Source organism: Mastacembelus armatus, chromosome 8 (genome assembly GCF_900324485.2).
Source record: "Mastacembelus armatus chromosome 8, fMasArm1.2, whole genome shotgun sequence".
NCBI classification, from domain to species: domain Eukaryota; kingdom Metazoa; phylum Chordata; class Actinopteri; order Synbranchiformes; family Mastacembelidae; genus Mastacembelus; species Mastacembelus armatus.
In genome coordinates, this window is record NC_046640.1 from 2,815,037 (window position 1) to 2,886,677 (window position 71,641).

General features: G+C 40.5%; 2 protein-coding genes and 1 long non-coding RNA gene across 4 annotated transcripts in view; 1 reads left to right on the plus strand and 2 right to left on the minus strand.

Annotated features, from left to right (window-relative positions):
- Positions 1-576: 576 nt before the first annotated feature.
- On the minus strand, positions 577-21,701 carry fbxl16 (F-box and leucine-rich repeat protein 16). The gene is made up of 7 exons (XM_026325698.1): positions 21,252-21,701; positions 13,025-13,739; positions 9,242-9,484; positions 8,756-9,021; positions 2,154-2,238; positions 1,846-1,909; positions 577-1,172 (listed from the first exon to the last, which is right to left on the minus strand). Exons 2-7 carry the CDS (start codon positions 13,730-13,732, stop codon positions 1,024-1,026), a joined length of 1,515 nt encoding a protein of 504 aa, XP_026181483.1. The 5' UTR covers positions 13,733-13,739; positions 21,252-21,701; the 3' UTR covers positions 577-1,023.
- Positions 21,702-57,530: 35,829 nt separating this feature from the next.
- Positions 57,531-62,881, minus strand: LOC113141288 (uncharacterized). The gene is made up of 3 exons (XR_003296730.1): positions 62,766-62,881; positions 59,014-59,132; positions 57,531-57,583 (listed from the first exon to the last, which is right to left on the minus strand). It is a non-coding gene; the product is annotated as an uncharacterized LOC113141288 (long non-coding RNA).
- smg1 (SMG1 nonsense mediated mRNA decay associated PI3K related kinase) overlaps positions 60,067-71,641 on the plus strand; it is a 104,930-nt gene continuing 93,355 nt past the window's right edge. The window contains exons 1-4 of one of the 2 annotated variants that reach the window (XM_026325613.1): positions 60,067-60,285; positions 62,804-62,952; positions 67,383-67,535; positions 67,984-68,120. In XM_026325613.1, coding sequence (XP_026181398.1) covers positions 60,209-60,285; positions 62,804-62,952; positions 67,383-67,535; positions 67,984-68,120 — 516 coding nt within the window. In that variant the 5' untranslated portion in view covers positions 60,067-60,208. The remainder of the gene's footprint in view (positions 60,286-62,803; positions 62,953-67,382; positions 67,536-67,983; positions 68,121-71,641) is intronic. The other variant, XM_026325610.1, reaches the window with a different exon arrangement.

The window sequence follows — 71,641 nt, forward strand, 5'->3', positions numbered from 1 at the left end:
CAACATTCACAGTTTACAACAGCTTCTCCTTCAGATTTGTAAATGAAACATGTGCAAAAAAAATCAAGAGGGAAGAAAAGTAAAGCAATGAGTCAATGAAGCGTGCAGTTCCAACACAAAAAACAATGTAAACAGTTTTTTTTTTTTTTTTTGATTTGAAGACACAAAAATGGAAAAAGGTGATGGTATCCCAGAAAGAAGGGAACCTGTAAGTCCATGACACACGTCACACACAAAGGAAGGGAGATGGAGAGAGTTTTCCCATCCTTGTTGCTCACTTTCTGTATCATTAGCAAACTGTATAATTAATTCTCTCTCATTCCTGTTTCTCCAGCTGGTCTCTCTGAAGAAGAGAAAACTGGACCTTTGAAATAACATCAGTTATATTAAGTGGTGGAAATACAAATGTCAGTATTTATGGTATTTAACATTTGTTTCATTTACTATATTCAGAATGTGTGTGTGGGTGTGTGTGTGTGTGTGTGTGTGTGTGTGTGTGTGTGTGTGTGTGTGTGTATGTTTATAGCGTATGAGCACATGTGACTTCCACCATATCAGGTCAAGTCCAAAAGTCCTATTTCCTATCTCAATGCTGCATATTTCTCTGTACATGCCACATCCTTCAGTAACCCAATCACCAGTCTTTGGAGAAGCTCTCCCTCATAAACAAAAGCCTTTGTTGATTCTGAAGAAGAAACTTGCTATCAGACAAGACGTCACACCAAGCTCTTCACTCCAACATCTTCTCAAATGAAGCTCAAACACCATTCCATCAACCTTGGGGGTCTGGTATGATCCATCACCTGCCTCTTCCTGCCTCTCTCATCTGCCTCTGGGTTAGTCTACTCAATGGGGTGTGGAAGAAGGCGGGCAGGGTAGGGAGTGAGGAATAGTGTGGTACAATAAGAGCAGTTCAGTCTTCTGGCTAGCATTTGAGGAAGAGAGTGAGGAAGAGTGAAAGAGGAGGAAGGTTGAAACATGGTGGTCAGTTGGTTGAATGGGCAGTGGGGTTGGTCAGTGGTCTTACTCAATGACCATGCAGTGGGGCAGGTGCTGAGAGTAGTATTTGAAGAGTTCTGCAGTGGCTCCAGGGCAGTTGGTCAGCTCCAGCTCCTCCAGCTCCTGCAGCTGGATGAGGCCTGACAGACCAGTGGTGGTTAAGAGAGGGCAGCCTGGGTAGGGTGGACAAATCAGAATTGGCCTTCTGTTAGATTGGTTGTTTCTTTGGCACATGTTAACACTGTGCCAGAGGTGAGAAAGCATACAGGCAAAGTTGAGTGTGAACAGAGAGAAGGTGTTAAAAGAGCAATAGAGTGGGAGGCAAGCCCTAAGATAAGCAATTTTTGAGAGGACAAATAAGTAAAGCTAAGCCACAGTGTCTATTAATGCACATTTCTATAGATAGTAGCAAACGTACATTTATTTATTGAGCACATATTTTTGTTTGCTCAAACTAAATTGTGCTATGCATATTAATATTGTCTCTTTAAAATATAATTTTGTGGGTTCAAACATTTTCCTGAGCTCCGAATGGCCCATTGCACACTCAGGAATATCCAACCTGGTACAAATATAATGCTATATAATGTACCACAACTGAGCAAGCCACGTCAGATACTACATCACAAAAAAATATGTACATGCCAAATCTATTGAGTGAACCTTTGAGTTCAGGATATATGTTCATTCTTCTTTACTTACAATGTAATACTGCTTACCTAATGCAATCCAAAACAACAAAGGTATTATATTTTAAACAATGTGGATAGAGTACAGACAGGTCAGATCACAGTTAAACAGTAGTAGGGGCTTCATGAGGTTAAAGACAGGGCAAGAAATTCATACCTGCAAGAGACAGGAGACGAAGACTCCTCATCCCAAATAAATGCTGCAGTCCAAAATCTTGCACCTGCAGTCACACACACCCACACACATCGTGTTCCACACATGTATTCCAGTCATTGTGACTATGTGATAAACAAGTTAAAGAGCAGTTGTTTTCACAATATTTCCCCACCAGTGTATCAATAAAATGTTATCACCTTGTGTGCTTAAACTGCCTTAGCACTCAACAATCCTGGACATTAATTGTAATGAATTACAGAATATAAACAAGTTACCAGATTGTTCTAATGGATTTTTATTTCTGTTACCTGGCAGCACCAGCGCAGGTAGAGGCTCCTTAATGATGACATGGTGGACAAATAGCCCAAGCCAGTGTCTGTGATCCGTACACACCTGGAATCAGACACAATACACTACAATATATCTGAGTAAACAAATAACGCATTCACACACTGTCACTATTTTAAAAGTTCAATGTGTATTAAAGAAATCTATTAGCAGAAATGGAATATAGTATTCATAAATATGTTGCCACTGGTGTGTAATCACTGAAAATACTAACTGTAATCTTAGGCTGGGGACACACTAGATGATTTTAAAATCTTTACTGATTTGGGAGACCACAGACATAAGGACAGTTTCAGCTGAGTTTTAATACTATAATCCTCAGAATGCACACACTAGAGGATTCAACAAGATCAAGAGAACACACACCTGCCGTTTGTAGTAACAGGCAGGCATGTTTTCAATGCTCAACAAGCATGTTTTCAATGCTCCTTTTGGCACTGGTTTTGATTTGATTTGCTACCATGTTTGTGAGGCATAAAGGTACTACACACCTGGAATCGGGCCACGCCCCCACGATCACTGAAGGGTGCATAAAATCGTCTAGAGTGTCCCCAGCCTTAAAATTAGTATTTTAAATCTACACAGGGAGCGGGTCTGCTTTCATGGGGGCAGCTATATTGCACTGCCATGTACAACACAAATGATGGCTCTAGACAGGGAATCACATTTTGTTTTAAAGGTGATGCCCACAGTACCTCTCACATGCCTGGAAATGGGAGTGGAATGCAAATGGAAGCAGCTAGCAGAGTGACAAATTCTTATCAAACTCATTGCACTAAAACGTTTTTGATGGCACCTGGATGAATAAAATGTAGAGCCAAGTTGTGTCTAATTCTGAGCGCCCTTCGCTGCTATTCTCTAAATCTATAAAACCACACCTGGTGTGACACATTTTCCTGTTTTTTAATGGGGACTATTGTTGGCAACATTGGACTATTATTGGCAACTGTAACTAAAGGGTCAGTGGGAGTAATTTATGCATGTTAAACTATTTGTATGTCAGATTTCATGTTTTTATATAAATATTTAAGTTTCTAAATTTTATATGAAAGTGACTTTGACAAATGTAAGCCATGAGAACGCTTAGGTCATGTTTAAGCTAAGTCATACTTGTCCTTTTTGCACCTAGCCTACACCCACCTACAAAACAGCCAGGACAGATCAGAAATCAGAAAGAGAAAGCTCAGAGAGAAAAGACAAATAAACGAAAAAAAATTGATAAAGAAAATAATCAGAAGAACAGTAGGAGTGATATGTGATTGTGTGAGCTTGTGTGTCTATGAGAGAGAGAGAGAGAGAGAGAGAGACAGTTGACCTTGGAGGCCATGGCACTGGCGCTACAGGAGGTAGAAGCCTGCCGCCTCAGAGTAAGGAAGAGCCAAACTGTTTGGCACTCCTAAGAACACTCTGAGAGACAGTAAGTGGAAGGTGTCCTCTGATTGTATTCTGCCAGTCATTGGTTTTCTCTGACAAATCCTCAGGTTATAGCCCATGTTCTGACCATTTACAACCTCAACCGCCCAGAGGAACTGTAGAGGGCACTTGGCCAGACATGGTGGATTCATTTCAGGGAGTGGCATCACCATTGCCTTACTTCCAAGACCACAGACATTATTGACCAGGGGAAAGCATCTTGTGCCAAGGGGTAGCCCATTAAAGAGTACTTCAGGATGCTCACCACCACCTTGGAGCAGCATGGATTGAAGGAGAACCCCTGAGGGACCAAACATGCCTAATATCAGGTCCAGAAAACCAGGGACCACATCACTGTCCTGGTCTACTTTAATTGGGCTGGGGAGGATGTCCCTCCTTTCATCATCTACAATGATCCAGAAGGCACCTATAATAAGGAAAGGATCCCTGATGCCCACTACGGAAAGTTGCCAGCAGAGTACATGGACGAGTAGCTATTTAGGAAGTTGTTTGTTGGGCACTTTCTTGTTATGGATGGACATAAGTTCCACCTAGAGGATCCAGAGGTGATCCTGGTGACACAGTGGGAAAAGGTAATTTCCCATTTTCCTCAGTCTGCATATCTTTGAAATCAGTTATGTCTGCAACACTGGCAAAGTCACGAGGAACACCACCAAGGCCTTGTTGCTCACAGCTTAGGAGATGTCAACAACGCGGAGGGTCATGCTGCAAGGCTAGAGGCTCAAGGTCTAGCCAGAACAGACTGGGAGCAGCAGTAAGATGTCAGCCAGGCAGCCACTTCTTGTACCCTGTCTGATGGCGCCCCTTAGGGACCAGCCCCTTTCATTGCTGGTCCCTAAGTTCACATGGCCCCCTCTTTTTCTCTCCCTGGCTGCCTGACCTCGTATCTGATTATTAAAATTTAAATTGAATTTAAAAAACAAGATGTGTCTAAACTCTTTCTCTTGTTTCAGGTCTTCAATTTCAGACCACCCATATATATAAATAAATCAAATGTTCCCCATCTGCTCATTATTTGTCTTGGATGTTAAACATGTTTTAATATAGCCCCTAACAATCACACTGCAAACTTACTTTGCTGCCAGTGATTGCTTTTTCACTCCCATTTCTAGTGTGTGATTAAATGATTTCTATATTTTATATATTAAATATATTATTTAAGAAGTGATGAGGGACACTGGTGGTGTAGTGGTAGGGCGCCCGTCCTTATACGCTGGGGACGCATGTCTTCCCTCACTTTCTCCTCTAATTTCCTATCTCTCCACTGTCCTATCAAAATAAAGGCAAAAACTGCCCAAAAAAATATAAATAAATTTAAAAAAAAGAAGTGATTGAAATAAGAAAAAATATACAAGACCAAGTGGTACACAGCAAAATTAAAATTGACATGCCTTTATAGCTACTGTATCATTTTTAATTATTAGAGCATGCAATCTTATTTTGAAGGACAGAAATTTGCAATGAGATGTGGTGATAGTATTGTCTAGGTTAACTGAAGAACAAGCTAATAACCCGTAAATTCAGCAGGCAAAAGTAGATGCACCGAGCAGATGAGTGTGGTTGGATTTGGTTTACACATGGCTAATACAACCATGGTAGAGTGCTTTTCTCAGCTCCAATAACAATTATTACATAAGTGAATAAAACCATATATGGTTAGAAAGGTAAAAACCTATACTTTACTTACGTACATGCTGCTAACTCAACTGGAAACATTATGTGATCAAACATAGTCTACTAGTATTTAAAGAAAAATTTAATTAAATGCTAATAGGCAGTCAGAATTGGACACAGTTACATCATATGTCAAACTCACTGAACCATCATCATTCTGCCATTTATATACTGTAATTTCTATTTGCATAGTTACTATCATACACTACAGTGGGTACAGAAAGTATTCAGACCCCTTTAAATTTTTCACTCTTTGTGTCATTGCAGCCATTTGCCAAAATCAAAAAAGTTCATTTTATTTCTCATTAATGTACACTCAGCACCCCATCTTGACAGAAAAAAACAGAAATGTAGAAATTTTTGCAAATTTATTACAAAAGAAAAACTGAAATATCACATGGTCATAAGTATTCAGACCCTTTGCTCAGTATTGAGTAGAAGCACCCTTTTGAGCTAGTACAGCCATGAGTCTTGGGAATGATGCAACAAGTTTTCACACCTGGATTTGGGGATCCTCTGCCATTCTTCCTTGCAGATCCTCTCCAGTTCTGTCAGGTTGGATGGTGAACGTTGGTGGACAGTCATTTTCAGGTCTCTCCAGAGATGCTCAATTGGGTTTAGGTCAGGGCTCTGGCTGGGCCAGTCAAGAACGGTCACAGAGTTGTTCCGAAGCCACTCCTTTGTTATTTTAGCTGTGTGCTTAGGGTCATTGTCCTGTTGAAAGGTGAACCTTCAGCCCAGTCTGAGCACTCTGGAAGAGGTTTTCTTCCAGGATATCTCTGTACTTGGCCGCATTCATCTTTCTTTCAATTGCAACCAGTCGTCCTGTCCCTGCTGCTGAAAAACACCCCCACAACATGATGCTCCCACCACCATGTTTCACTGTAGGGATTGTATTGGGCAGGTGATGAGCAGTGCCTGGTTTTCTCCACACATACCGCTTAGAATTAACGCCAAAAAGTTCAATCTTGGTCTCATCAGACCAGAGAATCATATTTCTCATAGTCTGGGAGTCCTTCATGTGTTTTTTGGCAAACTCTATGTGGGCTTTCATGTGTCTTGCACTGAGGAGAGGCTTCCATCGGGCCACTCTGCCATAAAGTCCCGACTGGTGGAGGGCTGCAGTGATAGTTGACTTTGTGGAACTTTCTCCCATCTCCCTACTGCATCTCTGGAGCTCAGCCACAGTGATCTTTGGGTTCTTCTTTACCTCTCTCACCAAGGCTCTTCTCCCACGATTGCTCAGTTTGGCTGGACGGCCAGGTCTAGGAAGAGTTCTGGTCGTCCCAAACTTTTTCCATTTGAGGATTATGGAGGCCACTGTGCTCTTAGGAACCTTGAGTGCTGCAGAAATTCTTTTGTAACCTTGGCCAGATCTGTGCCTTGCCACAATTCTGTCTCTGAGCTCCTTGGGCAGTTCCTTCGACCTCATGATTCTCATTTGCTCTGACATGCACTGTGAGCTGTAAGGTCTTATATAGACAGGTGTGTGCCTTTCCTAATCAAGTCCAATCAGTTTAATTAAACACAGCTGGACTCCAATGAAGGAGCAGAACCATCTCAAGGAGGATCAGAAGAAATGGACAGCATGTGAGTTAAATATAAGTGTCACTGCAAAGGGTCTGAATACTTATGACCATGTGATATTTCAGTTTTTCTTTTGTAATAAATTTGCAAAAATTTCTACATTTCTGCTTTTTTCTGTCAAGATGGGGTGCTGAGTGTACATTAATGAGAAATAAAATGAACTTTTTTGATTTTGGCAAATGGCTGCAATGACACAGAGTGAAAAATTTAAAGGGGTCTGAATACTTTCCGTACCCACTGTACGTCTCTTCTTCACCATCATCTCCATCACCTCATAACAAGGAAGTGTGTGAAATATAAACCATTTCAATCTCTGACAATTGATTTTAGGCACTCAATGCTGGATTTCACGCATTGCGTGCATATTTTAGAAAGCTATGTGTATGATTCTTTACTGTGAAATATTGTGCATATATTGTATATGTTGAAAAATGACTTTCTCACTGTTAAGTGTTGATGTAAGCATTTCAGAAGGACATTTTCTGGTGTTCTACAGAGTAGCCTTAAATAATTTTAAATTATTGCCATAATGTTTATTCACTGGACTGTTTTCAATATGGTATGCAACCGATTCTGTACACATTCTGGGACTAGCCCTCGCCTCATCACCCCACCACTCTTATTTGCAAATGGCATTCTAGCAACTTTAGATTTACAAATGCACTGGTGTCACAATTTCATCTTATCTCATGGTTCTGGTGAGGTCACCTAATGCGCACCATGAACATCTCAGGACTGGCTGGAAAATGCAGAGTTAGCAAAGCCATCTGATAACTAGCTTCATAATACCAGTTATGCAGGATCACCAACATTAGACTCAGTGAAGCATGTACTCAAGACAAGTATGTGAATTTGTTTCATCACACCAGACTCTAGAGAATTCTTGCTGACAAACTTAATTTATTTATGGACACAGTGATGGAGACAAAGCAACTTCTAATGTGATCTAATGAAAAAGATAATCCAGGGCACACACATATCACAGAGCTCTGTTCTGACATAGCTGCAGCTGGACCGAAGCTCAGAGAGGATACAGCTGCTTGTACTGAACCGACTAATATGCTGCGTGTGGGGATGTGGTGTGGTGTGGTATGGTATATAGATGAAAGAGAAGAAAAAAGTCAGTATGTATGCTCATGATGTTGTAACATTACAACATCATGAACATTGATGTTAGCTTACTTAGGTACATAATTTAGTTTTATCTCAGTGGAGCGCAGCCCTCTGGGCTATCACTAATGGGTCATATCCCTTCTTTGCGCCTGCACACTGAAGAGAAACTCATCTATGCCCACCTGGCTTGGACCACACTCTTTCTTTTTTTCTTTAGCCTAAACACTAAAGAGCACTATTCAAGTTAAAGAGCAACTATTTCTAGAAGAGAAATAGGGCAATCTGAACATTCTGCAAGTGGCTGTCTCTCAAGAAGCTTCACCACAGGGCAAAGTTCTTCATTCTCCTCCCTGATGCCTCCCCCCTGGTGGTGATAAGACTGTAGGGACGGTGGCAGTATACTATTGTCCTCTGTTTATCTACTCAAGCACAAGTTAATCACTGGAGTACATGAAGTCATGCAAGCCATAATTCATTCTGTTATTTCTCCTATGTATTTTTTCTGCTTTCACATACACCCATACACTCACACATGCACCAGTTTATAAGTGGTCCCATTGTTAAATGCAACTATACTAATAACACCTGTAGTACTTTAATGATAATATCTCTACAAATAAAGAATGAATTATAGCTTATTTGACCATTCATAGTTATTCAATTACTATTCCAACTAGATAACACTTAACTATTTATTAATTATTGTTAGTAATTAGTAACAAGGATGAAACCACACAATCCCAAACATACTAACCTGTCTAGCACCAGTTCTTCTAGTTTATGCAGGTCACAAGCAATGTACTCAAGGGCCATGTCAGTGATCCGAGGGCACCAGGACAAGTCCAGGCTGCGGAGTTTACGCAGGTTCTCAGCAACCAGCTCAACTCCATCGTCAGTGATCTTGGAGCAGCCAGAGAGGCTCAGGGCAGTCAGGTTTGGAAGGCTGTGCACCATGTTGACTACACCATGATTGGTGATCTCCCAGCAGGAATGAAGCCGCAGAGTGTGGGTGGTGTAGCCCTTCAAGTGGAGGGTAATATAAATTTATTTATATGTAAATGTATCAGTGACATAGGGCAGCTTCACTATGATGATGATGATGAGACGAGATAAACCCCCAAAGGGAAATTCAGGATTATTACTATGGATGTGTGGAAAACAAAAACTCAAAAACAGTACAAATACTTAAGTTGTGTGACAGCAAAGCACTAAGCTGATTTCTCCTGTTGTGACATCCTACCTGTTTGGCTGTGAAGTAGGCCATGGCTGTGTCAGTAACATGGTAGGCCTGCAGACTCAACTCAGATAGGTTGGGCAGAAGCTGTGAGATAGCAGCAATCGCGTCATCTGCCACATTGATGCAGTCACTGACACTGAGGGAAGTTAGACGGGCATTCAGGCTGGACCACAAACCAGCCTCCGTGAAGTCGTTGCAGCCCGACAGTTCAAGGTGCATCAGGCCTTGCATCTGCTCCAGCATGACCTGCAACATAAAGGCTACCAGTTTGAATCACTGATGTAGCTGCTGAAACATGGAGAGACATAACGCAATATTGGAAAAGTAGCTGAATTCTGGATTTTTGGATTTGATGACCACCTAAATCAAAGGAATACAACAAGTGCACTTACACAATATTCGTTAACTGCAGTCTTTTGTAATAATGTTTACTCAAACACAGGAACTCAGCTTTAGTGTCTACAGTTGTACTGTACTTGATGCAATATTAGATATAGTGGAAATTCCAGTGAAATGGTCTGTTTATAGTTTTATTGTGCAGATAATATGAACTACTCATCTCAACAACACAAAACAAATCTAACCATGTTTGATGAATTTATGAAAATAAAAATACATAATTATTCAATATACCTGCATATAGTAAATACATTTTAACCATTAATACAACCATACATTTACAGTGGGTACGGAAAGTATTCAGACCCCTTTAAATTTTTCACTCTTTGTGTCATTGCAGCCATTTGCTAAAATCAAAAAAGTTCATTTTATTTCTCATTAATGTACACTCAGCACCCCATCTTGACAGAAAAAAACAGAAATGTAGAAATTTTTGCAAATTTATTTAAAAAAAAAAACTGAAATATCACATGGTCATAAGTATTCAGACCCTTTGCAGTGACACTCATATTTAAGTCTGAATACTTTCCATACCCACTGTATAGGTATTTTCATTTCTTACATACAGTTTTGGTGGTCTGTTGCCAAAGCTGTGAAAGACCCTGTTCTATGTGTCCTGTTCATGTTGTTAATGCTGGTATAATCAATAAAAAGGAATTAAAACTCTCTTGAAACAGGGCTAGTTGCTTTATAAATGAGACATGTATATCAAACATTATATGATAAGTGATATTGTATTTGAAGCCAATAGAGCTGGTCTTTGCAATTGAATCCCTTTAAAAACCAAAAAGTATTAATGTTTCTGGCTGATCATATACATGCAAGTGCACATTCCTAGTGGATTATTTTGCCACACTTCTGCTGTTTACCCTGAGATTGTCATGACCAAACCTGCTGCTTTCATATCTTTCCAAAATGTACAAGTTCAACTCATATGAACAACCAATTACTAGCACTGTTCACTTTGTCTCAACTGACAAATACTTTGCAAAGAAAAAAAAATTCATTGCAAAACAATTTGAAAGAACTATTAAAATTTGATAAAGCTGTGTTAAACTTTTGCCATTAAGTTATATTAATATATTAATTTATATTATGGGCATTTTTAGTCTCCATAATCTCAGAGCACCTATACTATAGGATTGTACTATAAAACTAAAATCTAACAATCTTTATTTCCCTTTTCATTCAGTTTTTTCTTTTTTTTTAATGAAATCCTCATCTTCTCTGAGGGCAAACAAAATGGTAAAGCACAAGTCTATCTCATAACAGTAAAGTCCATATATAGATCATGTAGCCAACAATTTGAGGATTCTCCATGGCAACCATCTACTCATCCCAGAATAGCAGCCTAGCCAAGCAGGTATGAAGCACCATCTGAGAAACACTTTACAAGTATTATGTCTCTTTTGTTCCTAGCAAAGGAAAATGACAGCAAAAAGACATATTCTGAAAAGAAGCCAAGGCAAAATAATGCGGACCCTGTTGTGCTTAGCATCTATCTAGCTTAGTCGGACTTTCTAGCTAAACTGGAACCTATAGGGGTTTAGAGCACAACTCTACTAAACTAGGCCCAATTGCTGTGTTAAAATAAACACAGATTTAGCTGAACTGCAGTTAAAACAGATATCTAAGCTGCCAAATGCAGGTGTCAGATGTAGCACACTAGGAGTGTCTCTTTGCCTTATCAGCATGCACAAGGACAATGGAAAAATTACTGCCATCATCATTGTATGTGTTGCTGCACTGTTGCTATTATTGAGGCCTGATCTCTTTTCCATTTCAACTGCTGTCCACATTCCACACTGCTGTACAATTAGTCAAGCCAAATGAATATGATTACACAGCCAATGACAATGGCTGCGCAATTACTAAGATTCTCACCCTTAACAGCAATCTGATGGCTCAATTGATAGTAAAATTTATTCCACCAATTAGGGGCATTTTTAGCAACTGAAATGATCAGGGGCTAAGTCATGATTGCACTGGGCTTATGTTTCCTTTGATGAGAAATAGGCAGCAATTGATTGGGGAGGTTTCACGTACATGTATAATACATATAGTAATTAATGTAATAAAAACTGTTATACAGATACACACACTCAAAAGTTAATTTCTTTTTTTTGTTTGTTTGTTTGTTTATTTGTTACCTTGTCTTTTGTAAATTTCATTCAGCTCACCTTAGGGAGTCAGTCTCCATATGTTTGTTTCTGTAAATGTAACTATCATGGTAACATACTGTACTTTGCTTGAGCAATTAGCTTCCCTCTTTGTTAAGGTGCTTAACAATTTGATATTTTTGTCTAAGAAACAACTCTGTCCATTCTTCTGTGGCCACACAGAGGGAGGCAAATGGTTTCAGACCTAGAGCAGTGTGTGTAACTAAGGAAAGAACTTGCATTTGGCAGAAATGTATATTTGTTGTATATTAAACATAGACATAGTACGAGATTTAAAATTAAATGAGATTAAATGTGAGACTGAATCCAGTCTCATTTAAGCCAGGTATGCAGAGTGGTCTTGACAAGTCACATGGGGTGGTTTTAATGATCATATGACCCAGACAACACAGGTTTAAAACTATCCAAAGCCTTAAACTGCATCTAAGCCAATGACAGCAACATTTGATTTGCTACTACTGTCAAACCAGCACACAAACAGCAGGATAATGTCCAAACATATCCACTTACATGCAGACATCACAACCAGATTAAAACTGAACTGGTTTTAGTCCAGTTTGTGCCAGTCTCTTGTCTGCCCAGAGAAATCTGAGAGGTTTTCAGCTTTCATCTCACTAGTGACAACACTGACCTGGAGTGCTGTTAATTTTCAAATAAAATTCAGTACAGAAATAATGATAATCTCAAATAATTGTCTGGCCATTAATAAAGACCACTAAAAGGAGCGAGGATGCAATTACCTCTAACCTGATGCCTTATTCTGTCATTTTCATTCTTCCATTCTTTGCAAGTATTTCTGCTTTATGTTGTCAATGTTATTTATACTTTATTTAACCACATAAAAGGTTAGGAGCTTAGAAACCTCTTTTCAAGGCGTTAATGAAACTTAACAGTTCCTGTATATGTTTCAGATTATAGGCTGCTAAGAAATGGATACTTTGAGGCACTGAAACGTTTTTTAACATGAAATATCTTAATAAAAGCAACAAAAAGCAAATTGGAAATTGGAAGAAAATAATGAATGGATGAAAATATATTTGTGGTACTGAATATGACATGATTGACTGTTGGTGAAGTGATGACATAGGGGTGTTGAAATAGACATTAAACCAATTTTGTCCAGACAGGCATTTTGGACTACCCACTGTCTGCAAATGTGAAAATTCTCACCCAATAAACTGTCCTTGTCAAACACAACCTCACTCACCTCTAACCCAGCATCCGTGATGGTGGACCTCTTGAGGCTGACTGACCGAACGCCTTTTTTGGACAGTGGATAGTTGTCAATGAATTCACAAATGTCCAGGTCTGACACACCTACTAAGCAGAAAGACTGGAAGCCACGCAGGGCGAAGGCCTGTAGACTGACAAACTCCTTCTCCCCATTGGGCAGCAGGGTATATAGCTCCTTGGCATGCAAGATGGGTGCCACGCCCTCCCAAAATTTGGGCTGGTATAGCACCTTGCGCCATGTCTTGCATACCTGTGCCAGCACACATTTTTCAGCAGTTGTGAAGTACCAAAGCAGTCGGTTGAGCAGCTTCTCATCCAGGACAAGCTGGCGCTCCAGCAGCATGGGTTTGGGTGGAGTGAGAGGGGGAATTTGGCGAAGGGACGGCTTCAAGCCCACCAGAGGCTTTCCAGCCTCCAGGTCCGAGCCCAAGAGAGAGGCTGCTGACTGAGGAATGCCAGGGCCATCCAGGTGGTGGTGGTGATGGTATGGAAGGGAGGATGGTGGAGGAGGCAAAATGGAGGGTACTGAAGAGGACTGGCACAGGCGGTTCTTGGCAGCAGGTGTCCCCTTGGTGATACTCGCACTGCCCAAACCATTGGACTGGCTGGCGGGTAACTTCACCATACCATTGCGAGTCACACAGGGAGACTTCAGCTCAGTGGGGGAGGACATGTTCAACATTGGGCACCTGGTGAAAGACAAAAGATCAACAGCATGCTGTTAAGTACTGTTAAATAAAAATTCATTTATAAAGGATCAAAGTCTATAAAGCTTATTATGCTGTTTTGGCACCAAGAAAACACAATGAAATCACACAGCACATCAACAGTCCAGATCTTTTCACAGCTTTTGTTCTGTTCTATGTCAGACCAAAGGTCCATTCATTAGCATTATCAGGAATTTCAACACATCTCACCATATACAGTAATCTATTATATCATCTATTATATCATGTTCACACAGGCAATTTTTATACTAGCTCCATGAAACTGACATAGACTGAAATAGAATGAGAAGCTCTGAAAAAAGCTACTAAGTGGCCTTCGAGTTAAGATTATCTTGTCAAACTGCTTTCAATTGTTTGTCAACTAATTTTTCAGAAAAGACATATCTACATAATAACATAAAATTAAAAGGTTTTATCAATATAACCTTCCACTATTTCAATTATCTACTTTGGCTAACCATTGATTATTCAATTCATAAATGAATAAATATAAATATAGCGTTAACTGTGAAAATGGATCGATCATCACACTCTCATTAGAAGATATTTGGTATTTAAAAAACGGTATACAGTCAAATGTAATAAGTATGCTGTTTGAATAAGCTGCCTCTCTTTCGTCATTTGTGCTTAACAGTGCTGGGCATTGTATTGGAAACATATCATAGTGTAAATGAATGCTGTGCCCCATTGCCCTATCTAGCCTGTTCTCTGTGATCTGACTGTATCAGCAACAGGAGGACAGCTCACAGGCACAAACTGCTCAGTTATATAACATGCTGACTATAGGGCTTCACAAAGCACAACATCTCTTTGTCCCACTCTCCTGACACAGCCAGCTATTAACACCTGCTGCATTTATTTACATATGCATTTCCTTATATGCACATACTGTTTAGAGGTCATCAATAATATTTCTCAATATGAACACTTATGTAAGCATTTTATCACTTTACAGTGTTAGTTGTCAGTCCTTTAGCAGATGGCAGACTTGCTCTGCCTCCACTGTAGCATCAAAGAGGTTCATCCATTATATAATACAGCAATGTTGTAAATCAGACCAGCTACAGAAACAGAAACCAGCTATGAAACATTGCAATAGACTAACCACTCAGAGCTCAGATGAAGAATACATAGCCTCATATGTTATAGAATGGGCTAAAACAAAATACTGCAAGTTCATCATACAATAATTATCTATTTACCCATGCTTAAATATGGTGTTCACATTTACAAATGTATTTTCAGCAGTGGGAATGCCCTTGAATATGAATTTGAGTAGGATGTTTTCCTGTGTTCTCCAGGTTTCTAACACGTGGGGCCAGTTGTTCAAAAGTTATCTGATCACACACGTGGACAAAATTGTTGGTATCCTTCCACTGAACAAAGAAAACCCCACAATGGTCGCTGAAATAGCTTGAAACTGACATAAGTATTTTTTTCTCCCATTCAGGGCCACCACAGCAGATCAGTTTGTCTGCATGATCAATTTTACATAGGTTTTACACCAGGTTCCCTTCCCAACACAAGCAGCCCTTGGTCTTGCAAGTTGGTCTCCTTTCCGAGTAGTAACCAGGAACAGCCCTGCTTAGCTTCCAAGAGCAAACGTTATCAGGCACTCACACTGTGTGGCTGCTATGAAACTGACAAAAGTAATAATGAATTAACATCACAGGTGTCTTCTTTCTTTAATGGAAGGGTAATAACAATTTTGTCCATGTGTATAGTTGTTATTGTGTACTGTATTTTTAATCTTTTGTTTATGTTTATATAATTATTTCTCTTTTAGTGTTTGATTTTTACTGTTTTTAATGTACAAATCTTGGTTGATGGCTGTTTTTAAATGTGCTTTGTGAAAAAACTTAACATTGACATTAACATTAATTCTACAGCAAAATAATGGACCCAAATATAGCCAGTCATAGAGAACTGTGTTCAGACACCAGAGGAACAAGGAGTCCTGCAACAGAATGTGTGGCCCCAACAGAGCTCTGATCTCAGCATCATGGAGTTAGTGTGGATTACAGGAATAGAGATGGTCACAGCAAAAACGGAATTCCTTTTTACTGTACTTTGGATGATGTTATTCTATGGCTCTGTAGAGGCCAATAATAATCATTATTGGCCTTATTTTAAAAAGCCCACAAGTTAAAAGTAAAAGCCCCTCCAGTTCATTAATTTCCAACTAACACGCATACACTGTTCACATCACAAATGTGACACATCTACAGACAAAACAAGTTCATAAACATATCCTGACAAAATGTGTAATGTTAGCTAGCCAAGCTTGTATATATATTGTTTGGGATGCAATTAAAAGCAAGCAATATTGTCTTGTTTATGAACCTACAAGTAGACGTAATTTCAGTTGCTGTAGAGATCTGACAGATAGTATAAAAACAGAATGTCAAAATACTTTCCCAAAATGACACGTTTTTACTGTTTCTCTTATGTTCCATGACTTTTCCAAGACTAGAAAACTATCTAAAAGTGTCTGGATTCCTCTGTCTCAATGGCCTGACCCAAACTGTGCTGAATAGAAGATCACTTTTACTGTGTCTGTTGCATAGAGCCTGGGGCTAAAGATGACCTCAACAGCATGTTCCAACAATCTCACTACAAATAGTGATGTTAGGCTTTAGTGCAAAATGCCTGTTATAGCAACACATGACTAGTCCCACTTTCCCTCAGTCTCTCTGAATATGTTATTACTGATGTAAAGCACTACTACTAAGACAGAGTTCATCATGTCCAGATCCATATAGCCAATGATGCATCACATCTGGATTTATCTGAGCTGTCCACCAAATGATAGCTGTGATGCAGTTTTCTTTTTTGCCAAGTCAAAAGAGGATGGAGGAGATTTCACTGTTGATCAGGTGTTCCTCTAGATAGAGGAAACAACAGTGTGGAATCAAGTTGGTTTTACATGAGAAAAGCATTTTTAATAAATATTAGACATCATAATGTTGATGCTCAGACTGCTGACTTCCAGTAGTTCTGTTGTCTACAGAAGTTCTCAGGCAACTCTGCAGTTGTGGGGTGTGCCAGTGGTGGAGAGGAGATGGAATACAGAGGTTTGTCTGACCGCTTTCTGCAGCAATAGGGAAACAACCACCTACTACTGAATGTGGCCAAGACCATGGAGATGGTTGTGAACTTAAGAGGACTAGGACCAGCCCAAAGACCATTTTCATTCTGCAAGAGTAGGTGGAGGTGGTGGAGAGGTACAGGTATCTGGGGGTTCACCTTGACAACAGACTGGACTGGAGATGCAACACAGAGGCTGTCTAGAGGAATGGATAGAGCAGACTCTACATTCTGAGGAAGCTCAGATCCTTTAATATGTGCAGTAATACACTGCAGATATTTTATCAGTCTGTTGTGGCCAGTGTAATTTTCCTTCCTGCTATCTGCTAAGGCAGCAGCATCAGAGCCAATTACACCAGCAAACTGAACAAGCTGATCAGGAAGGCTGGCTCTGTGCTGCAGACTTCTCTGGAATCTCTGGAGCTGGTTGTGGAGGAGGATGATACACAAACTGTTGAACATATTGGAGAACTGGTCACATCCCCTCCATGACCTGCTGGTCAGACAGAGGAGCACCTTTAGTGAAAGACTACTTCATCTATCCTGTGATAATGAATGCTACAAGAAGTCTGTCCTGCCAACAGCTATCTCACTGTTCAAGGACTTTGTCTCTTTATGTCAGTCCTTCTCTGACTGGGTATTTAGTATATGTTAGCCTAGCATGTTGCTATACAATTATTTATTCATTCCTTTTTAATTAGATCAATTAGATTCATGTATTAGATTTAGATTTAGTATTAGATTAATGTACTGTATGTAAAAGCATTGGTAGGATAGTAAGGAAAGGCCAGAAATGACAGTGAACTTGTCACCAGCTCGGTAGAAGAAACGTCATGTTATTTAAGTTAAAGCAGCAACATCAAAATGTGGATGTACATACTGTGTGTACAAAATGTGCCGTAATCTCATTAGCAAAAAGGTATGTAAGTACAGATGACCAGTATAGAAAAAATCACTGATTTGCATCATTGTACATAATGGCCAGAGATATTTAGGTCATGTTTTTTATATATTAGGTTTTGGCTCAAGTTACGGTCTGTGGAATGCATTGTGTCAGTGAATATCCTCATAAAGATTGAGATACAAGGATGTTAATTTCCCCCTTACCTTTCTCCTTTGTATTGATTGTTCTCTCTGTTGATGATGTTACTATAATTACTGTTGTTACTTTATCCATCTAATTTTAATGAAACCATACAATCCTGAAAAGCCTTTCTGAACAAATTAACAAGTCACTTTAGCAGTAATAGTAAGTACTAGGCCTACAGCAAGAAAACATAATATCATTTATGGCTCAGGTGAATCCTATCTTATTTTTTTAATTGAACAATATGAACAGATATTTTCAGCTGGATATGCTATGCAATATGTGTCAAATAAACATATATAATTATTGGGTTAAATACATACTGTATTTTCGAACAACATAACGATAATAAAAATAAATAAATAAACAATATTAGAATTGCACCCCACAACACACCAAAAGTCCAGGGATTTTTCCAGAAAGCAGATTCAGTGAAAACTCAGAGCAAGTTACCCCTGAGTTGCAGGACATTTCTGTTTATCAACTCAGGAGTTCAAAGTTTGTTAAACCTGCATTCTGGAATACACCTTAAGTGATAATCTGAGGCAGGTGACAGTAAACAAATATACACCCAATTAACCAGCAAACTGAGACACAAGGACTGGGGTTTGAATAACTAAACTAAGGGAGCTAACAGGACACAAGTGAAACCAATCAGACAGTAATGACAAAATCACAAAAATAAAACACTAAGATAAGGGATGGAAAAGAAAACAGGAAATACTTCAAAATAAGAGTACAAGGCAGGAAACATGTACAGATCATGACATATCATTTATATAAACTATGTATAATGGGGACAGCACGGTGGCTTGAGTGGTTAGCACAGCAAGAAAGTCCTGGGTTTGCAATCTGGCCTTTCTGGATGGAGTTTGCATGTTTTCCCCATGCTTGCATGGTTTCTTTGTCTGTACTCCAGTTTCCTCCCACAGTCCAAAAACATGTATGTCAGGTTGATTGGTGACTCTAAATTGCCCATAGCAGTGAGTGTGAGTGTGTCAGGTTGTTTGTCTCTATGTGGCCCTGTGATGGACTGGTGACCTGTCCAGGGTGTACCCCTGCCTTTCACCCAAAGAGAGCTGGGATAGGCTCCAGCAGATCCCTGTGAGCCTGGATAGGAATAAGTGGGTATAGGTAATGGATGGATGGATGGATGGATGGATGGATGGATGGATGGATGGATGGATGGATTGTATAATGGTTTCGGTTGAATATCATTCAAAGGGGGAGTTTCTGTTCTTCAGCAACCACATTTACAAAATACTTTTTAGGTGTTTTTCATGACGAAATAGCATAAGTACATGTCTGAAGCTTATTTACATGTTGTAACAGGTTGTTTTGGCTGCCCTACCCATTTTAAATGTCCCTAGCACAGCTGGTCTCATTAAACTGTATTTCTGTTTTTTTTTTTTGACAATGCTGTAAATATTAAACAATGATCTTTATCTGCAGTACAGCAGCCTGGCAATGGCTGCTGGTCAGCAAAGTTTACATTTCAATCTTTTGCTGTATATGTGGGAAGAGAAATTCAGAAACAGATGTGGGGCATAATTAAAAATTACTACCAGTCCATTGCCAGTAAATACAGGCATTTAAAACATTCAAAAACAAATTTCACAGTTCAGAGATATGAGCAGTTCCAGCAAAAATAGTAGCATATAGCGCATATTAGTAATATTATTATTATTATTATTATTATATAATTATAATAAAATATACATTCATTTTCTTCATTTTTAGACAGAGGAATATATACTGTGCTTATGTTCTGGGATCCAAGCAATGCAAACATGTAGGTGACCTACACTCCAAACTGTGGTTGAACACTTCCTGTGTAGACACAAATGGAGTGCTGACGCTGCTGTTACTAACATACGGCTAATGACACATCTCTGTAGATTTGGTGTAAGTAGGGATGAAGTTTGACAGCATTTGTCTGACCCCAGTTGCTAATCCACTGATAAACCCCAGATCTTTTGAAATCTCTTACAGAATCTTGTTTGTAAGTAGTTTGTTAGTTTAAAAGGGGGGTTTAAAATTAATTTAGCAGATGAATTGATGTGTGTAACAACAGATAAAACTTAATATTTAGGCACCGTCGCTTTTTCCAACCATGTTAACAATAAAACTGGTCATTTTAATTGTAATTATAGACCAATTTCCAGATTAGCATGATAGTGAAAGTAAAAAACACTGTCCTTACTTTTTGGCTCTTTCCTAATCTGGCCAGAGTTTAATTTTTAGCTTGTAACAGGTCTTCCTTAACATGAACTTTATTTTTCTCCATTATCCTGAAATATAGTCCATACATTGCTCCTGAAACCACACATGGTGAGCTGGACAATTATTATATGGTCAAACTACTTTATCACAGAGCAGACCTACTCTCTGATCAATACCAACAAGTAGATCAACCATATTCTCAGGTCAGATGTAATGAAAGAAGCTGTCCTTGTCATGCTGTACACACTGATCTTCTATAGGATATTTTTCATACTTTTATTAACATTTACTCTCACTCAAATTACCACATGTTGTCCCACAGGAATTGGCATCTATGCTACTGGAAGTGTTTTACTCAAGAATGTTTACATAAAGCTTAGTTTCCAACAGGTTCACTAGCCACTTTTCAACTTTGTAGAACTTATTGTTACAAAGCTCACTAGTTAAACCACACCTTACAATATCTTGAATTGACCCTTATGATTGAGAGTGATGGGTCATCAGTGTAATATCAGTTTGGGTTTCACCAGTGGATCTGTCATTACAAACCTGTGCTTTGCCATTGTAAGCACTGGGCAGTAGGAGAAAGACTGGAAGGTGTAGAAAGGTGTCATGGAGCCCACAGAGATTGAGAACGAGATGACAGAGCTTTAAACCGATACAACCACAACAAAACACTGGAAAGGCATCTAAAGAAATAATTAAAATGAATGAAACAATGTTGCACAAATCAGCACGAAAAAGGTTGCGTCACTTACAGACGCTGACGTCATTGTGTTTGTTAATAATACGCAGCTCGATGCGGCTGATCAGCTCCGTCTCCCTGAGGCCCCACCGTGCACACAAAGAAACATCCAGTGACATTCACCCACATCAATCACGATCTCTCTGCAATCTACTTTGTCTTAACTGCACGGAAAAGCCGCAGTGTGGATGCTGCTGCCATAATCCAACACCCCGTCATCCATAGCACACACACGCTACACACACACTCTCTCTCTCTTTCTCTCACTCCCTCTCTCTGCAGCCATGGACATATCCTTGTCGTCCGGCCTTTATTTCGCAGCATCCCCTACCTCTCAGATGAAAATTCACACGGGTATTAATCCATGATCAGCACACCTCTCGATCTTGATTTCTCGATCACGTTTCGCCCAACGTTGCGGTGCAGAGACGAAGAAATAATTAATTACTAGGAAGGAGGCTGTCCTGCCCGTTGTGTCCTATCGGGGGGCGAGAGATGCGCCTGCCGAGCCCATAGATAAAAATCAGAATCAATCACTCCTAGAGAAGAACAACACACAGCCAAGCCGCAAACCCGTTGAAATCTAAGCGAATGAGGCTCTGTGTTGTGTTTTGGCTTCCCTAGTCACAACAGTGGCCCTCTCTGTCTCGTAATTTCTCCTCCACACAGGCGCGCGCACACGCAGAGCGCAGTTGCTCTTTCTCATTTAAAGAGATAGGATACGGCAGCTGGAGTAGCGCTCTACACACGACTGCTGTGTCTGCTTCTTATGTAACGCGAGCTGCAGCTTGTGATTGTTCTGCAACCCAGATGTACAGGTAACTGCTCTACCTGCTTGTGTGATAAGGGCTGGCTTGGGGATTGCACATCTCAGGGGTGTGGTTAAAATGTGCATAGGGCCAAACTCCGATACGTATCTGCCTGAGATAGTAAGCTGTTGTGAGTTTAAGCTACTCGTTCCATGTTTTAGATGCAAGTCTTCCCACATAAACAACAATATTCATTACTTGTCCCTGTCTTAGAATACAACCCAAAGGGCCATTCAGCAGCATACTTAACAGACCTTTGTCGTCATGGTGATAGTCATCTCCTATTCCACTGGTAGGTGTAAGTCCTAAGGCATAATTACAGTTACAGAACTGTCTTGGTTTTATTAAGTTTAGGAACCACAAATACTTGGTTAGATAATGATTGTGGTTTGGTTTAAAATAACCTTCTTCATCACAGTTACAATAAACATATTCCAGGATATGTCCTTTAATTCACACATAAAACAAATCTCGAGAACTGCATTCTTTCACTTGCACAGTGTAGTCAAAATTAGGAACATCCTGTCTCAAAATGACGCAGAAAAACTAGTCCATGCATTTGTTACCTCAAGGCTAGATTACTGTAACTCATTACTATCTGGATGTCCCAGTATCTCCATAAAAAGCCTCCAGTCAATCCAGAATGCTGCAGCCAGAGAGATATCACATTTCTCTTCACATTTCTCAGAGTGCAGGTCTACTTGTGGTTCCCAGTTTCCAAAAGTAGAATGGGAGACAGAGCCTTTAGCTATCAAGCTCCTCTCCTGTGGATCCAGCTCCCAGTCTGGGTTCAGGAGGCAGACATCCTCTATACTTTCAAGGCTAAACTTAAAGCTTTTCTTTTTGACAAAATTTACAGTTTGGGCTGGCTCAGATAACCCTGAACCATCCCTTAGTTATGCTGCTATAGGCCTACACTGCCTGAGGACCTCCCATCATGCACCAAGCCCCCCCCCCCCCATGTATATTCCACCACTGAATGTCACTAACTTTGTGCTCTCTCTCTCTCTCTGTACCTTCTGCAGGTGTCCCTGGTCCTGGAGCTGTGTATTGCTGATGTGCAGTTACTGGCCCCACCAACCTGCACAGCATTTACTGTTGTTTATTGTTGCTGTTCTTTTGTCTTCTCTATCTACACATCAAAACACAGTTTGATCATTCACGTTTACACATGTATACAGTGCATCATTGTAAGATGTAGTCAGTACAAACCCATGTGTGCTGCTGTTGATGAACACATCTGGTCGATTTTTATTTTCGAAATTGAGTCTGTGGTTGATTTATCACTAAACTGTGTCATTGTGAACCTCAAGTCGCAGCCTTATCGTGTTCTTGAACTGCACACAATTATCAGTGGAAACTCAAACTTCACACCGCGTGTGTTCTCTGTTGTACTGAACATTCATCATGTAGCTACTGGTTATTTACATTGACCAGGAGAGTTCAATATACTGCAACTTAAGAAAATACATGCAAATAAACAAACCACTAACATGACACAAGCAAATCAGTTTGGAAAATAAACCTTCATAAACCTTCTTCCTGAGATTTGTCCTGTTATTGGCATCAACCTTTTTCCAGCAATGATGCCATGGCTCAGTGTCTCTCCTTTTCTTTCTACGTGTGTTTCAGTCTCTCTTTCTCTGAGTCCAAAAAGGCAGGGAGCTGAAGAGCTTTCTATTTATAGAATCCTACCCGCCTGTTCAGCCTCTCACCCCCCTCAGCAGAAAGAGATACACCCACATAGACCTATACAAAGCATCCATGGACAGCATGTATGCAAGTACAATCCAGGGCAATGCACGAACGCACACACACACACACACACACACTCTCAAAGAATCACTCATAACCAAACAGAAAATGAGTTTATGTATTTACATTGTATAAACAGAAACACAGTAAGCAGAGATGAACCAACATGGTATAATAATATCAAATGCAAAACAAAGTCTAATAGAAACCCAGAGAAATACATGATAGTACACATACTATGGCATTAATAATGCAGAGACTCTTAGTGTAGAAAGAGGAACACTCCTGTAATGGATAGAGGGGGAGGGGGCTTCCATTGTTTTGTAGCATGACAATTACCCATTCATTTCATTATCTTGCCTGTTTGTGTGAGCCTGTGTTCATATGTGCCTGCATTTACAGTAATGATAACAGTAGGATCAATTTATTCTACTGTCAGATACATCTACTACCCTTACACACCTAGTTGAAGTTGCAACAATCTTCAATATTCTCTGATTTACAGTACAGGTAGGATGAACTTGTATATGCATGTCATAGTGCAAATTCCCATTAAACCAGTGTACAAAATACGCATGACTATGCTTTAGTCCACTTTAGGAACCCTATGGATTTTCCTGTAAACAGTCATAGTTGTGTTTACATTTAGTGTTTCTCATGAAAGTACTGAGGACCTCTAGTTCCATGGCAGTTTAGTTCAGTTAACTTGTAAAGCCGGTTACAGTACAAAGCTATATGTTATCTCTGCAGTCATGAAGCTCATAGCAAAAGTTGATCTGTCAAAATTCAGTTCACCACTGAGATAAATCAGCCTATTGCTGGTGACAGAAACCTGAAGCGAAGCATTAGATCAATCAGCAAAAACACCCAAACCTACCATAACTAAACTAACAATGAAACTCTGAAAATTTGAGAGGAGCCATAGGTCCATCACTAGTTGTTGTTTTTCATAATATATGATACATAATTCTAAAAGCATTAATTATAGTCTAATGTTCTTGTTTGTCATAAAAATGTATATTTTTAACTCCTAAACAAACTTATTACTGCTTATCAGATTTATTTATATCAGTTTGTATCACAAAGAATTGTAACATTCTATTTGTTCTGCTGCTACTCAATAGTGAGTTTATAATATGTTTCTCATATTAGCATTTGTCCAAATTAGGAGAAAATGTAACAACATGTACAAATAAATAAAAATAATCCACTTTTCATGTGAAAAATATTAATAATGTACAACATTTCAATAAAAAAAGAACACTTCTACACCCTCCCAAAACAGCAAGATTTTAAGTGTTATTGTTTCTTTTTTACAGAGGGAGCTCGGCTATGTAGCACTTGGACAGAATGAACAGTCAAAACACAGCAATGGATTAGAAAATAATACACAGCTTTAAACCAATGAAAGAAGAAAGTTAGCCATCAGCCTTGTCCCACAGACATGAAGTGTTCCATGGGAATTTTGAAAATATGGCATTTGTGTTTTAAGAATTCTACTGATCATATTCAAATACATGAAGATGAATTAATAAACACTAATCCACAAACGTGTGTTATAAGAGCATGCAGAGCAGTGAAGATGACTCAGCCACTAGTGTTGCTATGGAAACGCTGGTTCTTTGCAATCAGTTGCTTAGTAACTGTGTGGTTGCTGAGGAAGAAACCTGTGTAAGAGTGTGTTTCTGAATGTGCTTGTGTGTATTATGGCACTCAGCTGTTAATGGAACTGACTAGTTCATTTAGTGGATACCAAGGTTAGAGCATTTTAGAACAAATAACGTTTCAAATTCATTTAGATTTTTTTTTTTAGATTTTATTTTTTAAAATATACCATAGGAAAATGGGAATCTACAGAGAGGGAATGAGCAGGTAAGATTTAAGAGCCTACCTATCTGAGCCACTTTTGGTAGTTCTAATGCCAGCTGTTGGGATTATTCACAACCTCATGTGGTATGCTGTGCTGAATAGGATTTGGTTGGTTATTAGTCAATCGTTAATGAGTATTAAAGATAATTCAAATAACCATGTCACTATTTCGGGAACTCTGACCAACTTCAAACAGTATGTGGACTGTGCAACACGAGAAAATAAGATTCTTGATCCCATTTATGCCAGGTGAGTACATCGAAGGCAACTCTCACTGCATCACAAATTACATCCACTTCTGTGAGGACAATATTGTTCCATCCAAAAAAGTTTGTTGTTTCCCCAATAATAAGCCATGGATAAATAAGGACATTAAAGGCCTCCTCAACAAGAAGAAGAGGGCGTTCATGGCAAGAGACAAGGAGGAACTCTGAGCTGTGCAGAAGGAACTCAAGAGGAAGCTGAGGGAGGCAAAGCAGCTCTATAGAGACAGAGTAGAGCACAAGTTGAGACAGAATAATATCAAAGCGGTGTGAAATGGGATGAAAATAATGACTGGATATAAGAAGTCACACACTGCTGTGGAAGGAGACTCAAAGTTTGCTAATGAACTTAACCTGTTCTTTAATAGATTTGAGATTTTGTGATAGGGTGAGGCACTCGGCCACTTGGGAGAAGCTCAGAGTAGAGCCGCTGCTCCTCCACATTGAGTGGAGACAGCTGAAGTGGCTCGGGCATGCCTCCTCCATGTTCCAGATGCCTCCTGGGCGCCTCTCTGGGGAGGTGTTCCAGGCATGTCCCACTGGGAGGAGACCCCGTGGAAGACCCAGGACACACTGGAGGGACTATGTCTCTCGGCTGGCCGGCGAACGCTGTGTCCCCCCTGAAGAGGTGGAGGAAGTGTCCAGGGAAAAGGAAGTCTGGGCATCTCTGCCTAGGCTACTGCCCCCGTGACCCAGCCCTGGATAAGCAGAAGAAGATGGACCAATGGATGCTCCTGTACACTATACCAACCACTTGGTTATGGCATTCCATGTATGCCCTGCCTGCTAGCATCTTATTGGATTGTCTCAGGGGCATCTTTGTACAGCCTGTATCTGGAGTCCTGTCTGGTGTGGTAGACCCCAGTCTTAATTGATCTTGTACTTAGAGCTAGTTTCTGTGCTGTCATGATTAGTGACTTTGTGTTGCATTTTAGTCCAATTTTGTCCAGCCACTGGTAGTGACATCAGCCACTTCTTCTATTTGCCAGTGGTACATACTGGCCAGGGGTTTGTCCTTCCATGATGGTTCACATGCTTGCTTTTCAATCTCCTGGGGTGCTGCTGCCTGAGTTTTTGACCAAGCAAACCATCAGTTGGATCCATCTTCCTGATGTACTCCTGGATCGTTGCTTTTTCATCTTGGATAGTCTGACACCCACTAGTCCTTAGTAGCCTTCCGCCCACTTATTGTACAATCTCAGGATGCTGGATTGGATCCACAAATGGCAAGTGCTATCACAACTAGGGATTTAAGAGATATTACACAAATGCTACTGCAAGGGGGAGATGGGACGAGAGGTCAGGGGTGACAACACCATCCCTACCTGAGATTGAGTACCAAGCCCTATTAACAACAAGCCCCAACAAACTGAGAGCTGCTGACGTGAGATTGATGATCATGAATATGTTGGACACCTAGAACCTCTGCAGCCGGTTACCAAGACTAAATGAAGCCCCCTCTGAAAGTCTAGTAGAAGATGTGAGTGCAGCATTATGAATAATCCCCACTGTGACCATCACTGAGACCAACAAGCTGATATATACCATGGCAACAGTGTTCCTTGAGATATTGGGGACCTGACAAATATCACCACTAAGGAGCAGTATCCTTCATGGAGAAGGAGGATGGAGACAAACACGGGCAACACGGAGAGAAGTTAGCCAACTATTAGAACTGCAGAGAGGTGGATGAAGAAAGAGTTGGTTAAGAAGTAAGAGGCCCTGGAAACTGCCAAGCACTTCTTTTGTTCACCTAACAAGCCTATTCAGGCCAGGTATGAAGTGAAACCAACTCAGGATTGTAGGTCTAATGACTCTCACCTGATTTACATAACTCACCTAATGAGCCTATGGGACTAGGGGTGGAGTGAAACCAACCTGGAAGATGAATTGGAAGTTCCAGACCAGTTTTTTCTGAGACTGACTTACTAACTTGGATGAATGGTGAAACGTTTTGACCTAAAAACTGAAAGTCCAGTTGCCATGACTCAACCTCTAGATAACTTTACCTGGATGGCAGAATCTTCACAGACACAAGAGGTACACCAGAGAAATAGAAGCAAGGAAAATAAATAGGGTGTTCTCCACCAAACCATCCAAAGAGTACTCTCAGTAGCAGGGTAGTAACATGAGAGCAGACCCACCAAGGCTGGAGAACAAACAATACTGGAATAACATATAGGAGAAGGAGGTATCACATAACATCAATGCCCAGTGGCTGGTGGACCTGAGGGCAGACCACAGCAATCTCCCTGAACAAGACTCAGTAAGCATCACAATGGCAGATATCCAAGAAAAGGTATCAAGCATGAAGACCTGGATAGTACCATTACCTGATATGATCCACACCTACTGGGTAAAGAAGCTAACTGCACTCCATGAGTGCCTGGCAGCTCAAATGAGCCAGCTAATAATAGATTGGACTCGCCCTGAATGGCTAACGGAAGGCAGGACAGTCCTGATCCTGAAGGACCCCCAAAAGGGAACAGTTCCATCAAACTACCGCCCAATAACCTGCTTCTGCACAACATGGAAGCTCCTGTCAGGCATCATAGCGGCTAAGATGAGTAAGCACATGGGTCAATATATAAGCGGGGCCCAGAAAGGAATGGGTAAGAACACCAGGGCAGCAAAACATCAACTACTGGTAGATAAAGCAGTCACTCGAGACTGTAAGACCAGACAGACCAACCTGTGCACCACCTGGATTGACTACAAGAAAGCTGACTTAGTGCCTCATACATGGATCCTGGAATGGTTGGAGCTATACATCAATAAGACTCTAGAACCTTCATAAGGAACTCAATGGTCCTAGTGGCCAACCTCAAGTCAATTGCACAAGTCTTCATCAAGTGCAGCATCTACCAAGGAGATGCCCTGTCCCTGCTGCTGTTCTGCATGGTCCTGAGCCCTCTCAGCCAGAAATGGAGCAACCATTAGTCACCTCCTGTACATTGATGATATTAAGCTGTACACCAGGAGTGAGCGAGACATTGGCTCACTGAAGAAGAAGCCACATGGAAAGCAGCCACAGCCAAATACCTACAGAGAGTAAGGCAAGTCCTAAGAAGCCAACGAAATAGAAAGAACAAGGTCCAGGCCATTGTAAGACCTTTGTGGCAAGGCCCTTACATTCAGGTTGAAGCACCCAGCGGTATTGAAGTGTATAGGTTGATATAAAATAAAAACAGCATCAGTCCAAGACTTTTTGTTCCAGAGCTCTGTCTTTTCTTTACTTATGACAAGACAATAATGTTCCAAACCACTTATGACAAAACAGCAGGTGGTAAGATCAAAAACTCCATTTGCAGGTTCATCAACACTGGCAGCAAAGGTAACAAAATGTCCCCCTCTTTGACACAAAAACCCCCCCTGATTTTATCTAGACATTTGAAGTTATGCTATTATGCTATTCTGAAGGTAAGTGCAAACAATTAAGTTACTAAAATCTTTACAATTTCACCCAAATATTTACATACCAAACATACAACTATTTCTTAACACAGGTCAAACTAAATTCCTAACCAACAAATAACATCAGACATAATACCAAATAAATTAACTCCCTCTGTCCACTCCCCTCTTTCATATACTCTATCCTCCAGAGCAACCATTAACACCTCCAACCATCAACCCCCTCTCCCCCGCTTCAGACCAGTGTGAACGATGTGTGTCGGCTATTCAGGAAGCAGAAGACAAGGAAAGCACCAGGACCAGATGGGATTTCACCAACATGCCTCAGAACCTGTGCTGACCAGCTGGCTCCCATCTTCTCTCTGATCTTTAACAGTTCACTGGAGCTGTGTGAAGTCCATGCATGCTTCAAATGCTCCACCATCATTCCCATCCCCAAGAAGCCAAAAATCACAGGACTCAGTGACTGCAGACCCCATAGTGAGGATGGGGAAATTTACTTCTGGCTCCCGCATCACCAGCACCAGCACCCCCCGGGTGTGTGTTCTCTCCCCACTGCTCTTCTCCCTCTACACAAACGACTGCACCTCCCGTGACTCCTCTGAAACTCCTGAAGTTTGCAGATGACACCACTGTCATTGGTCTCATCCAGGACGGTGAAGAGTCTGCATACAGACAGGAGGTGGAGCAGCTGGCTTGCTGGTGCAGGTACAACATCCTGGAGCTAAACACACTCAAAACAGTGGAGATGGTTGTGGACTTCAGGAGAAATGCCCCCACCCATCCCCCTCTCACCATCATGAACAGCACTGTGGCACTAGTGGAGTCATTCAGGTTCCTGGGCACCACCATCTCTCAGGACCTGAAGTGGAACTTCCACATTGACTCCATCATGAAGAAGGCCCAGCAGAAGTTGTACTTCCTGCGTCAGCTGAAGAAGTTCAACCTTCCACAGACGCTGCTGACCCAGTTCTATTCAGCGGTCCTCGAGTCTGTCCTGTGCTCCTCCATCACTGTCTGGTTTAGTTTTAGAAGGCTTAGTTTTCTAAATCAGACATCCGAAGACTTCAGAGGACAGTTCGGACTGCTGAGAAGATCATCGGTGTTACCCTACCCACCCTCCAAGATCTGTTCATCTCCAGAGTGAGAAAAAGAGCTCAGAAAATCACTCTGGACGCCACCCACCTGAGCCACCACCTCTTCCAGCTCCTACCCTCTGGCCGGCGCTTCAGAGCTCCAAACATCAAGACAGCCCGGCACAAAGGAAGCTTCTTCCCTCAGGCCATCCAACTCTTAAACTCGTAGCTCTCCACCATTCCCTTCCACCACCTGCACTGTGTAACTGGCACCTTTTTGCTCTTTGCACACCAATTAGTTCCCCTTACATCCTGTCATCTGGTTATCTGTGCTTTTTCTTTAGTGTTGTGTAGGATTTGTTTCTGTAGCATTTATGTTTACTGTTGATCCTTTGTAGCATTTGTATTTATGTCTGTTTGCATGGAGTACCCCCCGTACCTAAACAAATTCCAAAAACCAGTTTTTGTTGTTTTGTTTCCTTGACCTTTTGACCCAATTAGTTATTGTCTTCACCTGTGCCTTGTTTGTCTTTCACTTTAAGTACCTTGTTTCAGTCACTGCCCTTTGCCAGGTTGTCTGTTGTCTTACCTCGTCTGTCGTGCTTCCTATACCTTGATTACCTGACTTCCTTGCCACGCTCTACCCTGCGTGTTCCTCGGTTTTTTGGACCCTTTGATCATGGTTTGCTGTTATACAAGCTGTACACTCACTACTTTACATTGTAGCAAAGTGTCATTTCTTCAGTGTTGTCACATGAAAAGATATGATAAACTATTTACAAAAATGTGATGGATGTACTCACTTCTGTGAGATACTGCATATACACATATGTTTACTGAGGTGTGCCTCCATAATCACTTTTTTGTCCAGGTCCACATCAGCATTTCATGAGTTTCCCTCAAAATGATCTACGGCCTTCAGTGGTCTGTGACAGATGTCACTATGACATCTAGGGCTAGCGACAGAATTGCAACCTCTAAGCCTGTCACAATGTCTGCAACACCCACACATCCTGCAAATGGGCTTCCCACTGGTTCAAATAATATTTTTTAAAATGCCTGCTGCCATCCCTCACCCTCAGGGGTTAGGGTAGGGGAGCCGATGGTCCTCAGGCAGTCTATGCCTATAGCAGCATAACTAAGGGATGGTTCAGGGTTGCCTGAAGCCAGCCCTAACTATATGCTTTGTCAAAGAGGAAGGTTTTAAGTCTAGACCTGCACTCTGAGAGTGAAGTGGTCTATATGGATAATATGGTACTATGAGGTCTTTAGGGTATGAAGGAGCTTGATTATGAAGGGAGATGTATGTATGTGAGAAGAAGGATTTTAAATTCTATTCTATATTTTACAGGGAGCCAATGAAGAGAAGCCAATATAGGAGAATATGATCTCTCTTGCTAGTTCCTGTCAGGACTCTGGCTGCGGCATTCTGGATTAATTGGAGGCGTTTTATGGAGATATTGGGACATCCAGATAGTAATGAGTTACAGTAATCTAGCCTTGAGGTAACAAATGCATGGACTAGTTTTTCTGCATCATTTTGAGACAGGATGTTCCTAATTTTGGAAATGTTGCGCAGGTGAAAGAATGCAGTTCTAGAGATTTGTTTTATGTGTGAGTTAAAGGACATGTCCTGGTCAAAAATAACTCCAAGGTTTTTTACAGTAGTGCTGGAGGCCAGGGTTATGCCATCTAGAGTAGCTATAATTTGAGAAAAGTTATTTCTGAGATTTTTTGGCCCAAATATAATGACTTCTGTTTTCTCTGAGTTTAAAAGTAAAAAGTTACTGGTCATCCAGGCCTTTATGTCAGTTAGACAGGCTTGAAGTCTGGTTAACTGGTTTGTGTTAACAGGTTTAATAGATAGATATAACTGAGTGTCATCTGCATAGCAGTGGTAATTAATAGAGTGCTTCCTGATGACATATCCTAAAGGAAGCATGTACAGGGTGAACAGAATTGGTCCTAGCACGGAACCTTGTGGACCTCCATAACTAACTTTTGTTCGTGTGGAAGGTTCATCATGGACATGAACAAACTGGAATCGGTCCGATAAATAGGATTGGAACCACTTTAACGCTGTTCCTCTGATAGCAATCGCATGCTCCAGTCTCTATAATAAGATGTTGTGGTCAATGGTGTCGAATGCTGCACTAAGGTCTCGGAGGACAAGTATTGAAACAAGTCCATTATCTGAGGCTAAGAGAAGATCGTTGGTAACTTTCAACAGTGCTGTTTCTGTACTATGATGTGCTCTAAATCCTGATTGAAAATCTTCAAATAGTTCATTCCTGTGTAAGTGGTCTGATAGCTGCTTAGCAACAGCTTTTTCTAGGATTTTAGAAATAAATGGCAGGTTGGGTATTGGTCTAGAATTAGCCAAGACTCCTGGATCAAGACTAGGCTTTTTGAGTAAAGGTTTGATTACTTTAGTCTTAAAGGCCTGTTGTACGTAGCCTGATACTAGAGATAAATTTACCAAGTCCAATAAAGATGAGTTCATTAATGGCAGGGTGCCTTTAACCAGTCTAGTCGGGATGGGGTCTAAGAGACACTTTGATGATTTCGATGAAGCAACTACTGATGTAAATTCAGAGAGATCTATGGGAGAGAAGCAGTCTAAACATAACTGAGGTCCTACAGATGATTCAAGAGTAGTAGTAGTAGAAGATTCATTTATGGCAGCTATAGGAAGCATCTGCTGAATTTTATCTCTAATAGTTGTGATTTTATTTGTAAAGAAACTCATAAATTCATCACTGCTGAGAGCTAAGGGAACACTGGGCTCAACAGAGCTGTGACTTTTTGTCAGCCTGGCTACAGTGCTGAAAAGAAACCTGAGATTGTTCTTATTTTCCTCTATTAGTGATGAATAGTATGCAGTTCTCTCTTTTTTATATGTTAATAGACTGTTTTTCCAGGCTAGAAATATTTCCTCTAAATTTGTGGAACCCCACTTCCTTTCTAGCCTTCGTGATGCCTGCTTTAAGGTACGAATATGTAAATTATACCATGGGGCTAATCTCCTCTGATTCACTAACTTCTTTTTCAGAGGGGCCACAGTATCATGCGTTTCACGCAGTGAATGAAAGTGACTTAAATGGCCCACCAATGTATGGTGACCCATGGTCACCACCTCACCTCAAGCATGGTATTGAAGGTGGGCTGAGTATTTACTCTGTGCCACAATTCCTGCCAGACCTGAGACTCAAACCTGGAATTTTCAGGTTACAAGTCCGACTGCCCCAGCACTGTCAACAATATGATCAATTTGGTAGGGAGTGGGACTGAGGGAGCTGCCCTCCACTGTGTTGGTACATGGCATAGATATAAATAAAGATGGAATCCATCCATCCATTTTCTATACCCGCTTTTTCCTGAATCAGGGTCACGGGGATCTGCCGGAGCCTATCCCAAGTCTCTCTTAGGTGGAAGGCAGGGGTACACCCTGGACAGGTCACCAGTCCATCGCAGTAAAGATGGAATTATTTTCTTAAATTTATTAACAGCGTTGTCGGATAAACATCTGCTGTAGTGGAATTTTCCTCCAAACACTGCATGATCCATCATCTTAAATTCAAGTTATTAAAGAATGATCTGACAAAATAGGATGTTGGGGAGAAACTATTAAGTGTTCAAGTTCAGTGCCATAGGTCACAACAAGATCAAGGGTGTGATTGAAACAGTGGGTGGGTTTATTAATATTTTGAATGAAACCAATTGAATCTAATATTGAATTAAATGAAGCGCTGAGACTGTTATTTTCAACATCTACATGAATGTTAAAATCTCCCACTATAATGACTTTATCTTAACAAAGCACTAAATCAGATACGATCTGTGGAAATTCAGTTAAAAACTCTGAGTAAGGGACAGGTGGACGGTACACAATGACAAGTAGAACTAGTTTTTGTGTTTTCCAGTTTGGATGCGAGAGACTAAGAGTGAGGCTCTCAAATGAGTTACAGTGGGTACGGAAAGTATTCAGACATCCCTTGAAATTTTTCACTCTTTGTGTCATTGCAGCCATTTGCCAAAATCAAAAAAGTTCATTTTATTTCTCATTAATGTACACTCAGCACCCCATCTTGACAGAAAAAAACAGAAATGTAGAAATTTTTGCAAATTTATTAAAAAATAAAAACTGAAATATCACATGGTCCTAAGTATTCAGACCCTTTGCAGTGACACTCATATTTAACTCACATGCTGTCCATTTCTTCTGATCCTCCTTGAGATGGTTCTGCTCCTTCATTGGAGTCCAGCTGTGTTTAATTAAACTGATTGGACTTGATTAGGAAAGGCACACACCTGTCTATATAAGACCTTACAGCTCACAGTGCATGTCAGAGCAAATGAGAATCATGAGGTCGAAGGAACTGCCCAAGGAGCTCAGAGACAGAATTGTGGCAAGGCACAGATCTGGCCAAGGTTACAAAAGAATTTCTGCAGCACTCAAGGTTCCTAAGAGCCCAGTGGCCTCCATAATCCTCAAATGGAAAAAGTTTGGGACGACCAGAACTCTTCCTAGACCTGGCCGTCCAGCCAAACTGAGCAATCGTGGGAGAAGAGCCTTGGTGAGAGAGGTAAAGAAGAACCCAAAGATCACTGTGGCTGAGCTCCAGAGATGCAGTAGGGAGATGGGAGAAAGTTCCACAAAGTCAACTATCACTGCAGCCCTCCACCAGTCGGGGCTTTATGGCAGAGTGGCAGGACGGAAGCCTCTATTCAGTGCAAGACACATGAAAGCCTGCATAGAGTTTGCCAAAAAACACATGAAGGACTCCCAGACTATGAGAAATAAGGTTCTCTGGTCTGATGAGACCAAGATTGAACTTTTTGGCGTTAATTCTAAGCGGTATGTGTGGAGAAAACCAGGCACTGCTCATCACCTGCCCAATACAATCCCTACAGTGAAACATGGTGGTGGGAGCATCATGTTGTGGGGGTGTTTTTCAGCTGCAGGGACAGGACGACTGGTTGCAATTGAAGGAAAGATGAATGTGGCCAAGTACAGAGATATCCTGGAAGAAAAGTGCTCAGGACCTCAGACTGGGCCGAAGGTTCACCTTTCAACAGGACAATGACCCTAAGCACACAGCTAAAATAACAAAGGAGTGGCTTCGGAAAACAACTCTGTGACCATTCTTGACTGGCCCAGCCAGAACCCTGACCTAAACCCAATTGAGCATCTCTGGAGAGACCTGAAAATGGCTGTCCACCAACATTCACCATCCAGCCTGACGGAACTGGAGAGGATCTGCAAGGAAGAATGGCAGAGGATCCCCAAATCCAGGTGTGAAAAACTTGTTGCATCATTCCCAAGAAGACTCATGGCTGTACTAGCTCAAAAGGGTGCTTCTACTCAATACTGAGCACAGGGTCTGAATACTTATGACCATGTGATATTTCAGTTTTTCTTTTTTAATAAATTTGCAAAAATTTCTACATTTCTGTTTTTTTCTGTCAAGATGGGGTGCTGAGTGTACATTAATGAGAAATAAAATGAACTTTTTTGATTTTGGCAAATGGCTGCAATGACACAGAGTGAAAAATTTAAAGGGGTCTGAATACTTTCCGTACCCACTGTAAGTATTGGGCCTGAGAGAAAAACTCCATTCACTGGGACAGTTATCACGGGAAAATTTGATCCAGGCACAAGAATGACAAGTATGCCTGTACATCATAGGAGCATGGGTGTGACAATTTGCACAGGAGAAAAGGTGCTTGTATTGCTCCCTTCATCCAGTTCTAAACTACTTGCCAAGTGACAATGACCCTTTGAGGTCACATGCCGAGTTGGGGATGTTGATTACGAGGTTGTGCAATCCGACCACCTGAACCTCCTAAAAGCATGGAGAGAGGCCGTGCCTGCTTCTCTGGTGAATGCAGTGCCAGACAGAGATGAGCTGGGGCTGGAGATTGTTAAACATTCGGGCCCCTCTCCGGTCCCTTGCAACAGCCATCTCTCCCCCTCCCAGAAAGCAGAAGTAGCCAAGTTTTGCTGACGTATTCTCCCTCCTGCCGGGTCGCACTATTCTCATTCGCAATCACATAAAGACCACCGGACGGTTAATGGATCAGTTTGGCACGGCTCAATTTTTCATGATGCTGGATGCTGGGCTGCTGGCAGCCCTTATCTCCAGGGTGTAAAGAAAAACAGCCTTCTTCACTCCGTACGGTTGTACAAATTTGTTAACTTCCGTTCAGGTTGTTCGATGCTCCCACCACACTCCAGTGTCTCATGGACCAATTGATGTTATCATCCACAGTACCACCTGGACGGGGCACATGCAGCGGATTGTCGCCGTGCTGGAATCCCTGAGGCAGGCGGGGCTCACTGCCAACCCACAGAAGTGTGCAGTTGGACGGAGGGAGGTACAGGGAGGTATTTGGGGTACCACATGGGCAGGGGTCAGGTGTGGCCACAAGTAGAAAAAAATGCAACCTGCCCTCAGCCCAAGACCAAAAAAGAGGTGAGGTGGTTCCTCGGACTGGCAGAATATAACAGGTTCACCCCGGTTCATCTCGGGGTTTGTAGACTACCCCATTAACCGACCTCACGTGTATAGGTGCCTCAGATCTGTTCCAGTGGACTGAGCGGTATAGGCAGTGTTTGAGACGGTGAAACAAGCTCTCTGTGGGAAACTGCTGCTTTATGCACCAAACTTGGTGCTGTCCATTGGTTTGATGCCCCCTGTTGGTGTTGCTCTCCGGGTTAGCGAATCACTTTTGTCTTGCAGGCGTGTCGTGTTGTGTGTTGTATAGTTTGTCTACAGACTAGCAACAGCCTAGCTATAGTTTAACACACCTAAAAAACAATTAAACTCTAAACAATTCATTAACTGCTACATTCCGGTACTAGTCAAGTACCTTTCTATTTTGACCGGTATTTATTGCTATTTCCTGACTTAGCGTTCGTTAGCCTACCGGTTAGCTTAGCTAGCTAGTTAGCTTAGCTAACATGGCCTCTCGGGGACTGTGTCTGCTCCTCGAACATATAAATCAGAAGTTAACAGAAGAGGAGTTATTCATAAAAACTTAATAAAAATTAAGACCACTCCTCTTATTGAACAGAAAAACAGACTATTAAATATTAGGTCCCTTTCATCTAAATCTTTGTTAGTAAATGATTTGATAACTGATCACCAAATTGACCTACTTTATCTTACTGAAACCTGGCTACAGCAGGATGAATATGTCAGTCTGAATGAATCAACCCCCCTCAGTCATAAAAATTATCATGTTCCTCGAAGCACAGGTCGAGGTGGAGGAGTAGCTGCAATCTTCCACTCAAACTTATTATTAAACTTTCATCCTCAGAACATTTATAATTCATTTGAGAGCCTCACTCTTAGTCTCTCGCATCCAAACTGGAAAACACAAAAACCAGCTCTACTTGTCATTGTGTACCGTCCACCTGTCCCTTACTCAGAGTTTTTAACTGAATTCCGAGACTTCCAGTCTGATTTAGTGCTTAGATCAGATAAAGTCATTATAGTGGGAGATTTTAATGTTTATGTAGATGTTGAAAATAACAGCCTCAGCACTGCATTTAATTCTATATTAGATTCAATTGGTTTCATTCAAAATGTTAATAAACCCATCCACTGTTTCAGTCACACCCTTGATCTTGTTCTGACCTATGGCATCGAAATTGAACATCTAATAGTTTTTCCCCCAAATCCTGTTTTGTCAGATCATTCTTTAATAACTTTTGAATTTAAGATGATGGATCATGCAGTGTTTGGAAGAAAATTCCACTACAGCAGATGTTTATCCGACAACGCTGTTAATAAATTTAAGAAAATGATTCCATCTTTATTTACATCTATGCCAAGTATAAACATAGTGGAGGGCAGCTGCTTCAATCCCACTCCCTACCAAATTGATCATGTTGTTGACAGCGCTGTAACCTCACTCCGTGAAAGGCTTGATTCTGTAGCGCCTCTGAAAAAGAATTTAGTGAATTAGAGAAGACTAGCCCCATGGTATAATTTACATATTCATACCTTAAAGCAGGCATCACCAAGGCTGGAAAGGAAGTGGCGTTCCACAAACTTAGAGGAAATTTTTCTAGCCTGAAAAAACAGTCTATTAACATATAAGAAAGCTCTCCGTAAATCCAGAACTGCATACTATTCATCACTAATAGAGGAAAATAAGAACAATCCCAGGTTTCTTTTCAGCACTGTAGCCAGGCTGACAAAAAGTCACAGCTCTGTTGAGCCCAGTGTTCCCTTAGTGTTCCCTTAGTGTTCTTAGCAGTGATGAATTTATGAGTTTCTTTACAAATAAAATCACAACGATTAGAGATAAAATTCATCAGATGCTTCCTATACCTGTAATAAATGGATCTTCTACTACAGTAGCTCTTGAATCATCTGTAGGACCTCAGTTATGTTTGGACTGATTCTCTCCCATAGATCTCTCTGAATTTACATCAGTAGTTGCTTCATCGAAATCATCATTGTCTCTTAGACCCCATCCCGACTAGACTGCTTAAAGACACCCTGCCATTAATGAACTCATCTTTATTGGACTTGGTAAATATATCTCTAGTATCAGGCTACGTACAACAGGCCTTTAAGACTAAAGTAATCAAACCTTTACTCAAAAAGCCTAGTCTTGATCCAGGAGTCTTGGCTAATTATAGACCAACATCCAACCTGCCATTTATTTCTAAAATCCTAGAAAAAGCTGTTGCTAAGCAGCTATCAGACCACTTACACAGGAATGAACTATTTGAAGATTTTCAATCAGGATTTAGAGCACATCATAGTACAGAAACAGCACTGTTGAAAGTTACCAATGATCTTCTCTTAGCCTTAGATAATGGATTTGTTTCAATACTTGTCCTCCTAGACCTTAGTGCAGCATTCGACACCATTGACCAAAACATCTTATTACAGAGACTGGAGCATGTGAATTGTATCAGAGGAACAGCGTTAAAGTGGTTCCAATCCTATTTATCAGACAGATTCCAGTTTGTTCATGTCCATGATGAACCTTCCACACGAACAAAAGTTAGTTATGGAGTTCCACAAGGCTCCGTGCTAGGACCGATTCTGTTCACCCTGTACATGCTTCCTCTAGGCTATGTCATCAGGAAGCACTCTATTAATTACCACTGCTATGCAGATGACACTCAGTTATATCTATCTATTAAACCTGTTAACACAAACCAGTTAACCAGACTTCAAGCCTGTCTAACTGACATAAAGGCCTGGATGACCAGTAACTTTTTACTTTTAAACTCGGAGAAAACAGAAGTCATTATATTTGGGCCAAAAAATCTCAGAAATAACTTTTCTCAAATTATAGCTACTCTAGATGGCATAACCCTGGCCTCCAGCACTACTGTAAAAAACCTTGGAGTTATTTTTGACCAGGACATGTCCTTTAACTCACACATAAAACAAATCTCTAGAACTGCATTCTTTCACCTGCGCAACATTGCCAAAATTAGGAACATCCTTGTCTCAAAATGATGCAGAAAAACTAGTCCATGCATTTGTTACCTCAAGGCTAGATTACTGTAACTCATTACTATCTGGATGTCCCAATATCTCCATAAAAAGCCTCCAATTAATCCAGAATGCCGCAGCCAGAGTCCTGACAGGAACTAGCAAGAGAGATCATATTCTCCTATATTGGCTTCTCTTCATTGGCTCCCTGTAAAATATAGAATAGAATTTAAAATCCTTCTTCTCACATACAAATCCCTTCATAATCAAGCTCCTTCATACCTTAAAGACCTCATAGATCACTCCGCTCTCAGAGTGCAGGTCTACTTGTGGTTCCCAGAGTTTCCAAAAGCAGACTGGGAGGCATAGCCTTTAGTTATCAAGCTCCTCTCCTGTGGAACCAGCTCCCAGCCTGGGTTCAGAAGGCAGACACTCTCTGTACTTTTAAGGCTAGACTTAAAACCTTCCTCTTTGACAAAGCATATAGTTAGGGCTGGCTTCAGGCAACCCTGAACCATCCCTTAGTTAGTTATGCTGCTATAGGCCTAGACTGCCCGAGGACCATCGGTGCACTGAGCTCCCCTACCCTAACCCCCCCCCTCCCCCTCTTCTCTCCCACCTCATGTATATTCCACCATTGAATGTTACTAACCTTGTGCTCTCTCTCTCCCCTAGTTTGTGCTCTCTCCCTCCCTCTCTCTCTCTCTCTCTCTCTGTACCTTCTGCAGGTGTCCCTGGTCCTGGAGCTGTTTATCGCTGATGTGCAGTTACTGGCCCCACCAACTTGCAGTGTCTATTTGTTGTTTATTGTTGCTGTTCTTTTCTCTCTGCTCTATCCACTCACCCCAACCGGTCGAGGCAGATGGCCGCCCAAACTGAGCCCGGTTCTGCTGTAGGTTTTTTCTTAAAGGGAGTTTTTCCTCTCCACTGTCGCCAAGTGCTTGCAGGCCGTTACAGTAATCTAACCTGCTAGAGATAAATGCATGGATGAGTCTGATTTAGACATGATCCCCTTGATTCTGGCAATGTTTTTGAGATGATAAAATGCTGACAATGTTACAGATTTAATGTGGCTGTTAAAGTTCAAGTCTGAGTCCATGATTACCCCTAGATTTCTGACTTGATTTTTAAATTTTAGAGAAAGAGACTCGAGGTGACTGCTGACACTTTCTCTTTGTTTCTGTGGCCCAAAGATGATTATTTCAGTCTTGTCACTGTTTATTTGGAGAGAGTTGTTGCATCCACAGAGTGATCTGTTCAATACAGCGGCACAGTGAATCGACTAGTCGATATTCACCAGCTGTGAGTGAAATGTAAATCTGAGTGTCATCTGCATAGTTATGGTAGGACACATTATTGTTGCGTATTAACTGGCCTAAAGGAAACATGTAAAGATTGAACAAAAGGGGTCCCAAGATGGACCCCTGGGGGACCCCACATATTAACGCCAATTGGTCTGAGACACAGTTTCAATGAAATACTTCCTGTCTTCAAGGTAGGACTTAAACCATTTAGGGGCCATACCAGAGATGCCTATCCAGTCCTCTAACCTTTGTAACAGGATCACATGGTCTACTGTGTCAAAGGCAGCACTTAGATCTAGCAGTACTAAGACGGAGACTTTGCCAGCATCGGTGTTCAGATAAATGTCATTTGTCACATTGATGAGGGCAGTTTCAGTGCTGTGATGGGGCCTAAAACCTGATTGAAAATCATCAAAGCAGTTGTTTAGCATGAGAAGGTCGGTAAGTTGTTGGTAAACAACTTTTTCAAGGATTTTGCCTAAAAACAGCAGGTTTGATGTGGACCGGTAGTTGTTCAGTACCATAGCATCGAGACTGCTCTTCTTCAGGAGAGGCTTGATCATGGCAATTTTCAAAGCCCTTGGAAATGTTCCAGACTGTAATGAGTTATTAACTAATTGAGTGAGTTGTGGTAACAAACTGCTTAGTACTAATTTCAGAAATCTAGTGGGTAAAACATCAAGGCAACAGGTGGATGAGCTCAGACTGGAGATGATCTCTTCAACTGTTATGTCATTTCACGGTGTAAAGTGTTTCAGTTCTACCAAGTATCTCCTGGATGGCTGCAGAGTTGGTATCTGCCTTGTGCAATTTATTGTTTGTTTAATACCCTGAATCTTGTCATTAAAAAATAATGCAAATTCATCACATTTAGATGTTGAAATTACTTCTGATGGCAGTGGAGATGGAGGGTTTGTTAACCTACTCACTGTAGCAAACAGGACACGTGAGTTGTTACTACTGTTGTTGATGATTTCAGAAAAATACGTTTCTCTCTTTCTACGTAGAGTTTCATTGAACACACACAACATCTGCTTATAAATGTCATAATGAACCTGGAGCTTTGATTTACGCCATCTTCATTCGGCCTTCTGGCACTCCCTTTTCTGTGCGCTGACCAAGTCATCATTTCTCCACGGTGGTTTTTGCCTGTTCCTGATTAATTTATCCTTAACAGAGCAATCACATCTATGACATTTAGAACACTTGAAGTATATGAATTCAGCAAATCTTCAACATGAGAGAAAGTGTTATTTTCAAACCTAATCATCTCCATAAACAGTTTCCTGGTGTTATCATTTATGTGTAGGTCCAGTTGCATCTTTGGGAATTATGGACAAATCAAAAGAGACACAAAAATTATCAGACAAAGCAACATCAGTCACAGTGATATTAGAAGCGTTAACACCCTTAGTAATGACAAGGTCCAGAGTGTGACCTCTGGTAAGGGTCAGCTCCCTAACATGCTGACTAGGCCCATACGTTTCAAGGACGGCAGAAAGTTCTTTGGCATATCTGCCACAGGCCTTATCCATGTGAACATTAAAATCACCTGTAATAACCAAACAGTCAAACTCTGTGAAGACAACTGAAACCATCTCAATAAATTCAGCAATAAAATTTTGACAGCATTGGGGAGGTTTGTAAATGATTATAAAAAGTACAGAGGGAGATAATTTTTGCTCCATTTTAAAAGATACATACTCAAATGATAAGAACTCCCCAAATGACAGTCTGTGGGTAACCGCATTATCCCTTAAAAAGGCACAGAATCCACCACCACTTTTGTTTTCTCGTGATTCTGATAGAAATGTGAAATTAGGTGGGGTGGATTCAATAAGAACTGCATTTCCTGTCCTGCTATCTAACCATGTTTCTGTTAAAAACATAAAATCAAGATTGTAAGAGGAGATAAAATTATTGATTAAAAATGATTTGTTGCATAAAGATCTGACATTGAGCAGTGCAAGTTTCAAATTAGTTTGAGTAGGACCTGAAACTATCTGTCTGCAGGCGATTTGAATCAGATTTCTCTTATTAGACAGTCTAACTGTCACTCTTTTAGCCACTCTACGTGTTGCTACAGGGGTGCTCTGAGGAAAGACAGGTGTAGGTGTTGGCCAAGGCGGTTGAGCTGGTGGCGTTTTAGTTGCCTGAGGGACAGAGGTCATGCTCCTGGGTGGCAAAGTGGGTGGTGTTTGCTTGGGGGATGAATTCACTGGCGTTGATGATAATACCTGTGACCTTGTCAGGTTAGGGGTAAGAGGCATCATTTTAATTCCTGATTTCACCAAGGTTTCCAAATGATTTGGAAATCCCATTGGTGAAGCCAGGGGATGGGATGGTCAGTGATAAGTCTGCAGACAATGCGGATGCAGCTGGGGGGGCCCAGGGCAGTAGAGGAGGAACCATTGAAGGTGCTGTTGAGGGGGGATCCTTGGCTGATCAGGGGTCCGTTGCTGGTGAGGTGTGAGTGTATAATTCACTCCTCTCTTCTCTTAGAGGAGCCTTTGGCTGTTCACACGACTGTCCAGACCCAGTCTGGTGCCTCAAAGAGTGGTAGAGGTTATCCGTTAGCCGTCTCACTCCACTCCTGCACAGATATGGCCCCTTTCCCTCACTTCTTCCTTCATCACCGACACCACCAGATCCTAACACATCTGTGATGTTGAACACTCCTGGTCCCAGTGCCGGTTCTTGCCAGCTGTGGAAGGGTCGGCTGGCAGATATCATGGGCGGGCAATTATTAGGATAAATTCAGAATAATGATTTATTTATTTAAACACACACTACAATGCTTCCAGGTGGTATAACCACACAAGGTAAAAACAGCATCTCTCTTGTTAGCAACACTGAACTTGTGACAACGGAAACATAACCACATGTTCTGTAAAACGCTGTATTCAAACCATGGACATGAACAGTACCACCCACCATTAAATGACTGTTCGACCCAAATGTACGTTTTGGTAGCTATTTAATAATGGCTGGGAAGATGCATTTAAATTTAGGTCCAGTATTTCACTGAACTTTTGGTGGCAGAGGTGGAGGGAGACAGATTTATTTCTGAACAGGGAAGTGGAGAAGATGGAGTTTGTGAAATAACAGTAGCAGCATTACAGCTGCTGGAGCCACTAACAGGCTTCCTTATAGGCACCAAAAATGTATGCATTGCACACAAATACTCCTGCTCGTGTTCTTGTCTGTCAGAAATCTGAATCTGCGTCTCATCTGCACTGAAGTTCAGCTTACAAATAATCATTTGATAGCAATAAAAGAAAGACGATGAGCAGCTTCAACTAAGAAAGTCAGTTCTACTGAAATAATCTGGGTGTGGTGTGTTTATCAGATAAACAAAACAAGGAATGCAGCACATTCAAATCAACCTGACAAACATAGATACAGGTGATATGCATCTTTTTGTCAGGTTTCGGGAAACTATTATAAATTTTTAGGACCAATGACGCGCCCACTCTGGTACTCTGGATTCAACTCAAGACTTCATTGCAAAACGAGATACTCTAGACAAGAACAGAAAACAAGAACTACAGAAAAAGCGAGAATGTGAAACATGAGATGACCAGACCAGACAGGGCCCATAAACATGAAAATCAGGGGAAACAAGGCATGAGGGTCTGGGTCACACACACCTGGGGAGACGCACCAGACCAGACAGGGAACATGAAATACGAATAGGGAATCAAGGCATGAAGGGATCTGGGTCACACACAACTAAGGAGACACACCAGACCACACAGGGAAACATGAGCATGGGGTTCAGGGAAAACAAGGCATGGAACACATGGGCATGAAACAAGAGACAAACATGGGACAAGGACACATGAACAAAAGACGTGGGAAAAGACCAGAAAATAGTGATGGGCAAATGATACTGAGGCTTTGGAGCTTGTATCACTCTTCCTGAAGCAGAGTGATTTGAAACGCTGTGTTGGAGCTTCGCTCTGCGCTTCATTGCTTCAAAATGTTTCGAAGCTTTTCATTGGCTCATGGCGTTTCAATGCATTCTGAGCCAATGACAGCTTGACAGGTTTGACAGATTTGAGTGGTTTGGTGCCATACCAGCTATATAACACGCATCATTCTGCTTCAGGATTTGGAGAGTGAGTGAGAGTATTTTGGCAAGTTTCACGGCGAGTCCCACCAATAAGCGACGTTCTAAAGTTTGGGATCATTTTGATCTCAAGAGGTCTGAACTTTTATTGCTGTCATGGGATTGAAACAGTGCCAGTGCTTCAGTCGTGCTCTTTAGAGGTTGCTATGGCTTCAGTTGACCACCAGATGTCACCGTCACTGAAGTCTCGAAGCTTTGAATCTTTTTCGGCAAAATTGTCAGGAAAGCCTCAGTGCTTCATGAGCCTTCACTTGCCCAACATTACCAGAAAACAAGGACAGATACTCAACTCAAACCGGGGAATACCGAAAGCAGTCCAAGAACAAAATCCAAAAGGGAAGGGAAGTGAAACAGGTTTGAGGCATGAAGAATCCTAGCATGAATCAGCAGCCGGTATACAGAACGGAGATCAGCATAGAGTAAGCCGTACAGACAACCTGGCAACTAAAACATGGTTCAACCAAGGTATATAAAGCAAAGGAACAAAAGGAACAGGTGAAAACAATCAGGTCAACGTAAAGGGAACAGAATAAACCAAAAACCAGTTCCTGTCAGGATCCTCCAAAATAAAAGAAACAGGAAACGGAAAATGCAGATCCTGACACTTTTCCTGTGTACTGTGTTATTCCTACATTGGCGAACAGTTGTTAAAATTAAATTAAGTAAATTAAATAAGTCTTTAATCTGAGTGGGAGTTCTTTGAGTCAAAGACAATTTTATTGTCAAAGAAACATAAATGATGCCAGTCATATATGATTTGGAAGTTTATTCAGTTATTATAAGGCAGAAATCAGAGAGAAAGTGTTATGTCTGCTGCTACTAATGGCTTTGAGGGAAGTGTGTGTGTGGGGGGGTGATTTACTGTGATTTAGCTTGGAAAGAAAAGATAATGCTAAATAATTTTTTTTCTTTTTTCCTTCTTTTGCTTCTTCTCAGGACTGTGCATTGTCTGCATCTCAAGACTGTGGGTTTAGTGTGAGTACGATGTGATTTAGCTTGGAAAGAAAGGATAATGCTTTGAGTAAAGGGCAGTTTTGGAAGGTGCGTTCTCAAGAAGTGAAAAGTACTGGTGAAAAGTATTATATAGTATTAATAGTTAATAAAATTGTAGTAGTAGAGTAGTGGTCAACAAGTCGGGAAACACAGGTACAGCCTCTTCATTCATCCTCCTTTTGCTTCTTCTCAGGACTGTGGGAAATAACACATTATTTTAGAAAGGTGTGTGATTATTGTGTACAGTGTAGGATGTTCAGTTATTCTATTTGCAGTGGTTATCAGTGGGAAATTGGATTTATTTATGATTAGTCAACAGCCTCTAATAGTATTGAAATACCTCGCGATAATGAAGGGATTGTTACTCCTGGTCAACCTCCATACGGGTGATGTCCTCAGTGGAGGAGCCCTGTGCTGCTGCATTGCTGCATAGACAACATATTCACCTTGAATAAGTCAATCAGAATTTCCTAAATACTTTGGTAAAGGTAGCTGGACTGATAGTTTGCAACTTAAAATACACAATCAAATAGTCAAAACATTAAATATCTTTACTAATTTTACAACACTAAGCTATGCGCTCCTTAAAGATGAGCAAAGTTTGTTTTACTTTCTCTTCATGGCTCAGCACCACTTTACATCTCTGACATGCTGATGCCATATGAACCATCTCAAACTCTGAGAACATCAGGGACAGGCCTTCTGCTCGTGCCCAGAGTCAGATTCGGGATGCTGTACATCTTGTTATGGGCGGGGCATGCTGGATTTAAGAGGGAGTGCCCGTACGGACAGGAAAGAGACCTCGCATGAGACGGAAAGAGAGGAGACCAAACCGATAGAGACTTCAATAGACAGAGACAGAGGCGATTGGCTTTTGTTTTGAACTTGGACTGGAATGTGTTCTGATTAGCAAGCTACTTGTGTTTTGATCTGTTATTTGATGCCTTTGGCATACCCCTAGACATTCGTTGCATACGTTTCATTAAACTTTTAGCAGAATCTTGGTTTCATTGATTCTTGTCACTTCCGTTGAGCCAGGACGTGACACAATGTTTAAGTCCAAGCTAAAAACCTTTCTTTTTAGTGTGGCATATACTTTAACATATGACCTGCCAAACCGATCTATCTGCACCCAGTTTCCTTTAATATTAAATTTTAACTTTTTATTATTAATTTTTTCTGTTTTAAAACTGTCTTGTCACTACTTTTGTCCAGTTGGGGGAGACAATCGGACTCACGGTCAGTACTCTAAGTTGATTAGGTTGGGAACCTTCGATCTAAAGCCAATTGGGTTAGGGACTCAGGGGTTAGGAACCCTGGCGCTTTAGTGTTATCCTCAGAATACGGGTCTAAACAGCTGTAGACTTAAATAAGGGGTTTGGAACCTCCAGCTGTAGTCTACTCAATCCTAGACGTAAGAGTCCGGGACTCCGGATCGTCTCCGCAGATAGTCTGTGTTGAGGTACTTTTAGTCCATCAGGGATGGGACAAACTGAAAGTAGGGGACCCACAAATATGGGTCAGCGTGGTCCAATAGTCGATATCATAAGGGGCAAATATGGTGACATGATATTTTTTTATTCTTGCTTATGTATTTTAACCTGTCTTTTATTTCTGTAAAGCACTTTGAATTACTCTGTGTATGAATTGTGCTATAAATAAACTTGCCTTGCCTAAGTATGAAAGCCAAAGTGCTGTTTTCATGGGAGGATAAAATGGCAATCATACCTCTTATTTATGATTTTCTGCCTCATAATTATGATTTCTGTATCTTACAATTATGAATTGAAATCGGTGCAGTGATTGGAAAAGCTTCAGAACTTCCGAAGAATCATGATTTCCTTGAGTATCAAATTCAGACACCAGTGTCTTATTGTACAAATATTATTGATGATTGATAAATATTTTCTGAGATTTTGTGATTATGAAAATAAAATGTGAAAAGAATTCACTCATATGAGCAAATACAAACTTTTACAATACCAAGTATAATGTTAACATGGATGTAATGAGATATACTGTGAGCTGCTTTTAGCTTGTATTTAATTACTTTTTAGAACATGAAGTAGGCAGAATTAAAATATTAACATCATGTACCAGCATCTATTTAAAAAGTTGGAGCGTTTCTCTGCACCATTGAATATGAAGAATAAAAATGCATATTTATGCCTTTTTCTGTTTAAGTCTTCTTCTAGTCTGATCATAGTTTCACTTAAAATGTGTCTTTGTTCTGTCCATGCATCAGCATCATGTGAAATTAAATACATGTAGTGTCACAGTTATCTTACTTGGTCTGTGAGTTCCATGTAGTTTCCCAGTCCATGGCAGTGTCCTCATTCTCACTAGGAGACAATAGTTACACAGAGACAAAAGTAAATTAGACAGACTGGAACAAGTAGGACATTAAACATAAAATAAATAAAATATATTTACAAATTTTACAGCACTAAAATTTGCGCTTCTTAAAGATGAGGAAATTTTGTTTTACAAAGAATTTTTCTTCACATAAATACAAATAACTACAATAAACCAGATTGTAACAGTTATGATACAATAGAAAGGTTCACAAACACCTGATTTCCAAATAATTTAAAAAGTTGCAAAATGAAAGGGAAAGCACATTGCTTTCATCATAGGAAACAAATGACAACCATATCTCTTCTGTATGATTATTTTTTCATAATTATGAAATCTGGATTTTATCCATATGATAAAAGTTTTCATAATATCTCAGATTTATGAAATCATATCCAATTGACGCTGGAGTGACTAAAAAAAACTTCATAACTTGCTGAGAATTTTTTTCCTAAATTTTGTTTATTTATCAGAGTAATTTAGTTACCAGTATCATCCAATAGTACAAATACTAGTGATGATCAATAAACATTTATAAAGATACAAAATGTATTTAAGTATGAAAGCCAAAGTACTGTTTTCATGAGAGGATAAAATGGCAATCATACCTCTTAATTATGATTTTCTGCCTCATAATTATGATTTCTGTATCTTACAATTATGAATTGAAATCGGTGCAGTGATTGGAAAAGCTTCAGAACTTCCGAAGAATCATGATTTCCTTGAGTATCAAATTCAGACACCAGTGTCTTATTGTACAAATATTATTGATGATTGATAAATAGTTTCTGAGATTTTGTGATTATGAAAATAAAATGTGAAAAGAATTCACTCATATGAGCAAATACAAACTTTTACAATACCAAGTATAATGTTAACATGGATGTAATGAGATATACTGTGAGCTGCTTTTAGCTTGTATTTAATTACTTTTTGGAACATGAAGTAGGCAGAATTAAAATATTAACATCATGTACCAGCATCTATTTAAAAAGTTGGAGCATTTCTCTGCACCATTGAATATGAAGAATAAAAATGCATATTTATGCCTTTTTCTGTTTAAGTCTTCTTCTAGTCTGATCATAGTTTCACTTAAAATGTGTCTTTGTTCTGTGCATGCATCAGCATCATGTGAAATTAAATACAGTGGGTACGGAAAGTATTCAGACCCCTTTAAAATTTCCACTCTTTGTGTCATTGCAGCCATTTGCCAAAATCAAAAAAGTTCATTTTATTTCTCAATGTACACTCAGCACCCCATCTTGACAGAAAAAAACAGAAATGTAGAAATTTTTGCAAATTTATTAAAAAAGAAAAACTGAAATATCACATGGTCATAAGTATTCAGACCCTGTGCTCAGTATTGAGTAGAAGCATCCTTTTGAGCTAGTACAGCCATGAGTCTTCTTGGGAATGATGCAACAAGTTTTTCACACCTGGATTTGGGGATCCTCTGCCATTCTTCCTTGCAGATTCTCTCCAGTTCTGTCAGGTTGGATGGTGAACGTTGGTGGACAGCCATTTTCAGGTCTCTCCAGAGATGCTCAATTGGGTTTAGGTCAGGGCTCTGGCTGGGCCAGTCAAGAACGGTCACAGAGTTGTTCCGAAGCCACTCCTTTGTTATTTTAGCTGTGTGCTTAGGCTCATTGTCCTGTTGAAAGGTGAACCTTCGGCCCAGTCTGAGGTCCTGAGCACTCTGGAAGAGGTTTTCTTCCAAGATATCTCTGTACTTGGCCGCATTCATCTTTCCTTCAATTGCAACCAGTCGTCCTGTCCCTGCAGCTGAAAAACACCCCCACAACATGATGCTCCCACCACCATGTTTCACTGTAGGGATTGTATTGGGCAGGTGATGAGCAGTGCCTGGTTTTCTCCACACATACCGCTTAGAATTAACACCAAAAAGATCAATCTTAGTGTCATCACACCAGAGAATCTTATTTCTCATAGTCTGGGAGTCCTTCATGTGTTTTTTGGCAAACTCTATGCAGTCTTTCATGTGTCTTGCACTGAAGAGAGGCTTCCGTTGGGCCCCTCTGCCATAAAGCCCCGACTGGTGGAGGGCTGCAGTGATAGTTGTCTTTGTGGAACTTTCTCCCATCTCCCTACTGCATCTCTGGAGCTCAGCCACAGTGATCTTTGGGTTCTTCTTTACCTCTCTCACCAAGGCTCTTCTCCCACGATTGCTCAGTTTGGCTGGACGGCCAGGTCTAGGAAGAGTTCTGGTCGTCCCAAACTTTTTCCGTTTGAGGATTATGGAGGCCACTGTGCTCTTAGGAACCTTGAGTGCTGCAGAAATTCTTTTGTAACCTTGGCCAGATCTGTGCCTTGCCACAATTCTGTCTCTGAGCTCCTTGGGCAGTTCCTTCGACCTCATGATTCTCATTTGCTCTGACATGCACTGTGAGCTGTAAGGTCTTATATAGACAGGTGTGTGCCTTTCCTAATCGAGTCCAATCAGTTTAATTAAACACAGCTGGACTCCAATGAAGGAGCAGAACCATCTCAAGGAGGATCAGAAGAAATGGACAGCATGTGAGTTAAATGTGAGTGTCACTGCAAAGGGTCTGAATACTTATGACCATGTGATATTTCAGTTTTTATTTTTTAATAAATTTGCAAAAATTTCTACATTTCTGTTTTTTTCTGTCAAGATGGGGTGCTGAGTGTACATTAATGAGAAATAAAATGAACTTTTTTGATTTTGGCAAATGGCTGCAATGACACAAAGAGTGAAAAATTTAAAGGGGTCTGAATACTTTCTGTACCCACTGTACATGTAGTGTCACAGTTATCTTACTTGGTCTGTGAGTTCCATGTAGTTTCCCAGTCCATGGCAGTGTCCTCATTCTCACTGGGAGACAATAGTTACACAGAGACAAAAGTAAATTAGACAGACTGGAACAAGTAGGACATTAAACATAAAATAAATAAAATATATTTACAAATTTTACAGCACTAAAATTTGCGCTTCTTAAAGATGAGGAAATTTTGTTTTACAAAGAATTTTTCTTCACATAAATACAAATAACTACAATAAACCAGATTGTAACAGTTATGATACAATAGAAAGGTTCACAAACACCTGATTTCCAAATAATTTAAAAAGTTGCAAAATGAAAGGGAAAGCACATTGCTTTCATCATAGGAAACAAATGACAACCATATCTCTTCTGTATGATTATTTTTTCATAATTATGAAATCTGGATTTTATCCATATGATAAAAGTTTTCATAATATCTCAGATTTATGAAATCATATCCAATTGACGCTGGAGTGACTAAAAAAAACTTCATAACTTGCTGAGAATTTTTTTCCTAAATTTTGTTTATTTATCAGAATAATTTAGTTACCAGTATCACCCAATAGTACAAATACTAGTGATGATCAATAAACATTTATAAAGATACAAAATGTATTTAAGTATGAAAGCCAAAGTACTGTTTTCATGAGAGGATAAAATGGCAATCATACCTCTTAATTATGATTTTCTGCCTCATAATTATGATTTCTGTATCTTACAATTATGAATTGAAATCGGTGCAGTGATTGGAAAAGCTTCAGAACTTCCAAAGAATCATGATTTCCTTGAGTATCAAATTCAGACACCAGTGTCTTATTGTACAAATATTATTGATGATTGATAAATAGTTTCTGAGATTTTGTGATTATAAAAATAAAATGTGAAAAGAATTCACTCATATGAGCAAATACAAACTTTTACAATACCAAGTATAATGTTAACATGGATGTAATGAGATATACTGTGAGCTGCTTTTAGCTTGTATTTAATTACTTTTTGGAACATGAAGTAGGCAGAATTAAAATATTAACATCATGTACCAGCATCTATTTAAAAAGTTGGAGCGTTTCTCTGCACCATTGAATATGAAGAATAAAAATGCATATTTATGCCTTTTTCTGTTTAAGTCTTCTTCTAGTCTGATCATAGTTTCACTTAAAATGTGTCTTTGTTCTGTGCATGCATCAGCATCATGTGAAATTAAATACATGTAGTGTCACAGTTATCTTACTTGGTCTGTGAGTTCCATGTAGTTTCCCAGTCCATGGCAGTGTCCTCATTCTCACTGGGAGACAATAGTTACACAGAGACAAAAGTAAATTAGACAGACTGGAACAAGTAGGACATTAAACATAAAATAAATAAAATATATTTACAAATTTTACAACACTAAAATTTGCGCTTCTTAAAGATGAGGAAATTTTGTTTTACAAAGAATTTTTCTTCACATAAATACAAATAACTACAATAAACCAGATTATAACAGTTATGATACAATAGAAAGGTTCACAAACACCTGATTTCCAAATAATTTAAAAAGTTGCAAAATGAAAGGGAAAGCACATTGCTTTCATCATAGGAAACAAATGGCATGTTACATGTTAAGTTCAATTAAGAATGGCGCCTGTTAGGTGGCAGCCTGTTACAGCAGCTCCTCTGTTTGTTTTTTGTTTTTTGCAAGTTTTTTTACTGAATTATCATCTGTTAATCCAAGTCAAATCAAGATCTATGCTTTCTCTCTGATAACGGATGAAAGTGGATGAGTTGGGTTTTTCGAATTCCTGTGGAGAGACATATGGAGATTATGGGAACTGCATCAGAAAATATACGTTTCTGTGGCAACGGCATCTATACAAGAGAGCAACTGTTAGCTCTCAAGGGAACAAATCTACTTCTTGGTATAAAACCTGAAATCCCCCAAGACCTGAGGAGGCATAGAAGGGGCCGTAGAGCAGGAGTGAAGCATCGAGAAAAACGTAGGAGATTTAAACCATTTCTCCCAAAAATTATTATGGGGAATGTGAGGTCACTCTGCAACAAAGTGGATGAATTTACAGCTTTAGCTAACAGCCAGAGAGTGTAGCTTGCTTTGCCTCACCAAGACCTGGCTGAATAAAAATATATCGGACAGCTCGCTTGAACTGCCTGGGTTCTCACTAGTGCGAGCAGACAGAGGCAAACAGAGCGGCAAGAAAAGAGGAGGTGGTCTTGCTGTTTTTGTTAACTCCAAATGGTGCAACCCTGGACATGTAATAGTGAAAGACTGTATCTGTACTCCATACATTGAGCTGTTGGTGGTTGGACTGAGGCCATACTACCTGCCCCGTGAGTTTTCACACGCCATTGTTGTGACTGTTTACATTCCTCCATCAGCTGCAGCACAGAGTGCATGTGACATCATCCACACAGTTGTCGCTGGTCTCCAGACAAAACACCCCAGTGCCCTTATACTAATTAATGGGGATTTTAACCATGTCAGTATTTCTGGAACTCTGACCAACTTCAAACAGTATGTGGACTGTGCAACAAGAAAATAAGATTCTTGATCTCCTTTATGCCAATGTGAAGGAGGCATACAGCTCTTCAGCTCTACCCCCACTTAGTGGATCAGACCACAATTTAATATATTTAGTACCAACATACAAGCCTGTAGTAAGACAGCAGCCTGCTACCAAGAGGTATGTGAAGGTTTGGTCAAAGGATGCTGAGGAGGCCCTGCAGGAGTGCTTCAGGGTTACAAACTGGGACTTTTTCATGGACGCTCAAGGTGAGGACATCGAAGGCATCTCTCACTGTATCACAGATTACATCCACTTCTGTGAGGACAATGTTGTTCCATCCAAAAAAGTTTGTTGTTTCCCCAATAATAAGCCATGGATAAGTATGGACATTAAAGGCCTCCTCAACAAGAAGAAGAGGTCGTTCATGGCAAGAGACAAGGAGGAACTCTGAGCCGTGCAGAAAGAACTCAAGAGCAAGCTGAGGGAGGCAAAGCAGCTCTATAGAGACAGAGTAGAGCACAAGTTGAGACAGAATAATATCAAAGAGGTGTGGAATGGGATGAAAATAATGACTGGCTATAAGAAGTCACACGCTGCTGTGGAAGGAGACTCAAAGTTTGCTAATGAACTTAACCTGTTCTTTAATAGATTTGACACCACCTCTGCTTCTTACTCTGATCCACTGTCCTCACACACCATCCCTCCTCCCTCCACCACCTTAGCTGATGCCTTGGGGTCTCTTCACATCCCTCCACCCAACATCTCTGCCAGTGCTGCCTCCCCATTGTCCACTGATACCATCTCCTCTATCAGTAGCCATACAACATTGAAGTATACCTCACCTCCAATACCTCCTCCCCTGCCCTCATCATCTGACTCCTCAACACAATACACAGGCCCGGCCTTTGCCACAGAACAGGTGAGGAAGGAACTATCCAAACTAAAGGCCAACAAAGCAAAAGGACCAGATGAGATCAGTCCCAGACTACTTAAGGTGTGTGCTGGACAGCTTGTAGAGGTTTTTCCGCAACTCTTCAACCTCTCTCTGAGGCTCAAAAAGGTGCCTAAGTTATGGAAAACTTCCTGTATTGTCCCATTACCAAAAAGAAGCCGTCCCAGTACCCTTAGTGACTTCAGACCAGTAGCGCTAACATCACGTCATGAAAGTGACAGTTATGTTACAATAGAAAGGTTCACAAACACATCGTTGACGACTACACTAGGGCATCCACATGGGCTGTGCACACACTCGACTGAAATCTGCTATATTATCAAAAATTAAATGTGTCATGGTCAGAGTGTATGGCATAACGACAGCGATTAACGTTTGCGAAACAAAAAAACTACACGGTCAATTCGCCAAGTCTATAGACATTCTCATCCAACCACAAACTTCTTAAGCTAGCGTACATCTTTTAATGAACACTTAACACTTAGGTATATTTCCATGAAAGGAAAACTCACGTTTGCATTCTCGTTGCCTTGTCTTTTATTTGTACTTCCAGGTCAGAGTTGAACTCATACGTCACGTCACCAGCGGCCCAATGATAACTGTTTTTTATTTGAGTTGGATTTGTGTTATGGAAGAAATAAGAAGTTACCTATTTTTTTAAAGTAAATTTGTTCTTCTTTCTCGCCAAAATGTTACAAAAAACAACTTTTATGGGACATCCTTTGAAATTATACCATCTACTATCATTTCAGACACTACGAGGAAGTCAACTGTTTTCCTACAATTAAAATCACACGTCCGTACTTTCTGGATGTTGTAGCTGTGATTAAGGTTCACAGATGCAGCACTACTCCAATAAAATACCAAAAGAGTTTTTTTGGATATCTCCTTTTTATGTTTTCTAACAGTTTTATCAAAAATTGTCTAATGGGTCTAATTGAACTTAACATGTAACATCGATATGGACAACTTAGTATATTTGGCTACAAATAATTTTTGGCAAAACAGAACATAGCCTACCTTTTTGCCTGAGGTTCTTGGCCAATACGTTGATTACGTCACAGTCCCACTGCCCATGTTGGTTTGCTCAGTAACTGCTAAGAAACATCCATCCTCACTAATTAGATTAGAGATGCCCACTGTATGTCTATTAGAGGTGTTTTTTGAATAATCCATCATCAAGATTCAACGACCACGAAGAGACTAGCTCTTATACAGTCCTCCTGTGAAGTCAAAAGCAAAAGTGAAATCTCGAGATGAGCAACCAATATGACCAAGCCCACATCCTTTGCAATGCTTTTGCAAAAGGTGTTGAAAGAATGGCAACAGGAAAACAGCACCCACACATTTTGATTCTCTGTAAGATGTTCAAAAAAGGTCAAATGCAGTCTCAGGGCTGTTGATCCTGGCAAGTGCAAGGCAAGGCAGGTTTATTCATATAGCACAATTCATACAGACTAATTCAAATTGCTTTACAGAAATAAAAGACAAGTTAAAAGGACATAAACAGCAAATAGTGAAAGTTGAACTTGAAATAAAATTAAGGGAGACTGAAATTGATATTAAAGGAAATTGAGTGCAGATAAATCACTTTGGATAAAACACTGTCAGTTGTCATATGTTATAGGCCACGCTAAAAAGAAAAGTTTTTAGCTTGGACTTAAACATTGCCAGAGATGAGGCTTGTCTAACATCATCAGGAAGACTATTCCAGGTTTTAGCTGCACAGGACAAGTCGCGAGTATGGAGAGTATACCAGCTTTAAGCCAATAAAAACAGAGAAAATACTGCATTTTTTTCTGATGTTATTATTTCATTGGTTGGGGCAGTCTAGAGCCATCCCTCAAACTTCTTAACACGCAGCCTTAGATCGCCTTTACAAAAGCACAAATCGTTAAAACTAATAGATAAATTCTGTCTTTAACTAAATTCTAATTGGGTGGGCAAGACTGATGTTTGGGTGGGGAACTCCAGTGCAAACAGACATGCTATTCGGTGTGTTCCTGGCCTGATTATACAAAACACGATCACCACTTCTGTAGATATCTCCTTTGGCTTGACGAAGCTGTCTGAGTTTTCCAGAGAACCACAGTTTGTCGTTGTTGTATGTTTAAAAAAGTCCGGGTGGGAATGCACATATCCTCACAGAAACTGATATAAGATGTAATAGAGTCTGTGAGTTCGTCCAGCTTTGTGGCAGCAGCTTCAAAAACACTCCAGTGCATTCAAAGCAGGCTTGTAGCTCCTGCTCTGTTTCCCTGGTCCATCTCTTGACAGTTCTCACTACAGGCTTAGCAGATTTAAGCTTTTGCCTGTATGTTGGTATGAGATGGATCAGACAGTGGTCAGAGAGTCCTAAAGCTGCTCTGGGTACGGCGTGATATGCATCCTTTATCGTGGTGTAGAAGTGGTCCAGAATATTCCACTCTCTGGTGGGGCACTTGATGTGCTGCTTGAATTTGGGCAGTTCGTGGCTCAAGTGTGCTTTATTAAAGTTTTACCTTGTTCTGATTTTGATTTGCTGCACCTGTGTCTCATTTTCTCCTTTAGTTATATACCCCTCCTTTTCCCTTTGTTCCTCGCCCGGTTGTTTTGTCCTGGTTGTTGTCTGTGTGGTTCTCCAGTCAGCCTTGCTATTCAATTCAATTCAATTCTTTTTTATTTGTGTATAGCGCCAAATCACAATACAAATCATCTCAAGGCAATTTACAAAAACTAAAACTAAAAACCCAACAAATCCCTTATGAGCAAGCACTTGGCGACAGTGGAGAGGAAAAACTCCCTTTAACGGAAGAAAAAACCTCCAGCAGAACCGGGCTCAGTTTGGGCGGCCATCTGCCTCGACCGGTTGGGGTGAGTGGATAGAGCAGAGAGAAAAGAACAGCAACAATAAACAACAAATAGACACTGCAAGTTGGTGGGGCCAGTAACTGCACATCAGCGATATACAGCTCCAGGACCAGGGACACCTGCAGAAGATACAGAGAGAGAGAACAGAGAGAGAGGGAGAGAGAGAGCACAAAGTTAGTGATATTCAGTGGTGGAATATACATGTGAGGGGGGAGGAGAAGAGGGGAGGGGAGGGAAAAAGAAGGGAGGGGAGGGTTAGGGTAGGGGTTCTCAGTGCACTGATGGACAATCCTCAGACAGTCTAGGCCTATAGCAGCATAACTAAGGGATGGTTCAGGGTTGCCTGAAGCCAGCCCTAACTATATGCTTTGTCAAAGAGGAAGGTTTTAAGTCTAGCCTTAAAAGTACAGAGAATGTCTGCCTCCTGAACCCAGACTGGGAGCTGGTTCCACAAGAGAGGAATCAAACTCCTCTGAGAGCGAAGTGGTCTATTGGGATAATATGGCACTATGAGGTCTTTAAGGTATGAAGGAGCTTGATCATGAAGGGATTTGTATGTGAGAAGAAGGATTTTAAATTCTATTCTATATTTTACAGGGAGCCAATGAAGAGACGCTAATATAGGAGAAGTATGATCTCTCTTGCTAGTTCCTGTCAGGACTCTGGCTGCAGCATTCTGGATTAACTGGAGGCTTTTTATGGCGATACTGGGACATCCAGATAGTAATGAGTTACAGTAATCTAGCCTTGAGGTAACAAATGCATGGACTAGTTTTTCTGCATCATTTTGAGACAAGGATGTTCCTAATTTGCTTTAAGCACACAGAATAAAAAATCTGCATGAACTGTGATGGAATTATTAGCTACTGTTTACCTGTACATTAATGCTGTGGAAGGACTTCCTTGTGATAATGTTCCTTTCCTATTGCAGTTGCTGGGCCATCATCACTGTGATAATCATCTATCCATACATTCATCATCTATTGCTTAACCATGCTCACGGGGATATGTTGGAGCCTGTCCCAGCTCTCTTTTGGGTGGGAGGCAGGGGTACACCCTAAACAGATTATCAGTCCATCATAGGGACTGTGATAATCAATTGTATAGAAATTATGTTCCTGTGACAGATATTTTTTGTTTGTTTATAACATGTGGGGAATATATCTAATCTGGGAAAAGAGTGACCCTATTTTGATATTGTGGTTATGAAACATGTTGTTTGTGGAACTGATTGAATAATTTGTGTTCAACCATGCCCTCCTGTAAAAGACCCCACCGATTGGTTCTTTTTAAATAGAAGGCGGTATGGGGAAGGAGGAAGACAAACCTTGGTGAGCATGGTCTGAGCAGTGAAGATGGCTGCTCTGAAGAAGTAGCCTAGTTTAATTTGTTTTTTTGTTAGTTTTGCTCTAAATGAAAATAACTGAATTAAAAATGGAAGAGCGCTTATGTTTGAAAGCTGTAAACACCAACAAAACTGTAAGAGACTGAAATAAACAATGTCATATTTTTGATAGGCAAAATTTTCTGTGAATGTTTTCTGTTTTACCTTTAACACTGGCCTCTTGTCCACGTGACATTCCTACTGAGATAATTGGCTTCATTTACAGAGGGAGCCACACTGAGCCATATGAGTCCCATCTATGCAGCCGATCACGCCTGGAAACCCTAAAATATACAAATTGATTTGTGCATAAATTGTCAAAGCTACAGGCTGAATGTACCAATTGTTGCTTACAAGGAAAAAAAGGAGGTGGTGCCCCTCTACCTTGCTTGGTGTGTCTCTACAGACACCAGACAGCCATACAAATACCAAAATGGCCAAATAGTCGATTCTGTAAAATAGGGAACCTTTAAAATACAACTTTAGCTGCCCCAGTGATTCAGTGTGTAGGAAAATAATGTAGAGGTTTTCAAAAAAATTTATCTGCACTAGAGTAACTTTGGATGTGATATCACAAAAAAGAGCAGTCAAGCTATGGCAAGTTTAAGAATAGGAAACATGGATCACTACGGTAGTTTTCACAGTGAAAAAGTTGACAGTGTATATTCATTAGCATATAATGTACCACAGTCTCATAATTATTAGCCTGCTAAGAATCAAGGACACCAGGAGCAGACAAGGATTAGGAAAAATTAGATGAAGGAAAAGAAACTTGTAAACCTGTTCCATGTCTACAAGCACTGAACAAGATTTTAAAATGTAAAATTATATAAATGTTCACTCGGTTTTGAGCTACTACTAAAATCAAATCAACCAAATATACATATTAACTATAGCTCAGTAGGATAACACCTTTATCACCTGTCAGTGAAATTCAATATGCAGGTACGCTGAATAAATGCAGTTTACTGACTTTTCTCCCACACACACTCACTCACGACTGCTGTTTTTTAAGATAATGCAAGAGTCGAATAAAGTGAACTGACTTTCCCATCTCAGGGTTGACCAACTCAGAGTTAAGGGTGTGGCTAAGTGGAACTCGTTTAAACCGCAGTTAGAAAACATTGTTGTAAGCAACTTACGTTAACTCCAGAAGATGGCAGTAAAACAACGTCAAGTAAACAAACCTGCCGTAAGATATCAGAAGAAGAAGAAGGAGGGGGTGGAGGAGGAAACGGTGCTACTAGCTGAGTATATCGACGAGTTGCTAATCGACTTGCTATCTTATAATAGTGAAAAGTGCCTGTGAGAAGAGACGTAGTAACCGCTGTTTGCGGGTCATGCAGCTCTGTAAAAGGTAATGAGCCGTAAAGCCTCAGAGTTTCGGCTCAGCGGCGCCCACAAACTGCAGCCACACTGGAATGACTGGCAGCCCAGGTTGGTACTCAGCTTCATGGAACGCTGGTTACAATGAATCGGTGATTATTTGGGCCTGTGTTGTGTTGCTTTATTAATTTTCAGCCACACAGAAGTGGAATACTTCGTGTATCCTTACCATAATATTAAATGCTTAAATTGTCAGATTTAAACACTAAGGTCGGCATCTCTTGTAATGCAAGACGTAACATTTAACGTTAACGAGCCAGTCTTACGGGCTGAGCGCGGTGCTAACATTAACGTTGAGGATAGCTCAGACTGTTTAGAAAAGCCAGCTAATTTACTTAAATATATTAAATATTAAACTTAATATTTTTGACAGGAGAAAAAATATAACCGCTAAAGGACACGACGTCACATGAGTGCCAGCGATGAATGAGGGCTCTCAAATTAACCAAAAACTCTTAAATTCTTAAAGAAGAGTGCTAACGCTAATGTTAGCGTTTAGCTGGTTAACATTAGCGTGAACACGTTACTGTTTTAGCGATAGCCAGCTAGCACTGCGACGACGCCACCCTATCGTAATGTTATCAACTTTCTACAGAACTTCCGGATATTTTCAAGACATTTAAATAGATGTATGACGGCTTTGGCGTTGTATTTTTTTTAGCTGATAGTAACCAGGTAAAACATCGAGTCGTAAGTTAGCATCACACGTGTTACCTCTTTTCATGTAATTTGTAATGTCGGGTTTAACGTTAGAGTACTGCACAAGTGCCCAGGGGTTATTGTGGAGCATTTAGCAAATGGATTATAGTATTTATTTGTTTGGTAGCTAACCAGCTAGAATAGCGTTAGAACATTGACAAACAATATGCTATTGTGTTGTCAGGAGTTTTCTGGTGCCTCCAATATCCAAATGTTGAGGCCCTGTCTTGACCCTAGATCCAGTTTTCAAAGTCTAGAGAAAATTATTGTTTGAGTGTAGTCTGAGTCACAAATGATTAAAGGTATGCACAGTGGGGGGACTGCATATTATCCCTATAGCACATTTTTTCTCCTGAGCTTCCCAGTGGGTTCGTCAGGACTGGCTTGGTACAAACATGTCCAAAGTTATACACAGCAACAGGGCAAGCAGTTATACATGCAACTTTAAACATAAGGCCACACGCGTTCTAATATGTTGTTATTGTCTAATAAAGTTAGATCTACTTCTCCAGAAAATCTTGACGATCTTCTGGAGAAGTAGATCTAGTTTTAACTAAAGGTTAACTACACTAGAGTGGTTTTAAGAAACTCCCATTTGCATGGTTGTTTGTTGATATTTAATAAAATAGTATTGGTTAATTGCTGCTTTTCGGGAAAAAAAAAACTAACTTTAGAAGTGAGGTTTTATTATATTCACTTCCCATTGCCTACAACAGTCCATTTTTTCAGCTGTGTCATCTGCATAATATTGTTTTGGTAATGCACGTACATTCCTTGGTACTGTTGCATTGCTTCGACAATTGTTTTTGACAATTAAGTTTTGTTTTGTAGTTTCACTAGAGTCAAAACACAGGTTCTAAACAAATCTTTACTTTATCCACACTTCATGTCAAATTATTTATAGACGAAAGGAGCTACTGTTCTAGCTGGTGGTAGACTGTTAATTATGTGTTAAGTTCAGTATTCTCACAGAGGCAAAAGACTGTAACTTGCTTGCGGTTATTACAATGACATTTTCAAAATTTAAAAAGCTGCATATATATTTCTCTGCTTAAATCAACACTATTTACTGTATTTTCTGGACTACAGGTTGCAAGAAAATGATAGCAGTATATAATGTGATAGACACGTAATGAATATCAATAAAAAATACGTTCGATAGAACATTCAACAACTTCATTGAGGAAGACACCTGAAGAAACCACAAGAGAAAATAGGCGAAGCAAGGTTGGCTGTGTGAACAAACTCACTTGCTTCCTGCTAACCTAGCAAGCTATGGAGTGACACACTAACAGCCAACATTTAACCGTTTTCATGTGTCGTTGTGACATTCTCGTCGCCTTGTCTGATTCTTAAATAACAAAACCGGCTTGGAGAAACAAGGTGGAAATGAGTGCATTCAGACTTATGTGTACATTTATTTGAGTGGTTTTTTTTTTGTGGTTGTGTTGACATTTCTATTCCCTCTGTTTCTTGATTGATAACCTTACTCTGATTGTAATGACTTAACTTTAAAGTAAAAGTGTTAAAATTGAATTTTTTTTTTCCTGGTCCTTATTTCAAATAGGTGATTAAAAAGTATCAATAATTATCGGTATCGACTGATATGAAACACTTTTATTGTTAGAAAGTTTTCAGTCATATTGCCCAGCCCTAGGACAAACCATTGAATCGATTTTGAATAAATTGTCAATAATCATGTATAAAGAATCAACATTGAATGATTAAGTTCTTAAAGGTTTTCACCTATTGTAGTTGTGGCATGAAAAATTACTGTAAACAATAAAATGGACTTAACATCAAGTACAATGTGAATCTATGCAGGTACTTACTTTTGATTTTGTTTGTGTCTGTCTATCATTGTATTCAGAGTTGACACTGTGTCATCCAGCCAGGACAGTGTGACTTCCACAGAGTTTGGTTCAGGAGCATTGTACGACATCTTGCCTTCCAACTGCCCTGAACAGCCAGTGGTGCCCAGCGATGCCTACGCTGCTGCAGATACACACCAGGAAGAGGGTGAGGCCTCTGTTAGCATGTGGTTGAGCTGAAATTCTTTCTGAATATGTTTGGCTTTCTCTGATATCAGGATTATAAGTTATTACAGTGTTAATTAACTGAAGAGTACCATCAGAAATTCATGTCATTCACTGCTAGAAGGTTTGGGGAAAATGTGATATAAAAATGAATGAAAATATTAGTTCAAGTATTTTCAGTACTGGTTTTTTATCATATTCTAATACTTCGACTTGTGTATGCTTCAAACAAGCAATGCATTTTGTTTTATGTAGTATTAGAGAACATAATTGAGATAGATGTTTACAATGTTTCTAAGAAGTCAGAACAAGGTGTGCATTTAACATTTCTCTGTTTAACCTTGTTCTGCTTGTAGCCCTTTGGTTTGTCTGATGGTATTCAATTCACATTTGAGCTATGTTACAGATATGTTACAAGTGCAGCCTAGTTTGATTGTCACAATGACTTGTGCATGTGAAAGTGACTTGAGTTTAGGCATGAGACCATTACATCACATTTTTGCATTGGTAAAGAAATATAGGTGTTTTATTAGTAATGTTGCCATGTCCAATTCCAGCCACTTTTTAACTAACATTCTATTAAATTTTCACTTTAAATATTAATATTTTGGATCATATGTTTCCAGCTGAGTTAGTAGCATATAAGTAAAATATAGGTTATTACCTTTCTAACCATGTATGGTTTTATTCATTACCGTAACAAGAAAAAGTGCTCTACCGCTGTTGTTTTAGCCATGCGCTACTTTTCTCCAAATCCAACCGCCCATGTCTGCTCATTGCATCCACTTTATCCTGCTGATTTTACAGGATTAGCAGGTTGTTCCTCACCCGAGTAAGTTTACCACAATACTATCAAGAAATCTGGCTGCAAATGACTGTCCTTCAAAATTAGATGGCATGCTCTAATAATGAATTAATTACTGAAGCATTAAGGTGTACAGAACAAATTTCTGACCCTAACTAATTTACCTGGTACTAGTAGCCAATACAAGTTGTAGCTGTTGTTAATAAAGCTCTTTTAATGCTGTTTGAATTGAAATAACAAGCTGCGTGTGTGTGGGCATGAGAGAGTGAGAGGAGAGAGAAAATGTTTTGTGTGTACAATGACAGCGTGTTGATTTTAATTCTGCTGTCTGCCACTTGCTGTTTGTTCAGTTAAAATTTTTCTCATTTCAATCACTTCTTAAATAATTTATATAACATATAAAATATATGAATTATATGATTACACACTTAATAGAGAGGGGTGAGAAACAGTAATCACAAGTAGCAAAGCAATATTTGCAGTGTGACTGTAAATATAAGGACACTTTTAAAACCAAGGTCACATGTGCTCTGTGTTTAACCCATCCCGCACACAGTGCCCAGGGAGCGGTTGTGGCTCTGGTGCCTTGCTCAAGGGTCTCAACTCAGTCGTGGTGTTGAAGGTGGACAAGGCGCTGGCTATTCACTGGCTATTTCTGCTAGACCTGAGTCTTGGACCCACAACTTTTGGGTTACAAGTCCGACTCCCTATCCATTAGGCCACGACTTCCCCTTTCCAGATGACACACCAAGTACCCTCCTACACCACCATCTTATGCTGTCTGGCTACACTCTCCCCCAACCACTACTTTGCACTCACTGATCTCTTTCAGGTTGAAACGTCTTCACAAGATGTAATCAACTTGTGTGCTCCTGCCTCCTCTTATGTCACCATTGTCGTGTGTTGACGACCTTGATGCTTTCCGTGAAAATTTTAATTAAAAAATGAAATCTGTTAAGTTTAGTTTTACTACCGTGGATGTCATTGGTCCAGTGGATGAGGAGGAGAAGCTGGACAAAGGCTGGGTCATTTGAAGTTGAGCAGCTATATAAATGAGAGTTTAGACACATCTTTGTGAGGATGTTGATGGTACTTTAAAAAAAAAAAATACCGCAACTATTTTACGTACAAATACTAAAATTAATATTTATTAAATTTATCTTCATTGCCATAAATATCTTTTAATAACCAAATACATCAAAATGTAAAACAGATTAGTTCTGTACACAGAGATGGGGGAGGATGCTGAGCTTCAGCAGGCAGGCTCATGGGAAATGGTGTGCTGCTGGGTGCAGGCAACCGTAACAGAGGGCCTTGTGGGCTGAGGGACCGGCAATGCAAAGGCTAGAGCTGGCAGCTGGGGCTGCCCTCGAGGGGTGCTCGTCCTCTGCGGCTGGGGCGGGGGTCATCAGGCAGGGTGCAGGAAGTGGTTGCTGGGCTGATGTCTTGAGCCTGCTCCCGGCCTCTTCTGGCCAGAGCTTGGGCTTCTAGCCCTGCCCTCCACCTCCTCAATGACATCAAACATCTCCTGAGCCATCAGCACCCGGCCCTTGGTGGTGTCAGCCAGGTGGTGGGCCAGGTCAGCTAAAATCAGGCCTGATGCAACTAAAGGATGGGTTAGGTAGGGATTAGAAGGAGGATGGGGAGGTGCACACTGATGGCTAGGGACATGGACCGGGTATAGGGGCAGAGCGGCAGAGTTGGGGTGAAGATGTAAAGGCAAGTGGGCTCGAGGTTGGGGCAACATTGGAAAGGGGCTCAGTAGGTGGGTGGCTAGCATCAGGCATGGTCCAGGAAGATGCTGATGGGGCAGGCGGAGGTACTGAGGTCCCACACCATGGCCCAGATGGGATGACCCGTGACCAGTCAATGGCCGTCAGATCCAGAGGGTAGAAGCCACACCTCTTAAACTCAGCCAGTATAACCCTACGATCCTTAAGGCCGTAATAAGAATCTCTTAGGACCTTTGAAAACTCTAGTGGCCTCCTGGATATCCCTCCTTGTAAATAATGAAAAGGGGGGGACATCCTCCCCAGCCACATTAAAGCAGGCCAGGAAAATGATGTGGTCCCTGGTTCCCTGGGTCTGATGATATTTGGTCCCTTGGGGCTGGATGACTTTCCTCTTCTGTGCCAGTTGAAACCCCATCTCATCACAGTTGTAGATTTGACAGGGCTTCTCCCTCAACCCGTGCTCCTCCAGGGTGGGGGTGAGGAGCCCGGAGTACTCTTTGGCCCTCCCATGATCGATGATGTCTGGGTTCCTGGATGTAAGGCAATGGTGATGGCACTCCCTGAAATTAATCCACCACATCTGGTCAGGTGCCGTTTTTGGTGCCTCTGGGTGGTGGAGGTTGTAAATGGCCAGAGCGTGGGCCACGACCTGATGCTTTGTCAGACGAAACCCATGACTGGCAGAATACAAACAGTACTCCACCAGGGAACTCTCATCTCATGTTCAGGGGTGAGAAGTGTCCTCTGACCCAGTGCACAATCATAGGACACCCTTCCATTGACTGTTTCAGGGTGGTCCTGAGGATGTCAAACTGTTTGACTGCCTACCTAACACTGAGCCTGCCTGCTTCCACCTCTTTAAGTGCCAGTTCCATGGCCTCCAGTGTCCACTTCCTTGTCTTCCTCTCCTGTGTTCCCAGCTGGTGGATATTAGGCATCAATAAATTAACAATACAAAAAACTCAAACTTTGGTAAAAAGGTGTTATCTCTTATATATTGACAAATACATTTTAATAATAAGCATAGCTACACATACTTATCATGTGAATAGTTTATCTTAACTGAGCCCACAGTACAATTTCCATTTGCAGTTTTTTTTAATATCATGTTTATGCGTCTGTGCAGTTTTTTTTGTTTTTTTTCTTCTGTTCTCTCTGTAATCTGCAGGCAGCTTTCATAGATTTAAAAAAAAAAAAAGAAAGGCATAGTAGCAACTTTCTGACCGTTTATCGTTTGTAAACAAAGCAGATACACGAAGTGAAGTGCAGCATTATTTCATTTATGTAGCTGACAGTCAGAACAAGCCTGTCGGTTAAAGACATTTCAAACCTACATAAGGCAAAGGAGCCAGCATGTTCAACTTTTCAAAGCACCTTGTCTATAGATCTGGAAACTTCTATAGCCTGAATAATTTAAAGAGTGACAGGGTAGCGATGAGTGAATGTGATGGATAACATTTCCTAAGTCAAAGGACTGTGACAAGTGAACTTTTCTCACCATCAGTTTGACAAGAAAATAAAGAGCAACTGTCCAATTAAACTTCATAGCTGTCATAATTAACATAATTTTTGTTTTTTTTTTATGACCTCTTTTCACATTCTCCACAGCACTGACAGTCAAAATATTTTTTCTTTTTGTGTTTAACTTCCATGTTTTGTCATCTATCATTCCATTACATTTTCCTGATGGTTTAGTTTTTCCTGTGGTATCACGTTATTGAGATACTTAAGCAGGTATTGGTATCAATGTCATAGTTTTGGTTTTGTGCCAAGACTACAATCTTAAACCTGCATTAAATAAAAGTTCCTTCTGTTTGCTGTGTGGTGGTGTTGAACATGCCTTTATGGTAGTTCACCATGGTTTGTATGCCATAGGTGGATATGAAGCTGGTCAGGGTGTCGGTGATACTACATTTGGTTGGAAGTCGCTGGGGCAAGAGTTGAGGCCCAATGACGTGACAACGGATGTGACTCCTTTTCAGCATGGAAACCGTGCTTTAGCTTCAAAGGACATGAGAAAATCGCAGGGTAGGTTTTCTCATAAATGTTCAGAATTCAACAATGACTGCAAAGCAAATGGCGCAACACTCTGGACTGTAACATTTACTCTGTCAATGTAATAACTTTGTGTGAAACTGACAGTGGTTTTAATGTCAGTACAGGATGACACCTGGGACATAACAGTAATAAAAAAAAAAAAGCTACCACTTACGCAATAAGATTGTTCTTTTTAAATTCTGGACCATCCCTTACATGATTGTTGGCAGAGCAAGATAATAAATATTATATAAAATAATAAATAAATAATAGCTGGATTCACATTTTCACTAGTACTATTCACTGGGGTTAGCTTGTGAGGTAAAAACACTAAATCAGTGGATAAAAACATATTTCTTCTGTCATACAAGAAGAGGAAGAGTTGAAATTAAAGTGTGGTGGTATTGATACATGATACTCACATTCAGTATTTTTTCAGACAGAGGGCTGGCTCACTCAGAGGAGTCTCGGCTGGCCAACCTCCTGCGCCGAGTCTCCAGGGAGGATGATCGTGACCGCAGGCTGGCCACTCTCAAACAGCTGAAGGAGTTCATCAGCCATGGAGAGAGCAAAGTGGTAAGTCAGTTGTGTTCAAATAAAGCTGACACTAACACCCACTCAAAACATGGTTTAACCCAGACCACTGTTATAAATATATGACAATTGCAAAAATTTATATTATGCAGTGTCTCATGTTTATGATCAATCAGGAAAAATTTATGCACTGCTGCCCTTGGTTGTGCTTTCTTAAAGGAATGGAATAGATTATATATCTCTTAAAACATTAGTCCTGATGACACCAACACAATGTTTGTATGATTTATTGTTCCTGGTCAGGTTTAGTTGTGCTCATGAATTGACATAGCTCTGGCATAATTAAAAAAAAATATTTGGAAAATTCTTCATGTCAGAACTTTAGCAGGCACAATTACTGGCATAAATCTATTGCCATGGTGATTTCTCACCGGTCTCTGTTTCTGACTAGAAACGTGTAGATTTGAACAATGGACAAATATCTCATTGGGGCGAAAAGTAAAACATGCAATATTTTCGAAACTAACAAGACAATGACAGCCAATGGTGAACGATGATTTGCCACCAAAATATAAAACGAGAAACTATGACGTGTATCTTAGTCTTGAGTTCAGAGTGAAAGGTTTTATACCATCGATGGCTTCATGTTTTAAAAGGTACTGCTTTTTACATGGCCTGTACTTTGATTTTAGATGTACTATCAGAGGCTCTGCATTTTTGACAAGGTCTACGTCATATCCATGCCCAGAGAGATTTTGGAATTTGCTCAAGCTCTGGTGGTAAAATGGTTTCTGTGATGGTAAAGGCGTTAGCGGTGTTCTGGCCATTAATGAGCTCAACTGTTTGACAAACTTGTACAACTGATGTAAATTGTCTGAAGTACATCACCCTTCTAGCTATACTCTGTCCTAAGATCTGATGCTGTTGGTTGAAAGTCCTAGAAGGAACAGCAAGCTCTGCAACTAGCAGCTCAAGTTTTTTTAGCTACAGTCAGCAGATTTTTCCGGTGGGATGTGTGGAGTATTTCCTGTGAAAAGTTCTTTCTGGGTAGGGGAGAGTAGAACAGAGGGTGATAGCAGCAGTCTTTGTCCAATAGACATGTCAAATTTATCACTTCTACTTCCATACCTCAACATACCACTCTTTCATACCTCAACATACTCTCCCTCACATGACATTTCAGTCAGCTTGGAACACTTTGTTTCTCTCTTTTATCTCTTTTGGACAAAGACCTGTGTTGCTCTGCACTCTTTTCCTTCTTTTTTCTTTAAGTTTATCTTTTAACAATGCTAACTGTCTGACTCAGATTACCGTCTACACGAAATCCCAGCTCCCACCATACGGTTAGTTGCTTACAACTTCCGTTGTACTTTTTTCTCATTTCTTCACATAATGGTGAATATTCAGTTGGTAGACCGGACACTGGCCAAGCGTTTGTTTCTTAGTACCCAGTACTAAACCCATTTCTCTAGTAGCTGTTTTCTCGTGTTATCTTTCCTCGCGCGACTCAGACTGCGCTGCATACAACAGTAATCAATAACACAACGGTCTCTACTAAGACGACGTCTCGTCAACTAATTCAACGACGTAGTGAGTTAGCACTCTCTTACCGTACCATTACAGGTCTGTCTGTGTCTCTGCCGCTTCACCGTTATACAATTGGTCTTTACTTTTATTTCCTGGGTTGGATCGGTGGCCGGACTCCTTAGGATGAAAGCTTCTCAACCCATGGGGAGGAAACGCTATTTAATTTGCACTGTTACTCTCCGTACTTCAGAATCCAAACTGCACATCTATCCCACTTCTGACACTAAATCTGTTGTGGCAAAAGGTACTAGGAGGCAAAACTCAGGTTATAGGATGGGAAGTTTAATAGGCAAAAGCAGCAGAGTCACAAGCACAGCATACGATCTGCAGAACGGGTCAAAAATAATTGACCCAGGACAAAAGAAATGGCAAACTTTTATATCAACTCAGCAGTTTCAACAGTATGACTGTGTGACCCGTGTGAATTCAACAAAGACTTGTTATACTGCTTTGTATTTCATTAGGGACCAGATGAAAAGACAGGTAGTCGCACAGATTTGCTAATCATATTACTGACCACTGTGTATTCACTTATGTGTATGTATAAAATATTCTCTCTCTCATTATTCCAGCATTTAGCACATAGATATAATTTTGGCAATCCTACCTGACCTGAAACAGGAGAAGTTTAATTTCTCTAGTTTAGTTTAGCTTCTTTGATTTAAATTCAGATAGAAGGAAAAAATGTTTATTTTTACACAGTGTATGTAAACTTCTGGTTTCAAGTTTACATGAATGTTAAAATCTACCACTATAATGAGTTCATCTGAACCAAGCACTAAATCAGATAGGAAGTCTGGAAAGTCAGTTAAAAACTGGGACAGGTGGACAGTACACAATGACAAAGTAGAACTGGGTTTTCTGTTTTCCAGTTTGGATGCGAGAGGCTAAGAATGAGGCTCTCAAATGAGTCATAACTATTCTGACGATTAAAGTTTAATAAGTTTGAGTGGAAAATTGCAGTTACTCCTCCACCTCGACCTGTGCTTCGAGGAACATGACAATTTTTATGACTGAGGGGGGTTGATTCATTCAGACTGACATATTCATCCTGCTGTAGCCAGGTTTCAGTAAGACAGAGTAAGTCCAATTTGGTGATCAGTTATCAAATCATTTACTAACAGAGATTTAGACGAACGAGACCTGATATTTAATAATCCACAGCTGACTGTTCTGTTTTTCTGATCGATAATAGGAGTGGTCTTAATTTTTATTAGATTTTTATGAATAACTCCTCTTATGTTAACTTCTGATTTATTTGATTTGTGTGTTTGAGGAGCAGACGCACTCTCTATGGGGTTTGGGGGGTGACGGCTCTAAGAAAACTGCAGAGAGGCGTTTGAGTCTCTGCGTCCCGGTTCCCACTCTGGATTGTCAAACTTTAGGATGGCTAATAAACTCGGCCAGATTTCTAGAGATGAGGCCTGCACCATCCAAAGTGGGATGGATGCCGTCCCTCGCTACCAGACCAGGTTTTCCCCAGAAAGTGACCCAAATGTCTATGAAGCCCACATCATTTGCTGGACACCACCTAAACAACCAGCGACGGAACGACGACATGAACATTGCTGGTCAGATTGGAGAGGGGTCCAGAGAAAACTACAGAATCCGGCATTGTTTTGGCAAAATTACACACCGACTCAACATTAATTTTAGTGACCTCCGATTCGCGTAATCGCCATTGCTGCCGACGTGAATATATTTCCATATTTCCGATTAGCCTTAGCCAGCAGCTTCAAATTTGACTCGATGTCGCCTGCTCTGGCCCCAGGAAACATTTGACTATGGTCACTGGTGTTTCTAGCTTAACGTTTTTGACTATGGAATCACCAGTTATGAGTCGGTTTCTCAGTGGGTACGTTGCTGAGCGGGGAAAATCGGTTAGAAACGTGAACAGGCAGGTGATGAGCCGTGAACCTCTGCTTAGGATTATGTTTCTGTTGGACCGTAACCCAGGCTAATTCTCTGAGCTGCTC

Coding starts and splice junctions, on each gene's coding strand:
- fbxl16 (XM_026325698.1), bottom strand. CDS start 13,732: ATGTTGAACATGTCCTCCCCCACTGAGCTGAAGTCTCCCTGTGTGACT. Junction 9,485..13,024: donor TCACGGATGCTGGGTTAGAG/GTGAGTGAGGTT, acceptor TTTATGTTGCAG/GTCATGCTGGAGCAGATGCA. Junction 9,022..9,241: donor CCTACTTCACAGCCAAACAG/GTAGGATGTCAC, acceptor CTCCACTTGAAG/GGCTACACCACCCACACTCT.